Genomic DNA, 70683 nt, shown 5'->3' on the forward strand with positions numbered 1-70683 from the left:
GAGCAATCTCACGCTTGGTTAGCTCTGCAAGTGACACTACTTCGGAGCTGGCCCGTCGTGGCCCCATAGCTAACCTAACCACGGTATCTGAGACTCCAATTCCAGGCTGTGAGGCCTGGATAGACTTGGAGAGCACTGGGGAGGAGGAGCACATCACCGTATGAGCCTCTGCCACTCCCACTGAGGCAGGAGTGAGCACTGAGTCCCGGCCAACCCCTGCAGACAGCTAGAGCTTCACCTCTGTCTCCAGGAAGCATCATCTCTGGGCCCCTGTATGATGGCCTGCACTTGAGAATTCAGGCTGGACAGGACAGGCTAGGATTGCCCTCTCCAGCCTCCAGGACTGAGACCTTAGCATTCCAGAGCCAAGACCCCCAGCTGTGTTTTGGAGGCAGAGGAAATTCAATCTGACACATGGAGGACTGAGGGCCATCAGTTCAAGCAGTGCCTGCAAGTCAGTGTTACATTGAAGAGACTTGAGAGCCCGGTTTACTGTCAGGGCGACCTGAGCTTAAATCCTGTCTCTGCAAGTTACTTCACTGCCCTGGCCTCAACTAGTATGTCTGTAAAATGAAGACACTGATGCTGACCTTGCTCATCAGGTTGTTATAAGAATTAAATGAGGCCAGGCACAGTGGCTCATGCCTGTAATCCCAGCACTTTGGGAGGCCGAGGTGGGCGGATCACAAGGTCAAGAGATCAAGACCTCCTGGCCAACTTGGTGAAACCCTGTCTCTATTAAAACTACAAAAATTAGCCAGGCATGGTGGTGTGCGCCTGTAGTCCCAGCTACTTGGGAGGCTGAGGCAGGAGAATCGCTTGAACCTGGGAGGTGGAGGTTGCAGTGAGCCAAGATCGCGCCATTGCAATCCAGCCTGCCAACAGAGTAAGACTCTGTCAAAAAAAAAAAAAAAAAAAAAGCATTAAATGAGTTATTCAAGCCTATCCCAAAAGGTTAAATGATTCTGTGACATTCTTAAAATGACAAAATTATAGAAACAGAGATTCATGGTTGCCAGGGGTCAGAAAAGAAGAGAAAAGGGGAAAGTGCCTATGAAGAGACAACAGGAGAGATCCTTGTGGTGACGCAACAGTCTGCATCTTGACTGTGTCAGCGTCTATTTCCTGGTCATGATCTTGTACTATAGTTTTGCAAGATGTTAATATTGGGGGAAACTGGGCAAAGGGCACACTGGATCTCTATTATTTCTTACAACTGCATGTGAATCTACAGTGATCTCAAAATAAGAAGTTTCATTTTTAAAAAAACAGAGTTATTTAAATAATGTTGGGTGAAAGGAAGCATCTGTAACATTAGCTATTCTTGCTCCCCATCCCTGGGTTGCTCTGTGAGCTGATGTGGCCTGGGAACCTGCATCCTGTGAAACCCTCACGACACTGGGGAAGGGGCTGGAGAGAAGAGCCTGACCGTATGTTTAGCAGCTTTTATTTCTGTGCCTGCCTTGAGTGCTTAATAAATGCAGGAGGGAGGTAGGGAGTGAATGAGTGAGTGAATGAATGAATGAATATTACAGCAAGTGAACTCTCAATCTCTCAGGAAATGAAATGGCCTTAAAGCAAGAGGCACTTGGGATGGACGCAGGAACCATCTTGCAGCCCTAGATTGGCCAGCCCACCCAGCCCCTGCTTTGCCTCGTCTGCCCCAGCTGCATTCCTTGTCGGGGGCAGGCTGCGTGCCTTCGAGGACAGCAGAGTGACGCACTTTAATTAGTGCAAGAGTAAATTACATTGGACGAAGAGAGTCCCGACTTCTCCCGACGGCGCGGGGAAAATAGAAGCCTAGCATTTTCAATTTAAGGTTTAGTTAGATAATGCCTATTGGTGCCAGTAGATTACAGAGTGGATATTAAATCCTGCAGGATTTGGAATCGGAGCATACAAGACGAATCCATAAGTAGGGGAAGCAGCCGGAAGGGGCTGGCCCGCTGTCCTCAGCTAGCAAGAGCACCTCTCTGGGAAGCAGCAGCCTGCACAGAACTAGGGTGCCCACAGTGGCTTCAGAGGGGTAGCTGAGGGCTGAAATTCTAGGGACTGGAACTACTTTCCTGCCTGGCTCCCTGAACCAAGGTTTCCTATGTTATGAATGGGAAGACTAACACCCAAAGGCACCACAGGTTTTGGCAGTCAGAATAGAAACCCACACTTCAATCTTATCCAAACCTTCCCTCTCTTCTCCACCCAGTCAACTCTTATGCTACCTTCGAAACAGCTCAAGAATCTCTTCCTCCAGGAAGCCCTTTCTAACTACCCACTTGGATTCCTCTGTGAGCCCAGAGGACTCCAGGCTTCCTCTGGCATTGAACTCACCAATGATGATTATAATCACGGACATACCTCTCTTCCTCTCCCCTCACTCTTTTGAAAGGTGTGAGCATGGCCTGCTCTCTCACACCCTTGCTCCCAGGCACAGAGGGGCACCCACTAAACATGTGCTGCACAGATGGGGTTTCCATCGTGTTTGTATTTATTTTCCAACAGTTGATGCATTTTGAACATGTGATACATTCACAGCCTTCAAGACTCAAGAGGTACAAAGGGGTCCACGGGGAAAGTCTCCCTCCCGCCCTACCTTGCAGCTCTCCAGCTCCTCCCTAGGAGTAGCCAGTTCCTTGTACACCCATCCAGGAGGCTTTATCCTCATGCAAGCAAATGTGGATGTGCGTTTCTTCCTTTCTCAAGAAAATAGCGGCTACGTCACACATTATTCCCACGTCACTATCTTCACTCCACAACCTGTCTTAAAGACTTCTTTTTCGCTACATGGAGGAGGACTTTGTGTTCCCAGGCGTCCTGGAGCCAGACCCTGCTACTTCAGGAGCGGGAGGCTGTGGGGCAGGGGGCTGGAAGGATGGGCTCCCAAGTCCTGCTTTTCCGTCAGGGTGTGCAGTGTTGATTGGCATCTTAAGATGCCTCTGTGTCATACCTGGACCAGCAGGCTAGGAGCGGCCAAAATAAGCAGCCTCGGAAGTGTGGACACAGGGCCTGGGAGCCTTGGCCCGAGCCCACAGGACAACTGTAAGCCCCATCAGACTTCCTGGGGGGCAGGATAACGTTTCTGGCAGGCTCAGCTCGAAGGCTCGGGCTCAGTGGAGGAAGCTAGAGAAGCTTATTAGTTTAAGCAGGATAAAATGTGTAAATTAATTACCCCGGCCACCCATGCATGTAGCGGCTGGTCTGCCACTGGGAGGAGAAGAATTAGCCTCCACTCCTCCTGCAGTCTGGCTTTCCTGCCAGATGCAGCCCAGAGGACCCATGGCTGCATGGCCACCAGGGAAGGAGGGACCCAGACACCAGAGCCAGGTGGCCTCGAGGAGCTAAGCAGGCCCTCCCTGAAATGCCAGGGATTAGATTCTGCCATCACCACCAGCAACAAAAGCAGCAGTCAGGGAAGAAGTGCCTGAGGCAGGGAAAGGACCCTGTGTCCTGCTCTCCACCATGCATCAGGCACCTATTTATCAAGTGATGATGCACCAGGCACTGTGGCAACACTTACTTGCCTCCTTTCATTTGATCCTCTTACAAACCCATACGGTCACTACGATTAGCCCTATTTGGCAGATGAGAAAACTGAGGGTAAGGAAGCGTAAGTAGCTTCTTCTATTGACCCAGCCAAGTCAGGTCAGGTACAGAGTGGCACATTGCCTCTCTCAGAGAGGCACAGACAGAGGATGATCTCTGGGACTGTATCATCCCCCAAGAGTGTTCCCTGCTTCCACACCCACCTCATGGCAGTTCCGCCCCCCTCAGCCCATGGCAGCTGTGCTGCAGTCTCCCTCTCTGGCATTAGTGCTCCTGCAACAGGGACCTACTCTCCAACTCCCCTCCTCCACTCACTGGCCCTTAGCTCTCAACTGTTTCCTAAACCCTGCATCCTCTGCACATCCTGCTTGTGTCTTTGCTTGCTCCTGCACCTGCAATGCCACCAGCGTCTCCACCTGCCACAGTCGGTCCCATCAATGATGTCTCAAGCCACCGGCATAGCGCACCTGGGCCTCCACTCTTGCTTCACCTCAGTTCATTCCTGAGTCCTCTTCTTAGAGCACTGATCTGATTACTCACCCTCCCATGGAGGTGGTCACTGTGTTTACGGTAAAGCTCAGCCCCTATGTAGCCCGGCATGATCCTGCCCTGCCTTTCTCACACATGCAGAACTCACTCAGGTCCCCCCAGATCTTCTCAACTCACTCTCAGCACAGCTGTCCCCTCCTCAGGGGACATGCCTCCTCATCACCGTTTTGGGCCCTGCACGCTCTGATCACCTTCTGGATCAGCTCACAGGCCCAGTCTTGTGAATTCATGCAGAGTGGCAGCTTGTGTCTCCTGTATCTTGTGCTTAGATCTTGGTCCAACACAAAGATCTGAATGAATGCAGGCCTCCCCCGAGCCACGCCTCCATTCCTGCTCCTCATCAGATATCTGTGCACCTCTCTCCCCCCTGGACCTGTGCAATGCCCCCAGTCTTGGGCTCAGGTCACCTAGTGCAGTCCCCACTCCAGGCAGGTCCACACCTGAACCATCAAAGACCCACACCTCACCCTCAAAGAATATGCCGCCTCCTTCTCAGACAAGCTCTCAGGGCTCCATCTTCCACAGCCAGATCTGAATCCTGCAAGTTACCAATCCGTAACAGGGTTTGCAGCCCCTCAATTCAGCCAGTTCAGGATCTTAACATGATAATGGGACCAACCTCAGAAAAATGCAGAATTTGCTAACCAGAGCCAACCTCAAGGCCAACGAGGAAACACGTTATATGTCCACTTGGGATGAATGTATTGATAACGATAAGCCCAGCCAAAGACCTCTCCTCCCTCCCTCACCTGGCTCCCTGTCCTTCCTGGGGAGCTTCAGGGATCCCAGGCACCATCCTCATCCCCTGGGTTGAGGTCACCCATCCACTGCCACATCTTGCAAGAGAGTCTGTTGGTTCCCAAGTTTCCTCACCCCCTCCCCACTCCTTTGCCTCTTCTTAGCCTCTGCCTTGGCAAGGTGATGAATTAGGAGCCAGGAGTTGGCACATTCACCAAGCAATTAGTGTTTATCTTCCTTGTTTCTGTGGCTGAACAACAGTTCATTTTCAAACTTAATAGTCAATACTCAGAAAGATAAAACTGTCTGGGTCACTCTTGGGAGGTGATTTGAGGGTTTGGTGGGAAAGGGAGGTGGGATATGAGCTGGCCCTGCCTCAGCCATCCAGCCCCCGCCCCTCTGGACAGGTATTCCTGGGGTCCCACCTGTTACCCTTCTGACCTCTCTCCATGGTCCATCAGGAGGCAGGGACAAAGGTCCCTATGTCGTAGCCAGGACATGGAAGGGGGACAAGAGTCAAGCAGATTGGCAGTTCGCAGCCCCTCAGTGTCCCCTCCCCCTTGGACTTTGAGGACTCTGGCTTTCTGTCTCACTCTTCACCAAGAGCTGCCATGGGTAGAGCCCTGTCCGACTCATGCAAGCCCTCTTTGGGGGCTGCAAAACTGAGCCTGCTGTGCCCACCCAGCCCCCTCCTCAGGCCAGCTACCTGCAGAGGGAACCCAAAGGTGGCACCCACGTAAGGGGAGCCTGCCCCTTCTGCAGAATTCCATGCCAGGTTAGGCAAGGTCTGGTGGGGTGAGCAGTAAGCCCCTATCTCCTTCTCAGACCAGGGGACTGCTGTCCTGGGGTCATATATTCTACAGGCTAGGACAGAAGGGTCTACTCAGCTAATACAGAAGTGGGGGAAGGAGGAGAGAGAGAGAGGCTCACCTTGTAGAAGGGCCCTGGGACCCAGTCCTGAGGGCCCGGGCTGGGGCAGGAATTTGGCGCCCACTCACTGCAGTGAAATGCTGTCACCTGCCGGCCATGCCTCAGAACTGCAGGAGCCCTGGTGCGGGTCCTAGGGCTGGGCCCAGCAGCTTCCACCCTGTGACTCTCCACCAAGTGCAGAAGGCCAAAAAGAGGGGAAATCAAGCTTCATCCCAGGTTGAAACGTCGTCATTGTCTTTGTTGTTAATTCCACAATAATAATAGTATAATCTCTCAACTGTTGGGCCCTTGCTAAACCAGGTTCTTTGCAGTTTTTTGTTGCTCACAGCAGTCCTTTAAGATGTTATCCCCACTGAAGCTCAGACAGAGTGGGCAGCTTGGCCCTGGTCTTACAGCTGATGGGCAGTGCAGCCAGGATTCTGGCCCTGACAGTGTGGCTCCAGCTCCACACACTGCCCTCAGAAGCCTATGCCTCAGCTCTCCACACAATGAAATGTACCAGGCACCCATTATTGGATGGCTTCCAGCTCCCCTTTTGATTTTTTCACCTTCCTCTCCCACTTCCTCTTCCCAGTTAACTGCTTCTTAGCCTCCAAGGCCCGCCCACGTGCCAGGCACTGTTCTAGGACAACATGATGGAATAACCCCTGCTATCACGGAGTCCACGTTCCAGCAGGTCCTGAGGCCCAGAGCAGAGCTCAGAAGCTCCTGCATCTCCAGCCTTCCTCCCTCCTGGACAGAGAAGGCTTCTCAGATGGGGACCCATGCCCCTGACAGGGTCTAAAGGAAAGGAGAGGCACGGGGCTGGGTACAGGGAGCCTTGGAGATTTGGGAGTCCAACCTGCCTGCCTATCAGCCCAGGTCTGATGGTGGATTCCCAACCTGACACCAAGCTCAATGTTCCTGTCCCTTCCAACCCTCCTTTTGCTGTGGTCTCCACCTCACAGGCTGTTGGAGCTGGGAAAGAACCCCAGAAATGATCCAATGAATACACCTCATTTTGTAGATGGAGAAGGTCAGGCCCAGGAAGGGCAAGCAATTAGCCCAGATCACACAGCCAAGCAACAGAGCCTGGAAGAGACTCAGGGCTCCCAACTACCCTGCCAGAGCTCCCTGCTGAGCCCCTCTGCTGCCTCCCTCCTCGCTTGTCTGCCAGGGGGCTACCCACACCTCTGAGAATCACCCAACGCCCAGAGCTGGGAGAGGGCAGGAAACAAGGGAGCATGGGCCAGGACTCTGTCTGGGTCTGAGAGGAACAGAAGTGGATATAGAGCCTTGCCCCCCTCCTTCCTCCTTAATAGGAGGATTAAACCTCCTATTCTCACTCATGCTGGGGACAGAGGCATTCTCAAGAACTGGGAAGAAAGGATTTCCCTGATTGCTTTATAATCACAGCTCAGACGATAATGGACCTGGTGGGGATTGAGGGGGAGAGTGTGATGCTCAGCGACGTCCCTGCCCAGTTCCCAGCACAGCCCTGGGCCTCCTGACACAGCGGTCTTCCCAACATCCCACCAGCCAGCCTCTGTGCAGCAGGTGCAGCCCCTGGTGCAGCCCAGGCATGGGACAGGCAAGGGCCCGGCTGCCCCCACAGGGGAATTTAGCCAGACCTGGTGTCCCATCCAGTTCCCCTTCTCTGGAGCTGGTAGGCTTAGGGCAGGGCCTGGAGAACTGGGAGCCTCTCGTGGCCAGGGTCTTTCTGAGAGTCCGGGCATCTCTGGAGCCCAGGAATGGGTCCTTATCACCATCACAACCCCAGGGTCCTCAAGAAGGGCCAGGAGGCTGCAGGGCACGGTGCCCACAGAGGTGGACCTGCTGGGGCACCAGGTAGGGAACCAGCACCCAGGGCAGGGGGCTGTAGGAAGCAGCAACTAACCCCAGGGACACTCTGCAGTCCCAGCTCCCAAGGGAGAACACCACCCAGGTGGCTAAAGCATGTGGGTCCAACTTGTGGTCTCTCTTCTTGACAGTGCTGGAAGGTCCTCCATGGACACACTTGGCCCCTTCTCCTTCCTTTCCTTTCTCACCCTTACCCTCCTGTCTCCCCCGTCTCTCTCTTCTCTGCCATTTCTCCCTCACTTTCTCATTCCCAAGAGCCCCTTCGTGGCAAGCCTGGCTACTTGGCTCCTAAAGCTCCCTGGCCCAGCAGCGTGGAGAGGAGGAAGGAAGAGTGTTGTCCCTCCACGATGGACCAGCAGCCAGCTCGCTTAGGGACTTTTACTAGGACAGAGGGACTGCTCCCCTGATGTCATCAGGCCCCTGGTGGGGAGCAGAGTGAGGAAGAACAGTGAGAACAGAGGGGCCTGGGTGTCCCTGCCACACCAGGAAAAAGAATGTGGTTGTTTGACACCCTCTTCCCTCTCTACCATCATGCCTCCTCCTGGCTTGCTCACCTCTTCCAGGAAGACTTCCCTGACTCTCCTTCCAGGCTTCTCTGAGTTTCCAGGGACTGGAAGGCCTTTTCCCTTTCCTCCGTCCCCCAAGCCCAGGATGATGCTGTCTTCAGGAGCCTGACCCTCCTGCCAGCCTCAAAGGGGAGCTCTCCTTCCCAGAAGGCCCTCTGTGCACTGAGAAGGCCCTCAGGTCTGAAGCCTCCAGTGGACTTCCCCTCCAGCCCGCGTCTGAGCACCAGAGTGCTTGGGGTTACAGGCTCCCAGCCACTTCTGGGCCCTTCTCCCCCTGGGAACTCTAGGGTGGGCCGGCCAGAAGGTCTGAGCATGGCAGAAGGTATGGAGCATATCCCCAGGCCCACACCCCACCGTCATTCTCCCTGTGTTCATTGTTAGCCAAGGCCTGCCTCCCTAAGGCCCAGGTTCCTGCACTGCACCCCCTGTGTCCCAGACAGGGTGAGGGAGGTCAAGGGAGTTTCAAAGGAGCCACGTTTCTGAGAGGAGAGCAGGAAGATGACCGTGCCCTCATCAGAGGGAAAAAGTGCATTCAGAAGAACTGCAGCCTGTTCCTCTGGGGACCCTCAGGGAAATGGTCATTCAATACAAGAGAAGTGACAGACCAATGGTTTATTCCAAAGGGGAAAGCCCAAGCTGGATGTCTCCCTCCCCAACCCCTGCAAGCTGGCCCATCCTTCCAGAGCCCCCATAGGCCTGGGGCTGTTGAGACGGGAGATGTCCCCACTGTGCTGCTCCTGGTTTTGTCTCCTCTCCAATCCTTGAGCACCCTGATATGCAACATGGGGGGTAATCAGAAGGAGGAGGCAGCCTCTGATGGGGCAACGGCTGAGGGTGGGGGCAGTGTGTAAGGCACCTTTTGCGGTCAGCCCAGCCACACTCCATCGCCAGAGAGAATGCCAAAGTATAGACTGAATGAAATTCTGTAGGCAAATGGTAAATGGTAGCTGCGCCAGTAGCTATTTGCATGGGTGGATTATATCATGTTAAGGGAATTCTTTATCTCAGCAGAGGGAACAGAGGAATATCTTGGCTAAGGTCATCCTGCCAGTCAGGAGAAGCCACCCTCCAGGGACCACAGACTCAAAGTGGCTGTGGTGGAGACCCACCGCCTGGGTAGGGTGATGTCAAGACACTGAGAGGTTTCCATCTGCAGTGGCCAAGGGCTGCAGGTTCTGCCATGCTGGGCATTGATAGGTAGGACCAGAGAGAGCACGTAGGGCCAGTCCTCTGGGAAGCAGGAGGTGGGCCATGTGAATGGGAGATGGGTGGCTGTGCTGTCCAGGCATCTGCTGACAACATTGGGGGATGGGGCCTTGGAGAGAAACGTCTATAGGCCTGGAGACAGCAGGGCGTGGGCGGGAAAGGCAGGCTGACACCATGCGGGTACTCACTGCTAGCCCCCAGATCCAGCCTGAGAGGAGGAGGCTGGCGGGTTAGGGCAGGCCCCACCTATCTCACCCCTGTGATGGGTTGGCCTCTGAGCACAGGAATGATGGTGACCATCTGAGGTCACAAGGCAGGAAAGGAGTCTGAATGGAGTGTGGCCAGTGGGGAAGTCGGAGAGGCCAGAACTGCCCCCAAGAGGCTGGCAGAGGGCTGCAGAGGGCAGGTGCAGGACCAGGCTCCCTCCCACCCAGACAAGCACAGTAGCTTAGAAGGCAAGAGCAGCAGGGTCAGAAGGAAGAGCAGGGGTGTGGCGCCTCGTTCCTTCCGCCAGGAGCTCATGGGGCTTCGTTGGACCCAATCCCACTGCCTTTGTTGACGTAGAATGGCCGGTAGTGAGACTGTGGGGGAAACAAGAGTGGTCAGCGAGGCCAGACGACAGATGAGCCTACTAGCTAGACCCACCCTACCCTAACCTGCCTCAGGAGGCAGCAGTGATCCAAGCCCCGACAATTCTAGGGGCCTTTTTGGCCTGATCTGCAAGATTTACCTACCCTGTGATCAGGGGCTGGTCCCTAATGTCAGGATCTCCAGATTGGAATCCTAATTGGAGTCCATTCCCATAGTTAGTGGGTGAGCTTGAACCTCAGCCCCCGCATTACACTGGTCGAAATTTCTCTCCACAGCTCAGGAGGTTCCTCCAGCGCCACCACAGCTACTATTTATATAGCACTTTCTACTCCACAGAACTTCACAGCACTGTGCCGAGGGCTGTATGTGGATGCACTCATTTAATTTTTACAACCACCCAATTAAATAGATTACTATTATCATATTCAATTTATAGTTGAGCAAACCAAGGCACAGAGAGGCTAGGCAACTTGCCCAAGGTCACTCAGCTGGTAAGCAAGGAGCCAGAATCCAAGCCCCAGCAGGCTGCCTCCAAAACCCACACCCCCAGCTGCCAGTTCTCGGCATCACTTCTCTTATGGCGAGGGCTTCCAGGATTTTCTTCGCCTCTCTCTGCATAAATTTCCCTTACAGAAGGGGTGCAGAGAGGGTAAAGAACTGCCCCAGTCCAACACGGTCCCAGGCTCCCCACAGCCCTTTGCCTCTCTCGTCCTGTTCCTCTTCCCCCAGCCATTGGTACAGGGAGCATCTCTGGAGAGAGAGCCCAGTGACAGCTCTCCCAGCCTTCTCCATGTATTGTATCTCCCAGTAATTTCATGAAATCAGCATGCCCCACCCTGCCCAGATAACTTCATCAGGGCCCTGAGGAGGCAGCCCTCCAGGATGGAGTGGAAGAGCACGGCTTAGCTGCTGCTCACCCACGCAAGCACCGTCAGCCCCCCGGGGTCTCAGGAAGAGGATTTGTCCCTGAGCTGGGTCAGAGACTGAGCCCACTCCCATGCCCTGCGGATCCCAATACAGGAGACATCATTTGCCCCTCACACACACACCTCAAGGGTGCACTGCCTTTGGCCCTGTCTCTCAGGGAACTGACACCTCCTGGTCAGCTCCTTGCCTTTGTCTGGTCCACAGCAGGACTTGAGGGATGCTCAGACCTTGCTTAAACCACCTATTAAACAAAGGAAGAAACTGAGACCCAGGGAGGGGTAAGAACAGCTACTTACTGGCAAAGCAGAGCCTGGACCAGGTCTCCTGACCCCCAGGGGCCAGCCTGGACCCCAAGCAATTCATAGGGCAAAGTGAACAGATTTGGAAATGGCTGAAGCCTTTCTTTGAGGAAGACTGGGTCAATAATATGGGTTGCAGGTCAATGAATGGCATTGTCTGGTTAAAAGCCTGGAGTGGTAGGTGGGCATCAGGGCAAAATGCTACCTTCACCCTCCCATCCCCTCCCTGGCTTGAGGTCACAGCACATACGGCAGGTGGAAGAGCTGCAAAATCATCCTAATTATGGATGGGAAAACTGAGGCACAAAGGAATCATTTTTCCTCATGCAAAGTCACACAGCAAGTCAATGAGACAGCTGGGGCCAGCCCCCAGGGAAATTGATTCCCAGCTCAGCTTCTCTGCACCCCAGCGCCTGTCTCCACTCTCCCAGTGCTGGGTGCTTGCTGGACACCAAAACCTTGCTCTGCCAGGGGCCTCAAAGTGCTGATGAGCCTTCTCTTCAGGGCCCCAGGCTCTGAGAGGGTGGAAAAGTATGTAGTAGGGAGGGGAAGGACTGAGTCTAGAACAGAAACCTTCTTTTTTCTCCCCACATCTGCTTTCTGCAGTCCTGCTGTTGCAATGCCCCTGGGTCCAGCTCCAAATTACACACACGATCACTTAGCTCCCATCCCCAGCAATTAAAGATCCTCTCCAGTTAAACCAACCCCAGCCATTCTTTGTGGTCCAGGGCAAATCACCTCTCCTGCTCTGACCTCCAATTGCAAGGACAGCAAGAAACAAGGGCTCCGGCCCTGGTTCCAGCAGAGCTCCTGATGCCATCCACATGCCACGGCAGTGGCCGACTCCTGTAGCAGGGCCTAGAATGGACCTTCAGGAGCAAGGCATTCAGGCACATGGGGGCTCTGCATGTGAACTACAGTCCCCGATCACTGAGGTCTCAGTCAGGGTCAGATATGTCAGATCTAACGGGCACTGGGGATCATCTCAGTCCCCACATAATAAAAAGCAAGGAAGAGTCTCAGAGAGGGTATCTAACTCATCCAGGACCCCACAGTCAGCAGGTGGCCTGGACCCCAAAGCCATGCTTCCCTGTCATGCTGCTCTTCTGATATGCCTGGCCTCGGGTCATTAGATATTGACCCTAAATATATCTATTCCCGACTTTCCAGCCTCTCCCACCCCCACATTATCACCCCAATGGCCTCTATGCTGTCAGAACTGGAGAACTGCCCCCAGGGAGGTGGGACCCATCTCTAGGAGGCAGCCTGTCCTCCCACTGGGCTGTTTTACAATCCCAGAGCTGGCAGAACCCAAGCTGCCATTCCACTAGCATAGGCATCCAACAAGCATTTGCCAAATAAAAAAATCAAGGCTGCCCATTTTATAGATCAGAAAACTGAGGTCCAGAGAGTGTATGCTTAGCTAGTCCCCTGCCCATTAGCCCTGGGTCTCTACTACCCTCTGCTGTGTACAGGTATTCAGGCCACTGCTGCCTCCTTCTCCTCCACCCCATGGCCCAGAGAAGTCCTCCCACAGGCCCTGGAACCGATTGCCTCCAGGGAGCCCCCTTCAGTGCCCAGGTCTCTGGATGTGCCCAGGCCCTCCCGGCAGCACTTCCCTTACCAGCATAGTCTGCTTGCCAGATTTCCAAGTCTGGGGCTGGGCCTTGGGGCTTTGGCTCCGCATGAGGGAGGGATAGCCTGGGAAGACAAGAGATTCAGGTCAAAGGGAGCAGCGCTGGTGGTCAGGGGTCCCCGGGGCCAGAGCAGCACAGCTGCCTTCTCCAAAGTGACCACCAAGCATCATCCAGCCCATTACCAAATGCAGCCGTCTGAACACGCGTGCAGCAGCCAGGGTGCCGCAACCAAAAATCCTGGGGAGGCTGGCCAAAGGGAGGAGGCAGCAAAGCAGACAGAAGGAGGAGGAGCCGGCCAGGTGGGCTGGACCAGGCAGCAGGGGAGTGTTGCCCCCACATCCAGCGCAGCATCACACTGCTCTGCAGGGATTTCCACTCACCCACCCCGGAGGTTTACACCACGGGCCCTCCCCTTCCCAGAGCCCAGGAGCGCCACGCATAAGCATGGCCTGCCAGAGTTTCCCAGCAGGAGGCGCTCACTTGGACTCCCCTGTGCTGTTTGGACGATGCTTCCCATTCACGGAGCCCCACTTGTGCCAAGCACTGTGGAAGGGACTTTGTAGATGTCTCCTCACTGAGCCTGGCCCCGTATCTATGAGCTCAGCAGTCTGCCTGAGTTGCACAGCTCATAAGCAGCAGTCAGGATTCCAAACCAGGTGCTGGGGAGCACCGCAGGCAGGCGGGGGACAGAGTGCCGGAAATCCAAAACCCAAATTCATGTTTTTTTCTCCCTGGCTCTGTGGCCCCTCCCCTGTTTCACTAGCCAGAGACTAGGGCCTAGAGAGGTGCAGGAATTTGTCATTGTGGCCGCCACCCAGGGTTAGGATGGCAAGCCCAAGAGGCCTGGAGCAGGTGCGCTCTCTGAGCTTGGTTGCAAAGATGCTAGTCTAAGACGGGGCCGCCTTGACTCCCTGCGCCTCAGCCCAGACAGACCTGAAAGGAGCTCTGGTTCACAGCACAGTGAAGGCACTCTCAGTGTCAGCCATCAGCCTGCAGGGACGCCTGGGAAGACACAGGCCATGACCTGGATGCTGAGGCCCTCAAGAAATAAGCAGGGTCTGTCCTTGGCCAGATCTCTGTCCAGTGAGAGGCTGCATGCGGTCTGTCTCGGGAAAGCCCCTCTCCTGCCCTGCTCTAAGTGAGGATGAGCAGGTCAGGCTCATGATGAGCACTGCCAGGCTGCCAGTTGGGTTGGCCCTTCCCAGGTTGGCACTGAGCAAGGAGGAGGGGGAGGAGACAGAGCAAAGAACCTGGGTCTCTTCCTGCATCTGAGGGTGGGAGCAGCCTTGGAAAGGGGGGTTCCAGGGATCCTGAGTGGAGATTAAGAGGGGTAATTCAGGCCTCATCTCTCAGTTCCCAGAAAGAAAATCCCATGCCAGCCATGAGAGAGGGGAGAATGGAAACAGGGGTGGGGTCAGGGTGGCCCAAGACACCCGCCTTGTGCAGCAGGCAGAAGTCCAGATAGAGAGTGTGCTGGGGTGGCAGGTGGGGCATGCATCCCTCTCCAGGGAGCTCTGGGGAGAAGGGACCGGCACACCCTAGAAGTGGCAGAGAGCCCCCCATGTCCCACCTGCCCCGCTGTGGGAGAGAAAAGGGGAGGGATGGAAAATGGGCAGGTACCGGGATTATTTTTAGACAGCCCACTGCGACCCAGTGGTTTGGAAAACTCTGCAGTGGCCTGTCCCAAGGTGGTGAACTGATAAGGGGTTTTCCCAGTGCCTGCTGGGAGAGAGAGAGGCATTAGTGGCACAGCGCTGGTCCCAGAGGGGCCAAAAGGACCCACACCTCATTCTGGGGGCTGCTCTGAATCACACCTGAGAGCGGCCACCTCCCCTGCCAGGTGCTCTGCGGGCCAGGCTTGAGCAGAGAGCAGAAAGGCACCTGCTAGAAGCCAAACAGGCCAAGGCAAGTCCTGGAGCTCCCCAGGCCCGGATCAGGGCTAAGACATGCCCGGGGCTCCTGCAGGCTGGGACCCTCCACCCATAGTCCTGTCTCCTCCCTCTTGCCGGCAGCTCCAAGAATCCCTGTCCTGGGTATAGTATAGGACCCTGGGCCGGAAGGGACAGCTGAGTGATGAGGCCTCAGAGACCACTGTTCAGGGGTCTCTCTGCCCTGCATAGCCCCTTTCCCTCTCCTGAGCCCACCCAATGTGCTGATCTTGACTTCCAGGCCAGATGTTTGGGGTGCCAGAAGAGAGACAGGGTTACTCCCACCACAGCCATTAGAGCTGTCCCTGGGATCTTTCAGGAGATACATGAGGGTCTGGGGCCCATAGCCAGAGTCTGGTTCAAGCCTGCCCCCTCAGGATGCCCCCAACCCCCAGGGACAGGAGGCGTCAATCACTCTGCCTTGTCAGAGTGCTGGGAGCACCACAGGCAGGCGGGGGACAGAGTGCAGGAAAAGAGGATCAGCCTTGGGGGGACTTAGGGTCGTCTGGTCCTGCCTTTCCCAAAGGGGCGCCTGCAGGATTGGATCTGTAGGATGCTGGCAGGTGCCCCATGGCCACAGGACCCTAGAGCCAGCCAACGCTGGGAGTTAAATAAACTCTGCAGTAGGAGAAGCAGCATCCTGAGGATCAGAGAGGTCGGGTGCAGGGGGTATGGCGTGTCCCCCCGTCCTGACCACTGAGAGCTGTTGTTGCAGCGTGTAGTTAGAGACTAGAGAGCGGTGAAACAAGCCCTGGGAAACGCTGATGTGGCCCAGCCCCCACCCCTGCCCTCATTTTCAGCAAAGACCATGGCGGTAGCTCCCGGGCTCTCAGGCCAGGCCTCTCTCCTCCACGAGGTGAGGGAGGAACTAGCAGCTCAGCGAAGAGACCCAAGCAGGGCTTGGGAGGTGTGAGGCAGCTGCAGAGGAAAGCAGGGGCCAGGGTGGGCAAGCTCACCTTTCAGGGAGAAGGAGGAGCTGCCTTGGACGACGGGCAGGTCATTGTCAGAGTTCTGAATGCTGGAGGAGTACTCCCAGACCCGGGAGGTGTAGTTACCTGGCAGGACAAAGAAGGGCTATCAGGCCCCCACAGCTGGGAGTGGGAGAGGAGGCAGGACCAGGACACAGCCAGGTCTATGACTCTCCAGCCGCTGGCCACAACTTAAGCCAGGATGCCACTGTGTGATCCCAGTGATGCCTCACCCCTATCCTTCTGCCACCAAAGCTATCTTTCTAAAATATAAAGCATAGTCTTGTCCCTGCCCTACCTAAAGGCCACTGTCCTCAGAATAAGGGACAAAGTCCCAAGAGCAGCCCAGAGCTCTGTCGTGAGTTGCTCCCCCAACCCCCACCACCCACCTACCATCTCCCACTTCTTGACTTCACCTCTGCCCTCCCTCCACCACTGGACATTCAAACCAGGCTAAGCCTCAATGTCTGAGACACTCCATCTTCTCTCCTGCCCCAGGCTATGTGCCCAGACCCTGTCCTCTGCCTAGGACACTTCTCCTGCTTGCCACCCTCGGCGATTCATGGGTGGGGTCTTCAAGTGTCAGCTTACATGGCACCTCCCAACGTCTGCATGTGCCTTCAGCTCCATCCCCACGTCGTCCTGCACCCCCTACCCTCTGGGTCGCAATTACATGTTCAATTGTCTGTCTCCCGCAGTGAGCTCATGTGAACTGGGAATGTGCCTGTCTGGCCCCTGCATCACACCTGGTGCCTGGTACAGAGCCTGGTTCCTGGAAGGTGCTCATTGTATGGTTGATGGATAGAATGCATGAACCAACGAACGAATGAATACAAACACATCCTAAAACTTGGGGACAAGACAGTTGATAGTTGCCAAGTTGAATAGGCTAACACATGCCTATGTGCAGACATGTTCTGTAGTCCAGAGGAGAAGAAGGCAGTGGGAAGGGGGTGGGAGAAGCTGCCAGGGCACTCAGAGGGCACTGGAGTGGGGGGCTCAGAGTCCCCATGGGTGACGCACACTTCTCCAGCACCACACCCCCACCTGCCAGGCTTGAAGCATCAGTGACCTCCTTAGTCAAGCTCACTCCTTAGCAGCCTGTGGGGAGGGCTGGGGGCTGACTTTTGGGCTCAGGGGTCACAGATGGCTGGGGTTGGCCACCTGCCCCTGTGCAAAGCCCTCCCAAAGGGATCCCAGGCAGCTTCTGTAGCAAGGCCTCAGTAAGCACGTCCAGCCAGCAAGGCCAGACACCTTGCCCTCCTGTTCACTCATGCCTTTAGCCTCTCTCTCAACAACTGCTTCCTGACCCCCTCCTACTTTTGAGCTCTGGGCCTGTAGCAGCGAACAGGACAGACACAGCTCTGTCCTCAAGGTGCCCAAGGTCTACTGCATATGTGGAGGAGGGGTGCCGCTGATCACGGCTGTGAATCCAATTCTGGATGTAGAGGCCCAGGCATTGCTCTGGTGCCCCTGACCCTCCAGTCTCCATGAGTCTTGCCCTCACTGAAGAGTCCTCCAGTGCTATGTCTAGGGTGGGGGCTGACCCAGTCCCCTCCCTCCCCGTGCATGGCTGGCATGTGACCAGGAGCCCCCAGGACAGAACCAGGGCCTCCCAGAACCAGGTCTCATTGAATGCATGGCCCTGCCCTTGAGCAAATGGTCCCGTCAGAGCACTGGGCAGAGGGAGACCCTGAACTTAGCAGCTCCCCCTGGGGAAGCCACATCCCCACACCCATTTCATCCCATCTGGGTCTTAAGGTGCTGCTCGCTCGCCTCACCACCTGGAGCTCCAGGGCCAGCCCCATTTCCTGCCATGCCTTCCTTTCCAGTCACAGCCAAGTTGACAACTAACCACTGTACGACTTTTCACTGCAGAAGTACTCAAATCAGTAGAGATTCTCTTTGGATCCTCGTGCCCTCATACTTGCCGGGGGTGGGGGCGCGTTCCCCACACTTAAGCCCAAGGTGGCTGCTCAGACCCAGTTTTCCCCAGATCCTTCCTCAGGGATCAGAAGAGCACACAGACTCAGGGATCTCCAGGGATGCCGAGATTCCTGGCTGTTATTCCTCCAGCCTAACTAACGGTGTCCCCCACACATGTACACACACACACACACACACACACACACACACACACACACACACACTTTAAGCTCGGTAGGTAGGACCCCTCCCTACCCATGCCTGGACCCTCCACCCATCCTAGCTTCCCACATTCATCTCACACTGGGGTCCCAGCCCTGTGCCCCTGGACCCACCTCTATGCCCCTCCTGCCTGCACAGCCCCACATGAACTCTGTGCACCCTTGAGCTGAGCCACCACCTACCTTTGGTGCCATAGAGATTGTTGAAATTCTTCTGGGTGGTCTCCTTGGTGAAGCGGCCAGGAGACGAGGGCTGGTATGATGTCCGGACCCCACCTGTGAAGCAGATGAAGGGGGCTGTCATTGCAGAAAATTGTCTCATCAGGACTCCTTGCCCCCAAAAAGTTGCCCAAGTGCCCATCACAGGACCTGGATTCCACCACTGAGAGAAGTCCTTTGGGTCTGACATAAGTCAATCAACTAATTTATCACCCAAATTGGCATGCTTTTGAGAGTAGAAGGACTCTGTTAGTAACCGTGCAGAGAGCATCAGCATAAACTTGGAGAGGCCATGGCAACCGCGAGGGCAGAAGCAGTAGGCTCTCAGCCACGTGAGGGTGGGGCCTCCTGGAAGTAGCCTGATGAGCCAGAAACACCTCCCAGGGGCCCACCCAGGCTGCTGCTTCCCGGGAGATCAGAGCCTCACTTCACAAGTGCTTTCCTTCCCGCACACCTGGGCTCTCACAACAGCCTTGTGAGGAAGCAGTGGGGACTGATACCACCACCGATACCCAGCTGAAAACAATGAGCTCCCCATGTGTATTCTAGCCCTCTGTTACCTCTGTCCTTCCCCACCTGACCCTCAGATGACACCACACCCCCAGTTCCGGCCCTGCCAGTCCTTCCTGTAAGCCTTTGTGCCTGTGGTCCCTGATGCCCTCTGCCCTTCGCAGTCATGCTCCCTCTACTGAGCACAGGTTCCTGGAAATTCACCCCTCCCGGGAAGGAGTCACAGCCACTGTCAATCCCACTGACCTCAAAGCTCCCAGACTCAGGACCCAGTCCCTTTAGGGGCCTTGTTTCTTTCATCTCCTTGGTGATTGCTTCGTGTCCTCCCCCCAACTCCACCCTGAGCCTGGGAGCTCCCAGAGGGCAGATTTCCTGTCCCTCCTGTCCTCGGCACAGGCTACCCACAGTGCTTGGGCAGGGATGCTGAGGGAACCTGTTTCTTCCATCACAGACATCATAGACTGACTCACAGTGCAGAGCTGGGAAGTCTCCCAGCATGTGGGCACAACCTCCCCTCTCTTCAGATACAGGTACTGAGGCCTGCCCAAGATGCCCCAGGCCCTAGGCCCTTGGGGTGGCATCATAGTGGGTGCTGCTGTTCCCTCCACCCCCTCCCACAACCTGCGGGAGGCTCACACTGGGCCCTCAGTCTCCTACAGAGCAGGAGAGACCCGCAGGAGCCTGTCAGGGCACTCGATGGCACCCCAGGGCCTGGTCCATGGATGGAAGGGAGAGACAGGAGGGACAGGGCCGGGGCGAGGCCAGATAGGGGTTCTGAGGAGAGGGGTGCTGGGGCCGGCTGGTTGGAACAGCTTATCCTCTCCCAGAACTTGCCCAAAGGCACAGCACCCCAGGCAGGGAGGAGGCAGGCTGGCCGGCTGGGGCCTGGCCCACACCAGGAATGTCAGAGGAGGGAAAGCCCAACAACCAAGAAGCCCAGGGGTTGTTTTCAAACTGGGTGGGGCAGCACAGGTGCTTTTCTGTTGAGCTCATCTCTCCAAATCCCCCAAGCCTCTCCCATTATGTGTGTGTGTGTGTGTGTGTGTGCGCGTAAGACGTGTGTGAATTACTGATTAGCTCCCAGAGGCTTCCCCCTCCCCAGCCCCTGTGCCTTACCCAGGCCTCCCTCCTCCCCCAGCCTCCCTCTCCCACATGCACAGGCACACACCCTCATGGTCCGAGGGCTGGCACACCCACCCTTATGTAACGGGTATTGCTGTGGTTTGTTGCTGGCGCCCAAGAATGTGAGAGGCCACCACAGGGCAAAGACAGGCAGGCACTGGTCTGTGCTAGGCCGGCACCTTGCAGGCTGGGACTGTCCAGGGCCTGAGAGGGAGGGCCAAGGGGGACAGGGTGCAGAGCCAGGAAACTCAGAAGAGGAGGCACCACTCTCCCTGCCTAGGGGAGCAGAATGGTCCTGGGGTCGGCAGCCATCTCACAGGGCTCAGGCCCTACAAAACCTGAGCCAAAGCAAAACACAGCACCGGCCTGGCAGAAGGGAGCCCAGGAGACCTCCGGAAGGAAAGAGAAGCAGAGGTGTGGGCTGGAAGTGAGAAGACAAGGAGGGCAAAGAGGGGCTGCCCGCGTGGCCCGGGAGGAATGCCTCTGAGGAGCTGGCACCAGGTAACTTCTCATTCGAACCAGGACACTTCTGAGAGCTAACACAGACCTGTTCATCATCACATCAGGACAACACGTAGATGCCAGGACTTTCCCAGGCAAACTGGACATGCCATCACCCCCACTCAGAAGGAACCTGGCTGAGAGTCACTGCACGGACTTTGGGGGCCCCTGGGCAGCAGGAGAGACACTAGGTCTGGGGTGAGGGGCTCCCTCTTACCTTTGGGTGTCAGGTACATGGAGTATCTCTTCATGGTGTCCGGTGCACTCCACTCACCCCCGAAGCTGTTCGTGTAGTTGTTCACATAGCGATGGTCACCACCTAGGAAGCAGAGGGTCGGGTCAGCAGAGGAGCCAGGTGGGAAGGAGGAGCCAGCCACTGGGGACTTTTGGGGCTCAGAAGAGTCACCCCATAGCCCTTCCCCTATCTCCCAGGGAGATCCAAGTTTCCCCAACCTCAGAGAATATGACGCCCTGCCCAGCATTCACTCGGTTCCTGAGCTCTTGGTGGAGAAGGTGTCTGCAAAGAGCCATCCACCCTCTTGGACTGAGCCCTTGTAAATACGATTGTGTGCACAACACTTCCTAGCACTTCACCTTTACAAGGTGCTATTAATGCCCATTTCTTATTTGATCCATACATCAATTGTGGTTGTATCCCCCTGAGACAGATAAGGAAATTGAGACTCAGGAAGTAAGAGAAGCAGCTTGCCCAATGTCACATGCCGATAAGGGCAGAGTTGGGGACTGAGCCCTGGCTCCCTACTTCCGGGTTCAGTCCCAGCCACTGCTGGCAGCCTAAGGTGAGGGGATGAGGTCCCAGTGTTGGCCTCCATGGCCCAGGGATCCAGGCAGTGGAGTGAGCTGCTATGGCAGGGGCCACTCAACTGCAGACCCCCTAACTCAAACAGATCTGCTGCTCGACACTTGACTTCCCTCAGCCGCCTCCACCCCATTCCTTTCTCTTTCGACTTCCCCGTCTTCTACTTTCCCTGTCCTTCCCTCTCTCTCTCCTGAGCAAGAGGAGGAATGTGCCTGAGACCCTCATTCTTCATCTTCATCACCTGCGCCTATCAGTGTCCTGGTGCACAGCAGATACTCAAAGAATAAACAAATGCCCTCCTAGGTGTTAGCCCAGCCCTGTGCCCCACAGAGTCCAGGATGAAGTGGCCTGGTGTCTCTTAGCGCAGGGGCCTTTGAGGGTGTGGACGAGTCCCTGGTCTGGTGGGCAGGCTAGCATCGGGGAGGAGTGGATGGTCACTCCACTGTCTGACTCACCGGCCACCACCTCCTAGAGCAGACACACTCCCAGCATCCACACAGCAGCCACACGAAAAAACAACACAGAGGCAGAGGAGCCGCCCCCACGGCCCCAGGCACAGGTGTGGGCTACTGAATCAGCAGTGCCCATCCCTGCTCCTGCTTGCCACCTCGCCACACACCTCGTACAGGACGCAGGGCCACACCTGTACAGAGGCCGTGGCCAGCATTGTGACCTAGAAATGGGACAGTGAGTGGCCAGGAGCCTGAACAGTTTCTGCAAGGCTCACCCCACCCCAGTCTAGGCCATCCCCCAGGCCTGGCCAGACCTCACCGGAGGGGCTGCCCTGCTGAGTTTGTACCCCAGGGACGATGATTATCACACTCCTCAACCCCACTTCTGCAGCCACCGCCAGCTGCAGCTTCTCAGATGAGAGGGCATGGGAGACTGAATAGCAGAGTGTTCAACCCCGCCGTACCCCCTACCGAGCTGTGCGCCCTTTGAAAGGATGCTTCTCTGAGCCTCAGCCTTCTCGCCTGTAAAATGCAGTACACCCCACAGGGAAAATAAGGTAATGTGCGTGAGGAGCTCAGCGAAATGCCCGGCATCGAGCGAGCACTCAGTCATTGTCAGCTGTCACCATCACCATTAGCATCATCACTATTGTCATTAGAAGGAGGATTTCAGGATCTGAGTGCCGTTTGAAGCCAAATGATTGTCTTGCTGAAATGGCTTATCTGTCCTTGTGTGTGATTGAATGTCCCCCACATTTCACAGGGACACCATGTGATATTGCCATCGCCAAGGTGCACAAATGGCCTCCTGAACCCCAACCCTTCTGCACACTTTTATCCTCCTCACCCCCTTCTCCTCCCCCAAAGAATCATATGCTGTGTCTGGAGAGCAATCAGGGGTCCTTTCCTTTGGGGTATTCACGTCTAGCAGTCATTAACAAAGCTGTACTCTCAAGGCCCCGTGCAACACCTGGGACACCGGGTGGGGCCTTGGGGAAAGTGCCCAGGCTTCAGGCCCTAAAGGGACTGGGTGGAAAAGGACTTGACGATGTTGTTTCTCAGGTTCAGAGGTTTTCTGTGAGATGATTCAGTTGACCTCTGAGGGGACAGCATGACTCCGAAGAAGAGCTGACTTCAAGGGAGCTGGTGAGTCACAGAGATACTGTGTCCCACCATCCCCAGCCCAGCTCAACAGGCCAAGTCCAGCCTCTGGGCTCAGCACTGCTCAGCATGGCCATGATGACAGGCAAGTCCTCCCTCCAGGCATGGCTGCAGTTCTAGGTCACGTCTGCTAGAGTCTGCAAAGCCACCAGTTTGGAATCTGGCCCATACTAGTGGCAGCATCCACACAGCTGCTGGGCTGGGCCCGGCAATTAGATGTAGATCTGAACGAAACCAGTCTCTGAGTTTGATGCACAACCCACAGAGAGGAGGCATTTGTGGAGCCAGTGCCCAGGATGTCCCTGCTCTGGAGGTCTCTTGCTATAGTTGCATAACTTTGGCAGCAAGTTCAAAGGAGGAGGAGGGTTAGAATCCCTGTATCCTAGTCCAAACGGCCTGAGGAAGGGTGGGTGGGTGGGTGGGAACAATGAGAAGAAGCTCACTGGAGGCCAGCCCATGTCAGGCAGCAGGAATTGATTTGGGAGAGAAAGGTCTATGGCCTTGGGGCCCAGCCACGAGAGGGGACCTACCGTTCTCCATGTGGTTCCTCTCAATGAAGTTACGGCTCAGGTCCGCCTTGCACATCTTCTCAACGTGGCGCATGCATACATTGAGCAGGTCGTCCTTGAAGTTGCCTAGTGACTGTCCCAGGCCCTCCCCCTCCAGCAGGACATGATAGGTAGGCAGGGGTGGGGGGAGAGAGTAATTGCTCATCAATGCACCAAATTCCTACCAAGAAAGGAAAGAACAATTAACTGCCTGGGTCTTCATGAGCTATGAGGACGCTTCTCTGCCAGGGGCTCTCACAGTGCAGCTGGGGGTCTCAGCGCTGCAAGCCCCACTCTTCCTCACTGGATGTTTGTTTCTTCTGTAACGTGAAAAGGTTCAACTAAAAGCCACTGGATGCTAACATCCCTGATGGCACTAGCATTCAGATGTGTGACTCCACGACTCCCACCTCTAAAGTGGGTGCATCTGTTTACCTCAGGGTTTATGAGAGGGACACAAACTGCAACAAACTGGGAGTGAACACACTAAAGAAATGCACGGAATTACTATAGAATTTGGGGTCAGCCATGGTGGTATTTCTTTCTTTCTTTTTTTTTTTTTTTTTTTTTTTTGAGGCGAGTCTCACTCTGTTACCCAGGCTGAATCTCAGCTCACTGCAACCTCCGTCTTTTGGGTTCAAGCAATTCTCCTGCCTCAGCCTCTCAAGTAGCTGGGATTACGGGTGTGTGCCACCATGCCTAGCTAATTTTTTTTTGTATTTTTAGTAGAGATGGGGTTTCATCATGTTGGCCAGGCTGGTCTTGAACTCCTGATCTCAGGTGATCCACCCGCCTTGGCCTCCCAAAGTGCTGGGATTACAGGCGTGAGCCACCATGCCCGGCCCACAGTGGTATTTCGACCTTTACATGCCATGCTCAGTGCTGCCTTTGCACTTCTCATTTCCCTTACTCCTCACCAAAGACTCTGTCCTCCCTCTCAAATCCTAACCGGCCTCCAAGACCCAGTTCAAACTCCACCTCCTCCACAAAGCTGTCTTAGCTTCCTCCAGCCCGCCTGCCCTTCTCTGAGCTTCTACAGGCACTTATCTCCTGAGCCATATGCTTTATCATTTAATTACACACTTTTCTATATTGTTCTTTAATTGTACATGTCTTATCTTCCCAGCTGGATTGCAGTTGCTTGGGGGCAGAAACCATGTCTTGTACTTCTCTATTCGACACAGCACCTAATAGAGTACTGGGCATGCAGTAGTATCCAAAACATTCTAGCAGATGGAAGGATGAATGGATGAATAGACAAACGGACTAGATCCAAGATAACAAATATGCAGCACTCCTACACCACTCCCCCTCTACCCGATTCACTGATCTCACAACTCTTTCCTACTGAGCCCAGAGCACTGCTAGCACATATCAGTTGAAGTTGGTAAAAGGTGATATTTGTTTGCCATCTTGAGAGTAGGTAAAGAAATGGATTGGATTTAAAAAATTAAATAGAGAGAATGGCGCTTGGATAGATGGATGAATGGATGGATGGTTGGATGGCTGGATGGTGGATGAACGGATAGACGAATAGGTGGATAAGTGGATAGGTGGATGGATGGATGTTGGAGGGGGGTCTCAAAAAGTGGATTGTGAAATTGAGGGCTTGAGTGACAGAGGAGTGGCTTGTTACCTGCAGAAACAACACAGAGTCGCTGATGCTATGCAGCTGCTCCCGGGTCTGCTTGTCCTCATGCAGCACCTTGGCTCTCTCATCCAGAGCATCCACGATCACCTTCACTTGGTCCACAGCATCCTGCTCCCGCTGCTCCAGCGCAGCCCTCACTTCCTCCTTTTGCTTCTCCAGGTCCCGCACCAGGTCCCGGAAGTTCTGCTCCAGGATGGCCTTCTCATTGGTGGTGAAGCTCTGGAGGTCCAGAGTCAGGGAAGAGATTAGGCAGGGCTTTAGTTAGGGAAAGAAATCACCCTAGTCGGGTATGTCTTTAGGTTTCCAGCACAGGATCAGGGCATTCCCACTGCCCTAACCTGGCAAGCCTATTTGGCCAAGAATCTCATTCAAAGGCATCACTGAGGGATGCCACCTACTGACAGAGATAGCCAGGTTTGTTCACAGTCCACGCTTCTTATCTACCTGTGGCTCCTTCCTCTTGGTGGGTTGATATGAGCCATCATTCCCTGTGGGCCCCAAAGTTCTCCCATGGGTCACAATATGCTCCCTGAAACCCTAACCAGAACCAAACATCATTCAGAAAATGAATGTATATGTAGAAATGTGTATTCAGAAAATGAATGTGTATGCTGGCTGTCTATGTAGTCAGGGTCAAGCAGGCAGTGATTTCAGATTGTGGTTTGCAATTACCCAAACCATGGCAGACATACATTTAGCCAAAATGGCATAAGTAGAGAAGAAATGGTGTGTATTTGGTGGCTGGGGAGTCTGGTGGGCAGAACAGACATTGGAGGACATTGGAAGACACACTGGAGGAAAGTCTGGGGTCTTTACTTGCTGGGATAATATGAAATGGGCATTAGGTCACAGACAGGATCCCACCTGAGTGCCTGGCTCAGACTGACAAGGGGAGTCGGTGAGAATGTCAGAGGAGGTGGGAGAAGCCAGAAGAAACACATTGGGATGTCTACGTGGGCCTGGGACTCAAATGGGAGCCAAGGCCTGCCTCTTTCCAGGCAGGCCAGGTCGGATAAGGGAGCAGCAAGGTGAGCTTGGGGGCTGCTCACCTTGATGCGGTCCTTCTCCTTCTGCCACTTCTCAGCTTCATCCTCAATCTCAATGATCTTGAGCTGCAGCTGCTCCTTTTGCAGTGACAGCTCCGTCTGCAGAGAAAGAGCCAGGATTGGAGAAGTCAGGGGGAGGAGATGGAAGAGAACCAGAGAACCAGGGAGCGGGTCCACTCAGGGGGCACACTCGCAGCCAGGTCTCATCACTCATCTATTCAGCTCTTCATTCAGCAAACATTCATCAGGACCTCGGATATGCCAGGCACCATGCCAGTCGCCAAGGATCTAGCAGTAAGTTAAGTACCATCTTGCTGTATTCTCAGGCCACTAGGGCTGGATATCCTAGCCATGTCTTTTTAAGGGCTAAACCTCTGCCTGTCTCCTCCACCCAGCAAGAGCAGGAGGGAAACTCATTTACAGGGTGCCTGCCCTTTTCAGTGGACCTGGAGACAATGGGAAGAGAAAGGAAGGGGATCCAGCCCAGCTCAGCCCAGCCCAGCCCAGGGAGTGTCTCGTGGCAGTAACAGTGTGCAGCGTTTCTATGGCATGACGTAGGGCTGTGTTGCAAGCAGCAGCCAGGGTTGCCGCCGGCATGGACTCCGTCTGGGCAGGCACAGCTATAAAACCTGTTTATGGGAAAGGGAAGGCATTCTGCAGTTTTGGCAAGACGGAGACTTTTACCCAGGGGCTCTGGGGAAGGAGAAGGCTAGAGAGGAAGGCAGTGTAGAGTGGAAGAAGAGGTTGTAGGGACCCCTGCTCAGGAAGAGGACACAGACTGTTGGGGTCTGGGGTGGTTTAGGAAGAGGTTGTATCAGTAGCACACTGGGACGTTAGCTTTCACTCCCATACTCACCTTTCATTTGGGGAAATGCCCTTCTCTGAAAAGCAGCCACAATAGAGACAAAAGGAGAGGCATGAAGCTAAGGCCAATCCCATCCAGCCAAGCCTCTGTTCTGCTGGGCTGCCCTGTAGGACTCTCAAAGCCCCTTCTAGCATGGACAATAGGTGGATGATCTCCACCTGACAGAACAAAGCATCCGAAAGAGCCTTGGATTGCTCCAGATCTCCCCACTACCACTGGGTTTTGAATGCAGAGTCCCACCCCTTTCTCTGGCCATCTCCTTGAGGAGCCCAAAAGAATAGTCAAGGTGAGGAAGCCACAAACCTCTAGGAATGGGAGTCCCATCAGCCAGGAGTCATGAGCACCTGGGCACATGCAACACCATGCGGCACACCTTCTGAACGCTCCACCGGGCCAAGGGAGTGCTAACAGGGGACCTGCTGCAGGCACCCAGAGAAGTGGATCCGATGGCAGATAGAGCTTCCCTGGCTTTCCTGGAAAAGGTGCCCAGAGGGTGGGGAAGTCATGGGGCAAGAGCCACAGAGCTTCCCAGAGAGTCCTTGAATCCCTGGCCTCCCCGCCCCCACCACCACATTCCTGGGCTCTCCAGGCAGGGAGATTCAGAGTTGTTCTCAGTAGCATTTGCCCCACCAGCAAAAGGCTGGAAATGCCATAGCATGGAAACTACCATCACCAGAGATGGAAAAGAGGGCCTAAGGAGATGAGGATGGAGATTTGGCCCCATCTCTGGAAAAAAGGCTGGAGAGAAGCCAGCAGCCACTAAATAAGGTGGTGAGACAGTGGAAAACAGAGAAAGCAGGCCCACTGTAATGGCAGAAACTCGACCCTCACACTCTCTGACGATGCAGAGCCCAAGAGCCCAGGAAACACAGGCTGGCAGATCCCACATCCCCAAAGGCCTCCGAGGAGGCTGGACTTGGCAAGCAGATCTGAGCTGTGAGGAAGAGTCCAAGAGAGTGGACTGGGGGTCTGTCCCAAGCACCTTTCTCATCCCTGGAGAACTCCTGAGTGAAGTCTGAGGTCAGGGAACAGCTGGAGACCCCCAACCTCCTGACCCAGCTCAGTGATGGAGGAGTTGGCACCTGGGTTCCTCACCCCACCTTACCACCCTGAGAACAAGATCTGATGGAAAGGAAAGCAGAGAACAAAACACAATCCCTCCCACCATAGGCCAGGGCCCAGCACTGGTAAAAGTCCTGTCTCAAATAGGAGATGGGCAGCCCTTCCATGAAATGAGCAATGGTGGGCTCAGAGGGAGCTCCCCAGGAGCACAGGACAGCAGGTGCCTCTGAAAGTTGCCTGGCTTCTCTGTGCCTCAGTAGCCCTGTCTGGTCCATGGGAGCAGGAAGAGGACCTGCCTTCCAGGGAAGCTGTGGGATGCCCTGAGATTGGGAGTGAAGCCCCCAGAAAGCATTTGGCACAGCGTGAGCACTGTCTGAGCAATGGTTCCCATCATCACTATTGTGTGGGCACTTTCCATGGACCAGGGGCCAGGCTGGGTGCTTTCACTCACACCATGCTCGCAGCAGTGTGTGCAGCATGGTGGGAAGGTGGGCCCGGCATTGGCAAGTGAGGAGCACAGCAGATGTGGTCAGGTGAGGGGTTGGTGGTGTTCAGTGGTGAAGATAGTGTACGCTGTCAGATTGGGATCCAGATGGAGTGTGTACACTGTCCGGACATAGAGTGAACAGTAGGGAGTGCATAGGCTGGCGAGGTCAAGACACTGGGCTGAATGCAAGAGGGAAGCGTAGCTCATGGATAATTGAAGATTGGAGGACACTGGTGGAAATGAAGGAGGACAAAAGGGGATGGGGGTGGACTAACCACCTGCAAGTGGCAGAAGGTCTGACCAGAGAAGGTGAAGGCCAGGAGTTGAGTGCCTGGAGTGAGCAGAAGTGCACAGGGAGACCAGGTGAGGGCTGCATGGTTGGGGCTGCAGAGGAGGAAAGGTCTCCCCAGGTGAGCGTGGATTCATTGGCCAAGACAGACGAAGGAGATAGTGAGTTCAGGGATGCAGAATTCAATGGGGATTAGAACAAAGAAGTGTCTAGGCCAAGGGCAGGGAGAGGCCAGTCCCCCAGGAGTCCATCCTGTGTAAGAGAACAAGGGAAGAGGGCAACAGGGCTAGTTGAGCACCGAGGGGTGGAGAGTAGAGCCAGAGGTGTTGGCGGATGATGTGGAAACCTGTGAGGGCAGGGTCAGAAGGGGAGACTGTCTGCAGCTGTGGGCAGAAGAGTCGGTCAGGGTGGAGGAGAGACTTGGCCTCCTATTTCTTTGGGGCACTGAAGAAGTCGGACACAGGCTGGGAAGGGGCCTTGTTCCCACAGCATGTCTTGCAAGACCAGACCGGCAGGACACAGCAGGCTCTTGGAGTTCCCATGGACTGGGAACTCTGTGCTGCTAGAATGGTCCTTTCTCACCTCTGGGATGAGTCCTACCCTGTCGGGGGAGGAGCATTTGGGGTGACATCTAGAGATGCACCTTGTGTCTGTTCAGCTCTTGGCAATTTTTCCTGTATAGGAAGTAATATAACATGGGAAGGTTTAAAAGACGCTGGGCTCTCCTTCAACACTAGGAGAGGGAAGGAAGGCAGTGTTGATTACTGAGCATCTACTGTGTGCCAGGACTTTTCTCCTTTAACCAGCAAAAGCCTCCTGTGGAGGTAAGTGGCATTATCCCTCCGACTTCACAGGTGTGAAAACCGAGGCCTATAAAGATTACACAGCTTGCCTGAGTTCTCACAGTTGGAAAGTGGTAAGGCCAAGCTGCAACAACAGGACTCAGATCCTATTCTGTGCCTCAAGAGGCGCACCTAGAGGTGGTGGCACTAGGCTGTCCTGTGTGTCTTCTGTGGCATCGTCCTTCCCCTTCACTCCTGCTGGCCTAAGCCCTCCCATGCTCCCTTCACCTCGCAGATGGCACTTTGGCAGTTCCATCTCTTTCCTTTTGCCCCCACTTCCCTCCCAGCACCCTCCCCATTGTCCTCTGAGGCCCCAGCTTTCTCTCTCCCTCTCTCCCTCTTCCCTCAGAAAGTGGTTGAAGGCCCTGATGGCTGACAGGGCCTCTGATCCCCACAGTCCCGCCCTGCCCACACCTCCCTCCTGACTTCCTACTCTCCGCTTCATTCCTCCCTGCCCAGGCCTGTCCCTAAATGACTCCTTTGTTCCCTTCTCCCACACCTGTCTGTTTGCCTCTTGCTCTCTGATGCCAGGAACGGGCCCTGCATGGGCCACCTAACCTTGAAATCCTTCAGCCTTGGGTGAGCAGAGGTTTTCCCGAGAGCAGATGGGTGGTGCAGCAGCTAGCAGTGCCTCAACCTGGATGTGGTCTTCAGGTGGAGACACACCTGAGCACCCACCCGGATAGGTGTACCTGCACTGGCTCCAGGGAGGAGAGGACTGGCCATGATCTTCCCCTGGCCTGAATTCACTACATGGGCCGTCGGCTGTGACATTTGCCAAATGAGCCAGTTAATTGCCAAATTTGTACTCTCAGACAAATGGTAATTATCTGGATAAGAATCTGAAATGCTGGATAGATTTCCCCATTTCCACTCGGACGTAAAACAGCCCAGGATCAGTTAGTCTGTTTGACTGAGATTTACTGTTCCTTTTGCTTCCTCACAGCCTCAGGTCAGGGGAGGGGTGAGATGGGGCAAGGAAGGTATCACCCTGGCCATCTCCAGCCAAGAGTGGGGAAGAAGACAGAATGCCAGGCCCACAGAGAGTTAGCAGCCCCCTCAGTCTCCTCCTTCACCTTGCAGATGGGGACGCAGGCACAGTGGGAACCTCCCCTTCCTGGGCCTTGGTTTCCTTGTGGTGAAATTGGACTAGATCTCTGATTCCCAACCCAGCTACACATTAGAATTCTCTAGGGAGACCTTTAAAATACCTCCTGGGCTAAGGCCTGGGAATCTGTGTTTCAACAATTCACCAGCTGATTCTGGTCTGGGGATTGCTGTTTGGGAGCCACTGGACTCGGTGATCTCAAGAAGACCCTTCCAATCCTACAGGAATAAAAAGGCTTAAAATAGCGGAGAGGAATCCCAGCTCTGCCACTCTTGAGTGCTGTAACTTGTGTAAGTCTCTTGACGACTTTGACCTTGTTTCTTCATCTACAAGTAGGACATGCTGGGCCCGGCACTGGCACTCAGGTGTGTGCCACAGACACTGGGTTGCCTCCTGCCTGCCTGTCACTTTGCTCCCCTGCTTCCTGTCTCCAAGCCTCTTTTATTTTGTTATTTCCCCCTTAGCACCCAGAGAGGTCCCCCTACCTCCTTTCTCACCCACCCTGTCCCAGGGCAAGCATTCTCCCCCAAAGTCACCAAGGTCTCCAGGGAAAGTGGGCCCAGCCCCTCCAGGGCACCCTGGCCTTTAGCCTGGCTCCCCTTCCTGAATCCCAAAGAGCTTTCCTGGGCAGACCAGCGCTGCTCAGAAAAGCAAGGACCAGCGGCTGCCCATGCCCAGCAGCCAGTGGCTCAGCTTTTGTGTTAGATTTGGGAATGAGACGAGAAACAAAGCCACAGATGTGGTGAGAGAACTGAACTGAACCAAATGGTGGGGTTGAGAGAGTGGAGGAGGCGTGAGGCTAAGCCTCTCCAAAGCAATGCTCCTAGCTGAGTGACCTCCACACATGCCTCGTCATGCTGCCACCCCAGAGCAGGCCAGATCCATGACAGGGCAGGGCCCCCCAAGAGCAGCCAGCCATCCACCCAGGAGGTCTTAACATCCTGGCCTGCTGAAGCTTGAGATAGGCAGAAGGAAGGGCCATAAGACACAGAAAGGGATGTATGTGTACATTTCAATCTCACCCACCTAACCTAGCCTGGGAAGTGTTCAGTGGCAGAGGGGAAGACAGGAGGACATGTATGAGGCCTATTGTGACATTTGGGGTGGAACTGGAAACATGCTGACCCAGGGACCACCAGAGGAAGGTGCTGTCATGTTGCCGCACCAAGTGATCTTTTTCTAACAGAGACTCTGCTCAGAGTCTGTAGGTAGAGCTGAGGCCCAGAAGACAGGCACCCACAGCCCTGGGTGTCATCGTAGCCTCACACAACCAACCGAGGCAGGTCTGAGGCTATATCACCTGGGCCTTCACCACTGGCCTGCAGAACAGGTTCTGAACAAGGCCACTTGCAAACAGCTATGCGTGGGCTGATGTTTGGGTCTGCAGGAGATGCCTCAAAAGGATGCCAGGACTGGCATGCTCATTCACTTTGGCCCATCTACCCACTAACCCTGCTCTGTGCCAATGTCCCCCACCTGTGACATTCCAGCAGAGCCAGGCCGAGACAGCCCGTGTGCCCAGCTCAGTCTCCTGGCTTCCTGGCTCCACTTCTCCCTGCCTAGCCCTATGCTGCAGGTGCACATGTGTGTGCACACACACGGAGGCTACCTGAAGCTCCCACCATCACAGTCACTTTAGAGGACCAGGCATTTTCTCCTAAAACACACATATCCCAATCCCATCCCCTTGGGACCCTTTCCCTGAGGCACTCTCAAACACTGGAAGAGGGCTTAGGGGGCTTCCTCCTCAAACAAGGACCTTGGATAGGCCCCTTCCTTCCTCTGTGCCTGTGTCCCTATTTGCAAGGTGAGGGAGGACACTGAGGGGGTGGCTAATACTCTGTTGGCCTGGCATTCTGTCTACTATGGCTTGATGTTAACTTCTAGCCGCTCTGCGTAACTAGACGGGTGCTCCCCAGTCCTGTTTGTGTGTATGAGCCCTGCCTCCTGACCCACATCATGAGCCCTCCCTCAAGGAAGAACTGTGAGTCCCTCAGCGGCCCCCATGCCAGAACCTGAACTCTGAACTCTGAGCTCCTGGCACATCCACATAGGGCTGCCCAAGACCCTCCTGCCCACCAGAACCACCTCTTCCAGGGGTGCCCAGGCTTAAGCAGAGATATCCTTGGTTCAGACCAAATTTGAGGCCAAACCCACATAGAAGATAATCAATAAGAATGTCCTTTGCTTGTAGTCGAGGTGGGAACCTGAACGCTCCGCCTTCTTGACACTTCTTTGCCCCCTCCTCATCCTGAGGCCTCGAAGACATGTCTAAGAATTCCAGGGCTCTGTGGGGTAATTTGAAAACCAACAATCTAGCCTCACCCCTTGGGAGAATGAGACTGAGCATGGAAAGGACTTATTCACAGCCTTACAGTTAGTTAGAGGCAAAAACTGGGACTGGAACTCGGTCACATTTCCTAAAACCTTGTCTGAGGCTCTGCAATTTCTCAGCTGCTGTGATGAGGATGATTGCCTCTTGTTCTGTCTAACCTCCCAAGTAAACTCCCTAGAATGAGTTTCATGGCCCCGTCCCATCTATATCTCTCAGTATGAAACCTGAGGCCACGCTGGAGTCAGAAGATGGGGGAAGCTGGAAACATCTTCTTCCTGGGCCAAACGAGGCTTCTGGAAGGAATCTGTGAGTCTGTTCCCCTCTCTACCTCAGCCCTTTCTGTCCAGGGGTAGGGGTGAGAGATGAAGGGAAAGAGTAATCAACCAGCTCCTCCTGGTCAGGAAGGCTGGGCAGGAAGGAATCCTCTGCTGTCCAGATCTGAGGCATGCAGAAGCTCTTCAGGAAAGTGGAGTTCACTGCTTTGGAGGCCAGGAAGGTTTGCCCCAGGAAGGCCACCCACAGCAGGAAGCTGTGTACCTTAGGGAAGAGTGAGCCCCACATCTGTGGGGCAAAAGGCAGTGGCCACAGCTGGGCCCTTTGCCCAAATCACCTTCCCCAGGTATGCTACATCCACAAGCCTGCACTTGCCTCTGCTCCTCCCCATAGAAGTACAGGCACAGTCACATAGAACTCATGCAAACACACTTACGTATCACATATACGAATACATGCAAACATCCACAAAGGCACAAAAACACCCACGTGCACATAAAATAAACACATATACAGATGCTCCTCAACTTGTGATGGGGTTATTTACCAATAAACCCATTGTAAGTTGAAAATGTGATAGGTCAAAAATGCTTTTAATACACCTAGCCTACCAAGCATCATAGTTTAACCTAGCTTACCTTAAACTTGTTCAGAGCACTTACATTAGCCGACAGTTCGGCAAAATCTTCTACTACAAAGCCTATTTTGTAATAAAGTGTTGGATTTTATGGAATACTGTACTGAAAGCATAGCACTTTCACATCATTGTAAATCAAACCATCCTAAGTCAGGGACTAGCTGTACACGTACACGCCATCCACACACAAACTCCAAACTTCCCCAACGGTGTCCGCCTGCAGGAATATGTGTGTCCACACGCAACCACACACGCAAAACACAGGGCCCAGCTGGGAGAAGGATAAAGGAGGCTGTGGAGGAAGTCAAGAGACCAGCTGGGGATCAGCTAGAACAAGAAGCCACTGTACGACAATAAAAACTACAAAGACAGCAGGAAGGACCTTTCAGTGGGCCCCAAAATTCTCTCCTTCTAGTATCTTTCCTCACCCACAATCCATTCCCCAGGGGCCAGTCTGACTCAGGTTGGAGGAATTATCTCTTCTTCAAAGCAAAAAAAAAAAATAAAAGAAGAAGAAGAGGAGGAAGAAGAGGAAGAGGGAGAAGGAAAAGAAGAAGAAGAGAGAAACACCTCAGCCAGGCACAGAGCCCAGAAGTGAGGTCTGTGCAGTTGGGTCATACTCTCTAACCTGACTCGAATTTATCCTATGACTTTGGTCAGGCCCCCAATCTTTTCTGAGTCTCCATCCGCTCATCTAGAAAATGTCCCTGTCTCCTGAGACCTTAGGGGATTGGGGAGCCACCTCTGATCCCCAGCTGGGATTAGTGGGGACAGGGTGCATGAGGGGAAAGAAATGTTTTCTAAAAGAGCCAAGGACAGTAGAAACTTAAGCCCCAAACCCGAGGAAGCCCGAGTGGAGAAGATGAAGTTCGGAGGGGTGGGGTGAGAGAGGAGAGGCCTGGAGGGGCAGGAGGGGCCCCAGCACTTACCTCCTTCTCGGCCTTGGCCTCCTCCACTGTCACGGTGCTATGATTCTTGTGCTCCTGGAACATGCAAAGGTAGCAGATGCAGGTCTGGTCGGTCTGGCAGAAGAGCTCCATCGTCTTGCCATGCACGGGACACTTGCGGGCCTCAAAGTCCCGGATGGGCTCGAGCAGCTGGTGGTCTCGGAAGGCGGCGCCTTCCAGGTGGGGCTTGAGATGCAGCTCGCAGAAGGAGGCCTGGCACACCAGGCAGGACTTGACCGCCTTCTGCTTGTTGCCGATGCAGGAGTCGCACAGCACCTCCTCGGAGCCGGACTTGGACCGTGAAAAAAGGCCCGTGTCGGCCCGGGTGTAGCTGTTCCGCCGGGTCTCCCCGGGCTCCATGATGGACACCGTGGGCTTCCGGGACTCCGAGAAAATGGACTTGCGCAGCTCGCCCTTTTCGGCAAAGGTAACGGGTGGCTTCTTGGCAGCCCCCAGCTGGAGCCCTGCGTACGGCGACCTCTTGCCTTCCATAGAGTCCATGCTGAAGTAGTTGGAGTTCTTGTCGTCCCCGGACTCGACAAACTGGATGATGGGTCGCCGCCACTCATTGCCCGCGAACAGGGCGCTCCTACCTTCCCCTGGCTTCAGGGCGCTGCCCAGGCTCTTGCCCTCAGCTGCCTCCCCGCCGTGCCCGTTGGTGGTCTTGGCATCCTTGCCGTCAGCCTTGGTGCCATTCTCCAGGCTGCCATTGGGGCCCGACGGGCTCCGGGCATCCCTGGCTTCTGGGCTCGACCCGTTGCTCCTGGAGGCATCTGCAGCTTCCATCGCAGGGTGCTTGGCTGAGCTGTTTCAGGCTTGCTGGGGTTCAGGATAGGTGACCTTTCTGGCAGGCGTCTCGGCAGGGAGTGGGGCAGGCAACCACGGGGACTAGAGACACACCTGTGAGGAGGAGGAGGGGGAGGAGTGGAGGGGAGGAGCAACAGGCACAAGCCTGACACAGCGGCCCGGGAGAAGCAGGCAGCCCCGCAGCCAGCAGAGCAGATAATTGCACAGGAACCACGCCCTGCACATTCATCCCTAACCTGATTTTTAAAAGAAGTGTTTTTTCTCCCCCAGCTTAATTATTTTCCACAACCCAGCAACCAGTTGGGCTGCTTCCCTCTGACGCACTTGCTTCTCATCCGGGGAGCGGGGAGTCTCCGTCTTCACAGGTGGGCAGGCTTCACTGAGCCCAGAGGCCCCTGGGGCAGAAGGTGAGGTGTCTGCAGAGGCCTACCGGACACAGGGCTGTTAACTGGGTCACACAAGCCAAATAGCCTTGTAATTTGCAGGCCTGAGTTTCAGAGGAAAGATTGTCCACCCTGGGACTGTAACGCTGCTTTTCACCTTAAGGGGGAAGGATGGGTTCCATTTGATTTGGCTACTGAGTATTGAACCCTACTTGCCAACCTCCAGGCACTTTCCTAGGTATTGCATATATACGAGCTCATTCGGGCTTCCCTAAAACCTGTTCAATTACCCCTTTTTAACAGATGAGAAAACAGGCTTTAAGAAGATAACTCACTGGCCTAAGTCAAGTGGCCGAGCTGGGATTTGAACCCTAAGCCTTTGAGAAGCCAAAGTCCCTTCTTCAGCTGGGTGGTCATGGAGTCACCTGAATATCTCATCAGAAGATGGCTTCTGAGAGTCTGTCCTATCCCAATGGCCCCAACAAGATACATATAGACCTTAGATTATTGCTACCTGCGTGGATTCAAATGACCAAGGCACAACAATGAGGGGAATCCAAGCAATGCCAGCCCAGGTGGTTGGGTCCTCAGGGCCCAAACACTTGACTCTCACCTGTCTCCACACTTGGTCTGCTGTGTGACTCAGAAAACACCTGCCCATCCTCTCTGGGCCAGGCCACAAGCAATGCCCTCCAAAAAGAGGTCAGCAAAGTGTGAGATTCAGATAATCTCAGAAGTCACCTGTTCAAATATGACTATCATATAAATACAGACCTCAGGAAGAAAAGTGAGAAAAACAAACTTCATCCCCTTCCTCTCCGTGGCCCCTGCGGAACACCAGGGACCCTTAGCTCTTGTAGGACATGCCCCCCAGCCACTTCTGGGCTCTGACCCATTGACCTGGTCCTAGGAAGCCTCCAAACCCCTAAGGAAAGGGCCGTGCCTCTCCAAGGCCAGGCTGGGCAGGGCAGAGCAGACAGTAGGTGAGGCTGGCATGGCAGGTTCTGGGCTGTGTGGAGGGGAGTGGGTTTCCCTTCCTTCCCCTCCAATCCAGGTCAAGCTAGGAAGCCCCCGCCCCTTTGCCTCACCAGGCTGAGCAGCTAATCCTTTGCAAAAACAGCCCCTGGGAACAAGGGCAGAGACAAGCCCAGCTCACAAAGCAGTTCACTTATGAGAGGATGTATGTGGGGTGGTGTTGGCGTGGGGAGTGCTGGCTTCATGACGGGGATTCTCCTCTTGCCTGAGGTCTCTGTCTGTGGGCCCCAAAGGAGCCCCCTCTTGTTTGAACTCACTGGTGAATTGGCTAAGAGCTCGTTGGGCCTTCTGGGGAGGGGGACACTTACTCAAAATGCCAGGCCCAATTTCTCTGGGCTCTTGCCTGAGGTATGGAGGGAGAAGGAGAGAGGGAAGTCCTGTCCTGGCCTGCTGGATTGGGACATGCCCCTCCCCCTTTCCCTAATAATATTTCCCTAACCTGGAGAGAACAGGCGGTGAGGAGAAAAGAACAGAGAGGACACAAAGAAACAGAAGAGGAAAGTCATTGGGTTTTGGCTACAGTCCAACATCAATGCTGGATGAGCCTGGGGCACCCTGGAGGGCCTCCGCTAGTTCTTACAGTTCATGCACCCATCTTCCAGAAATCTGGGGAAAGATTCTGAACCTTAGGAATAGGCTGACACAGAGTAGATGTTCAGAGAATATTTGTGGGTGGGTGGATGGACAGACGGATGGATGGATGGATGGATGGATGGATGCATGGAAGAAGTTAAAGCTAGATGAATGTGAATTGGGAAATAAATGAACAGATGGATAAGATGTGTAGATAATGGATAAGTGGGTGGTTGGATGATGAACAAATGGATGAATGGATGGATGGGTAGATGGATGGGTGAATGAAATAAGTAAAAGCTAGATGAATATGAATAAGGAAATGGGTGGATGGATGGATGGACAGATAGTTGAAGAAATGGGTAAAAGAATTTTAAAAAGAATGGAAGAAGAGAGAAAGAAAGGGCGATACATGGGAAGGAGAGAGGAAAGAGAAGGGAAGAGTAAGGAAGGAAGGAGACAGATAGGCAGTAAGTAGGTGAGTGAGTGGATTGCAAGGGTATGCTGATAAAAGTTTAGCAACGGACTCTTCCAGGCAAAAAAGCACTGGTTTGTAGGATTTGAAAATTTCACCCTAGTCAGTCTCAAGCTACCAATGTGAAGAGCACTGGAAAGAGATGCACACAGTCAGCTCTCCCAAGCCAGTGAGCCTGCTCCAACGCATCGCTGGAGGACTAGTGCATGATCAAAGTGGAAGACATAAGAGGGAGGATAGAAAGATGGATGCTGGAGGATGTCAGGGGAACAGGTTCAAGTGATTCAAGGCAAAGGGAAGATGAGGCGAATTTCTCTCTTCCAAGAGGCTTTCCCTAACCCAAGCCCAGTGACCACTGCCCCCATTCAACCCCTGTAACATCTATCCCTGCCTGTCCTACTCAGGAAGCATTTAGCTCAGCCCACCTGGTGTTGTTAATTATTCATTCATTCACACATAGTTGTTGAGCATCCTACCATGGGCCAGGGTTAGGCAAGGGACTGATCATACGGACAGGAAGGAGTCCCAGATCATGCCCTTGGGGAGTTCATAGTTTAGTGGGAGGAGAGATCAGTAAGCAAATCACTTGGATTTGGCATGAACAGTGAATGAGATAAATATGTGTGAGGGGCTTGGGCTGCTCAGAGGAGGGAGGAACCAGCATGTGCTGAGAGAGGCCGGTCTCTCCAACCAGGATGAGCATGGCTCAGTTTCCATGCACATAAGTGGCCTCCCTGGCTACAGAGACAGTGTTTGACTTGACTCAGCAGATATTTATTCAGCCGAATTCTCAGTGGGTGCTGGTTGACTGGTCTTTTGGTTCTCCTAGGCCAGGGTGCAGGGCCCCTCCTCCCTTGAGGGACTGCTCTACCCAAATGCCTAGCAGAAGGTAGAGTCTCCTGGAGATCCCAGAAGCCAAGAGCTGAAAAGAAGCAAACAATTGTCCCTTCAGGGCTGGTCCCCAAGCCCTCATCCCACCACCCCAACATCCCTCCTGGAGCTGAACCAAAGAAGAGGATTCCCACCCCTGGAGGTCTGAGGTCTGGATGGGCACTGCACACCTCACAGGAAGGTGATCGCTCCCCAAGCTCCCCAGGCCCTCACTCAGGACCTGACTACAGGCAACCCCGTCTGCTGAGGTCCTGCCCCTCTCCAGCCTCAAACTCAGTTGCACAGGTTCCATAAAGGGCATTTCCTAATGGCCCTCAGAGCCTATGTGTCCTGTGCAACTTGGCAAAAAGCCCCCAGAGACCATCATCTGCACTGCTGTGGCAGAGAGGCCTCTTCACTTTTAAAGGCCTTGAAAGAAAGGGAGCCCGTGAAGTCCCCCACGCCAGTCACTCCTCCCACATCTCACCCTGTTCTCCCTCTGGTCTAGCTTAAAGTCTTCCTGCTGCAATGTTTCTCCCTATACCAGGTGGTGGTGAGATGTGACTGGCTGCCAGCCCCTGCCTCATCCCTTGCAAGCTTTAGAAGGTAAGAAGAGCTGGCAGGTGTGGCTTCCAGAGAAGGATTCCTATGGAGCAGAGGCAACTTCTACCTCTTCCTGCTTGGCCCTGTCAGACCAGGCATGCCTAAAAGCCCCCACAGAGTCCCTCCTCCCACACGCACCCGCGGGCCAACCCCAAGCCTCCTCCCAGGCTTCTCCCATGAGGCACCTCAAAGCTGTTCCCTTCCTGGCAGCCTCCCTTGATTCAGCAGGTGGAGCCACCTTCACTTACCTACTGTGTGGCCTGGGAACACCTGATTCTGTCACCAATCATCTTTAGATGAAAGAGGAAACCCCTTAAAAGGAGAAAACTTCTCAGGCTTCCTTGGAGTCCCAGGGTTGGGAGGGAGTGGTCAACCGGTCCATCCCCTTGCCCCTGGGCAAGGCTATATCAAGAAAGTCTTTGATGTATCTTTTAAAGAACTATATATTATTTAAAAGGCCGGCAAGAAAAAAGATTTCATAGCTTCCCTCAGCCATTCATTTCAAGCTTTAGGACTGCTTGCTGCAGGAAGTTCTTCTTTGGGTCTAACATAAATACTCTATAAATGAAAGTGTACTGTTCAATTGGAGTTAAGGAACTGAGCCTCTGGCCCTGCAAAAGGGAAGCTATGAGGTAATTGTTTCTGTGAGGGGAAGAGTCTCATCCAGTCTTAATGCTTACATGGTTCTTTTGACTTCTTTTTTTTTTTTTTTTTTTGAGACAGGGTCTCACTCTATTGCCCTGGCTGGAATGCCTTGGTGTGATCTCTCACTGCAACCTCCACCTCCCAGGTTCAAGCAATTCTCCCACCTCAGCCTCCCAGTGCCTGGGACTACAGGCCTGTGCCACCACGCCCAGCTAATTTTTGTATTTTTTGGTAGAGACGGGTTTCACTATGTTGTCCAGGCTGGTCTTGAACCCCTGACCTCAAGTGATCCACTGGCCTTGGCCTCCCAAAGTGCTGGGATCACAAGCATGAGCCACCGCGCCCAGTCTCTTTTGACTTCTTGGTGCCCTTGTCCTCTTTTCATACCTCTAGCTGTAGACAGCAGCAAAAAGCCTATGGCGGTTCAAAACTTTATAGCAATAATAAAATTTCTAAAGTCTAATTTTCTCATGCCTGTTATCCTAATACAACTGAATTTGTCCTGAAATTGGAAGGATTTAGATTATATATTAGGAAGAACTCTATAGATGGAGCAGTACTGTTTCTGTGATCATAAATTCCTTTCTCGGAAGCCCTTCAAAAACAGGACTGATTTCTACCTGCCCGGAGGGTTTCAGGTACCCTACCTGGGAGGGGAGGGGAAGTAAAAGGAAAAGACATTTGTGGCACCTCTCCAGGGGGCTGGGCATGGTCTCAGCCCCAGTGTACAGAGAATAAGAAGATACTGTCCTCACCCTCAAGGGCTGTTAGTTCACTGGGTCCCTTAGGATTCAAGCAACGGTCCTCTTGCTCCTACCCTTGGCTCCTTCTAAGGGAGGAGACCACCCCTCATATTGTCTTATGCCCAATTTCTGCCTCCAAAGAAAGAAAAAGTAAAAACTAAAAGGCAGAAATGAAATCCACAAGCAGACAGCCCGGCGCCACACCCTGGGCCTGGTAGTTAAAGACATAACCTAATCGGTTAGATAACATAACCTAATTGGTTATGCTATCTATAGATTACAGACATTGTATAGAAAAGCACTGTGAAAATCCCTGTCCTGTTCTGTTCCATTCTAATTACCGGTGCATGCATCCCCCAGTCACGTACACCCTGCTTGCTCAATCGATCACGACCCTTTCACGCAGACCCCCTTAGAGTTGTAAGCCCTTAAAAGGGACAGGAATTGCTCACTCGGGGAGCGTGGTTGTTGGAGACGTGAGTCTTGCTGAAGCTCCCAGCCAAATAAAGCCCTTCCTTCTTTAACTCGGTGCCTGAGGGGTTTTGTCTGTGGCTTGTCCTGCTATACTTCCAAGGCTTTTATCCCCTGAGAAGACACTGGGTCCTAACTGTAGCTCTCAATTGAGCAGCATCAAGACAGGGCATCCCCAGGGGAAGGTGATCAGGTCTGGGTCTGGTAGTACAAATTGACCTAGGACTCTTGCATAATGGGGAGGTCCTCAAGTCCCCTGCCAGCTTCCCAACACTGGCTTAGGACTCTGTGGAAAATGCCCATTGGATCAGATGCCTTGGGGACCCTGTGCCCCCCCACCCATCAACACCCATAAACAGTGCTGTGATGGGTACTTGCCTGTGTCAAGTTGGCTAAGCTACAGCACCCAGTCATTTAATCAAACACTAATCTGGGTGTTGCTGTGAGAGTGAAGTCACCTACAGTCCGTTGACTTTAAATAAAGGAGATTATCCTCAATAATGTGGGTGTACTGCATTTGATCAGTGGGAAGGCCCTAAGGGTTAAAAACCAAGGTTTCTCAGAGAAAAATAAGTTCTGCCCCAAGATTGCAGAATCAGCCCCTGCCTGCCCTCTGGATTTCCGACTTGTCATCCCCAACAATCTCATGAGCCAATTCCTGGAAACAAATCTCTTCATATAACTATAGGTCCTATTGGCTCTGTCTCTCTGCGGGATCCTGAGTCCTGCTACAGCCCAGCTAGGGCTGCCCAGAACTTTGTCAGGGTTTCTCCATGGGAGAAGTACTTCACCCGGGGCCTGAGGGACTGGCTGGCTGTGGGTGCAGCCAGACCTGGGGTGGAAGAGCCCCAGAACTTTCTTGATATGTGAATTTGGGCAAGTTACTTAATCTCTCTGAGCCAGTCTCCTTGCCTACGAAATGAGGCTGATCCTAGCTCCCTGGCAGGACTGTTGGGGGATTAGGGAAGGTGAGAAATTGTGAAAATGCCGAGACTGTGCCTGGCTCCCAAGAACTATTCAGTACGTTTTTGTTGAATATTTCACTTTGAGGGAAAATGAGCAGGATTTTCTCCGCTGGAGAAGGACTGGAGACGGCCTGGTGAAGAGGAATTGCCAGGGCTTTCTTCCTGCTCCAGAAGCTGGGGCGGGCAAGGCTTCTAACCGTCTGCTCCTGGCTCTCCTCCATGTCATCTCCCAGGTACCTTCCAGCCCTGAAATTCTATGATTATAGGGTTGCATCCTAAAATGCAGAGAAGGGCAGTGAAAATAATTAAAGACTTGGAAAACAGGACCTGAGAGGAAAGGGTTAAAGGCACTGGGATTACTTAGCCTGGAGAAGGGGTGTTTTAATAACACCCTTCTTTACCTAGAGAGGGTTATTTGGATGGAGGCACTGGTCGGTTTCTCTCCATCCCTTTAGAGGGCAAAGTCAGAGGGGATGGGGAACCGACTAACAGGCAGCTAGAGGGATTGAAGTTAGACAGTGGGGTGCCTGCCTTGCCCAAATAACATCAACTATTTCACAGGACTTGTGGGGAGGTTATTTGTGTTAGGAAATGAATTAGATGACCTCTGGGTTTTCTCTTTGCTATTTGAATTCTAGACACCAATTTCCCCAGAATTGTGAAAAATAAGAGCAAAGAAAAAAAAATCAAAGAGCAAATTGAACAGGCGTGGTGGGGATAGCCCAGCAGCACTCCCTGGCCCTGCCCCTGGGCACAGTGGAGTGTCAGCCCAGGAGGCCCAGAGCTTACATGGGGTCAATCAGAGAGAAGCTTGTGCCCTGGGCTTGTTCCTTGTTGCAGTGTTAACTGCAACTTGTCTTCCTCAGACCTCAGAAGATGTCTTTCTTCCTCACTCCTTCCACGCACATTGAGTATGAACCTGCCCCAATTCAGGAAGGCATTAGGGAAAAGAAGACGCGCCCCTTATCCTGAGGCTGCAGTAGCACTGACTCCCAAGAAACATCCAGACTCGACCAGTTCCCTCCCAGACCCTGAGCTTCTTCCCTCCTTCATCGTCATTGCCACCATCAGAATAACAAGGCTGGCTACTATTCTTTGTTGAGGGCATACTCTATGCCAAGCACTTCATATAGAGTACCCCTAATTCCATGGTACATGGTATAGGTAAGGAAATAAAGGCCCAGAGAGGTAAAGCAACTTGCCCAAGGCCACACAGCAGAGCCGGGCTCAGCCCTGTACCATCTATTCGTGCTGTCTGGACTTCACTACTAACCCCTGAGAGAACATTAGCCTCATCTTACTGATGAATAAATTAAGACCGAGAAGTTAAGCAATTTGCCCTCAGTCACTCAACTATTAATCAATAAAGCCAGGTATCTCAGCTCCAAAACCTAAGCATTTCCCCTCCTAAATGAGGTTGGTGAGGCATACCCTGCTACTTGCAAGTTCTCATCCAATGGATGGAGGGGAAAAACCCCTGGGAGACCCCCCCTGAGTGGGTGATGGGCAAAGGTCACTCCTCTGTCCATCAGAGAAACTGGACAGAATAATGACAAGAAATAGCATTATTATCATTTTCATTAAGCACTAACCCTGTACCAGGCACTGTGCTAGACCCTTAACATGCTTAACAATCAGTCCTCCCATAAGGAGTACGAAGTGGGTACTTCCATTCTCCCGTTTTAAATATGAAGCAACCGAGACACACAGAGTTTCAGTAACCTGCCCAAGGTCACAAGGTGAATAACTAGCAGAACTAGGTTTGCAACTCCATGTACTCTGACTCCAGAACTCTCCCTCTAATCCCTTGAACTGTGCTGTGAATTTTTTCCTCCTGAGCCAAGTGTGCTAACGAAATTGAGTCTAACAGCTACTTCTGTGCTGTCTCTAAGTTTTTTCCATGCCCTTCATGTTCTTCCAGCCTCTACTCCTGAGGTGCCCCAGAGCCGTCTCATTCCACATGGCAGCACCTGTGCCCACCCCGGCCTCCTGAGCTCAGAATAGGGGAGACTCCCATCCCAGGAGGAGGCTCTGTGGTCAGAAGCTGCTCTGCTATCCCAGGCAAGGCCTGGCTCCCTGTGTATGGGCTCACCTGGGGACACAGCTGAGCCCAGGAGCCAAACCAGAGCTGGAGCCATAACCCAAACGTGACCCAGATGCAGACCCAGAGCAGAGCACTCGGGGGAGGCCCAGGGAGCAGGAGGAGGCAGCCTGACCCTGCAGAGATGGGAGGTGTGGATGGCCCGGAAGGAGATGACCCAGCTCTGCCTAGGTCACTGCCCTGCCTGAGGCTCTAGGGAGAGAGGAATGGGAGGGAGGAAGGGGACAGAGTGAGGGGGCACTCAGGCACCATCTCAGTGCCATCCTGCTGGAGCCATGTGCTGCTCCAGGAAGGGCTGGGCGGGGGCCCACCTTGGAGTCCTCGTCATCCAGGCAGGGAGGCTGGGTGTGGCAGCTTCCAGCAGGGGAGCTGCTGGGCTCTCCACGCCTCACCTCTTGACTGGACCCTCCCCTCATACACAAAGCTGAACCAGACTGAACCATCTGCAGCTCCCAGAAAGCGAGTGCGCCCCTCGGGCTGCCCCACATGCTGTTCCGGTGCTTCTCCACCCTCTGTGCGTCTCAGCTTAGTCGGCATTTCTTCCAAGAATGGCTGCCTGACCTCCCCGCCCCAGTCCAGGCTGAGTGACCCCTCCGTGTGCCGCTACAGCTTCACACAGTTCCCCAGGGCCCACCTTGCCCACACTGCATTGAAAGCATCTGTTTACACCACTTCCACCAGCAGGCGGTAAGTCCAGGCCATCTCTGTGGCCACAGAGTCTAACACAGTGCCCAGCAAACAGTGGTGCCCAATAAGTATCTGTCAAGTTCACGGGTGGTTAAAACAGAACAAAGCCAGCGCAGACTGCAGGCAACTTGTGGGTACTGCCCCAAAGCCCAAGGTTTCCAGAGGACTGCCAGGCACTCAGCTGGTTCTTGGCAAGAACAGATCAGGATGCAAGGTTGTGGGATGCTGACTGCTGCGGCAGTGAGGCCAAGTCTGGTGGAAGGTGAAGGCTTGAGGAGGAAGGCTGCCCAGAGCAGGGCAACTCCAGTAGGGAGGCCGGCCAGGGTGCAGGGCTGTGAACCTGGCTCAAATTTCCACTAATCTGACAGTTTTCAGGGAAGCCAGGTGGAGGAGACGTGTTGGGACAACGGCAGCCTGTCCATCCTGTTACGGATGTGCTGGCACTCAGATGACAGTGAGGCAAGAGCCCTGCCTGCCTCCACCCTGGGGAGACATAGGGTGGCAGAGCTGGGGGGTGGGCAAGCAGCAAGAAGAAAGAGCAGGAAGCAATGCCTTGGGGTGTCTGTCCTGAGCCCCTCCCTCATGATCTCCCCTGAAGCTGGGGACTGCTGTCCCTGAGCCCCAGGGCTAATCTAACCATCAACGGACCAAAGGCAATGGAGCAGGGAATAAGGAAGAAAACTAGGTGGGAGGGAAAGAGAAATGAAACAGGAGTGGCAGGAAGGTAAGAATGCAGCAGACAGCAAGAGCCAGAGTGAGTCAATGAGAGGGGAAGCAGAGCACATGGAGAAGCTGTGTCAAAATACACTTCACGGCCGGCAGAACCCCGTCTCCAGCATTGTCTGTATGAACGCAAAACAGCCCTGTGAAGTATAATTATCGTTTTCTTCCCTTTTGCTTTATTTCACTTTTTATTATGGAAAACTTCAAAAATACACAATGTAAACACAATAGTGTAATTTCAATCCCTATGTATCCATCACCCTGCTTCAACAATGAGCATATCGTGCCATTCTCCTTTCACTGTATTTTCACCCACACAATTTTTATTGTTTTTTGACATTACTATTTTTTGGGAAAACTTGCACACATTAAAATGTGCAAACAGTAGCTCTACAATGTTGATAAAATGTTTATATCCAAGCAAACCACATCCCTATTATAATATGGTACACTGCCATCTCACTGGAAATTCTCTTACATTTCCTCCATCCCCAACTAATCCAATTTCTAGCTACAGATTACTTTTGGCTAATCTAGAACTTCACTCAAGTGGACTCGCACAATATTCACTCCTTAGTGCCTTGCTTCTTTCTCTTAGCATAATGTCTCTGGGACCCATCCATCTGGATGCATGAATCGTGGTTTATTTCTTTGAAGTTGCTGACTAGGATTCCACTGTATGGACACATCAGAATTTACCTAGTGATTTCCTGTTGATGAGCATTTGGGTTGTTTCCTGTGCATGACTATTGTGAATAAAGCTGCTATGAACATTTGTTTTTATGGACATGTTTTCATTTCCCCTGGATAAATACCTAAGAGTGGAATTGCCATATCTAGCAGTAGATGTAAGTTTAACCTTTTGAGAAACAGTCAAACCGTTTCCTAAGTGGTTGCACTATTTTGCATTCCCATCAGCAAGGTATATGCATTTCAGGTGCTCTGTGATCTCATTAACATGCAGTTGTTGTAAGACTTTTAAATTGTAGCCATTCTAGTAGGTATGTAGTAGTATCACATTGTAGTTGTACTCTGCACTTTTTAATGACTAATGATGTTTAAGCAATGTTTCATGTGCTCATTGGCATTCCTATATCTTCTTTTGTGAAGCATCTGTGTAAGTCTTTTTTTGCCTGTTTTTTTTGTTAGCTGGGCGTAGCGACACATGCCTGTAGTCCCAGCTACTTGGGAGGCGGGAGGATGGCTTGAGCCAGGGAGGCAGAGGTTGCAGTGAGACAGGATTGTGCCACTGCACTCCAGCCTGGGCAACAGAGCAAGACCCTCTCTCTCAAAAAGAAAAAAAAGTATTTTGCCCATTTTTAACATGATTGCTTATCTTTTTGTTATTGAATCATAGGAGTCCTTTGTGTATTCTAGTAACAAGTTCATCAGATATATCTTTTCTGAATATCTTCTTCAAATCTGTGGTTTGTCTGTTAATTTTCTTAATGGTGTCCTTTTAGATTTCTTAAGACATAATTTAAGGCCGGGCATAGTGGCTCACATCTGTAATCCCAGAAGTTTTTATTGGTCTATTCATGAATTGGACTTCTTCCTGGTTTAGTCTTGGGAGGGTGTATGTGTCCAGGAATGTATCCATTTCTTCTAGATTTTCTAGTTTATTTGCATAGAGGTGTTTATAATATTCTCTGATGGTAAGTTTGTATTTCTGTGGGATCAGTGGTTATATCCCCTTTATCATTTTTTATTGTATCTATTTGATTCTTCTCTCTTATCTTCTTTATTAGTCTGGCTAGTGGTCTATCTATTTTGTTAATCTTTTCAAAAAACAAGCTCCTGGATTCATTGATTTTTTTGAAGGGTTTTTCATGTCTCTATCTCCTTCAGTTCTGCTCTGATCTTAGTTATTTCTTGTCTTCTGCTAGCTTTTGAATTTGTTTGCTCTTGCTTCTCTAGTTCTTTCAATTGTGATGTTAAAGTGTTGATTTTAGATCTTTCTTGCTTTCTTCTGTGGGCATTTAGTGCTATAAATTTCCCTCTAAACACTGCTTTAGCTGTGTCCCAGAGATTCTGGTACATTGTGTCTCTGTTCTCATTTGTTTCAAAGAACTTATTTATTTCTGCCTTAATTTCATTATTTACCCAGTAGTCATTCAGGAGCACGTTGTTCAATTTCCATGTAGTTGTGTGGTTTTGAGTGAATTTCTCAATCCTGAGTTCTAATTTAATTGCACTGTGGTCTGAGAGACTGTTTGTTATGATTTCTGTTCTTTTGCATTTGCTGAGGAGTGTTTTACTTCCAATTATGTGGTCAATTTTAGAATAAGTGTGATGTGGTGCTGAGAAGAATGTATATTCTGTTGATTTGGGGTGAAGAGTTCTGTAGATATCTATTAGGTCTACTTGGTCCAGAGCTGAGTTCAAGTCCTGAATATCCTTGTTAATTTTCTGTCTCATTAATCTGTCTAATATTGACAGTGGGGTGTTAAAGTCTCCCACTATTATCATGTGGGAGTCTAAGTCTCTTTGTAGGTCTCCAAGAACTTGCTTTATGAATCTGGATGCTTCTGTATTGGGTGCATATATATTTAGGATAGTCAGCTCTTCTTGTTGCATTGATCCCTTTACCATTATGTAATGCCCTTCTTTGTCTCTTTTGATCTTTTTTGGCTGAAAGTCTGTTTTATCAAAGACTAGGATTGCAAACCCTGCTTTTTTTGCTTTCCATTTGCTTGGTAAATATTCCTCCGTCCCTTTATTTTGAGCCTCTGTATGTCTTTGCATATGAGATGGGTCTCCTGAATACAGCACACCGTTGGGTCTTGACTCTTTGTCCAATTTGCCAGTCTGTGTCTTTTAATTGGGCCATTTAGCCTGTTTACATTTAAGGTTAATATTGTTTTGTGTGAATTTGATCCTGTCATTATGATGCTAGCTGGTTATTTTGCCCATTAGTTGATGCAGTTTCTTCATACTGTCGATGGTTTTTACAATTTGGTATGTTTTTGCAGTGACTGGTACCAGTTTTTTCTTTCCATATTTAGTGCTTCCTTCAGGAGCTCTTGTAAGGCAGGCCTGGTGGTGACAAAATCTCTCAGCATTTGCTTGTCTGTAAAGGATTTATTTCTCCTTCACTTATGAAGCTTAGTTTGGCTGGATATGAAATCCTGGGTTGAAAATTCTTTTCTTTAAGAATGTTGAATATTGGGCTCCACTCTCTTCTGGCTTGTAGGGTTTCTGCAGAGAGATCTGCTGTTAGTCCGATGGGCTTCCCTTTGTGGGTAAACTGACCTTTCTCTCTGGCTGCCCTCAAACTGTTTTCCACAGTGGCTATGCTATTTTGCGTTCCCACCAACAAACTGTAAGACTTCCAGTTACTTCTCATCCTGCCAAGACATCATATAATCAGTCTTTTTAAATTTTAACCGTTCTAGTGGTTGTACAGTGGTATCTCAGTGTGGTTTTAATGTGAGCTTATCTAGTGACTAATAATGTTAAGCTTCTTTTCATATGCTTATGTGCCACTTGCTTCCCTTTACTACTGAAATGTCTCTCCATATCTTTTGCCCAGTTTTTAATCAGGTTGTTTGTCTTCTGATTGAGTAGGAAGAGCTTTTTAAAAGATATCTTGAATCCAAGTCCTTTGTTAGATACATGTTTTGCAAATAGTTTCTACCCCATTATAGCTTGCCTTTTTATCTTCTTAACCATGTCTTTTAATAAGCAAGTTTTGGCCAGGCACGGTGGCTCACGCTGGTAATCCCAGTACTTTGGGAGGCCAAGGCAGGTGGATCACCTGAGGTCAGGAGTTTGAGACCAGCCTGGCCAACATGTTGAATCCCTGTCTCTACTGAAAAAAAAAAAAAGTACAAAAATTAGCTGGGCATGGTGGTGGGGGCCTGTAATACCAGCTACTCAGGAGTCTGAGGCAGGAGAATCACTTGAACCCAGGAGGCAGAGGTTGTAGTGAGCCGAGATCATGCCACTGCACTCCAGCCTGGGTGACAGAGCAAGACCCTGTCTCAAAAATTATATAAATAAATAAATAAATAGAACAAGTTTTTTTTAAGGAAGTCTGATATACTGATTTTTTTTTCTTTAAGATTTGTGCTTTCTATGTCCTATCTAAGAAATTTCTATGTTTGCCTCAGTTTGCGGTTGGTATAGATAGAGCTGTTATGCATAACAGGTTATAAAGATTTTAGGTTATAAAGATTTTAAATCTTAGATCCACTATTTCAAGTTAATTGCTGTTTATGATGTGAGATAAGGGCCATTTTTTTTCTTGTATATGGATACCCAATTGTTCCAGCACCATTTGTTGAAAAAACTATCATTTCCCCCGTTGAATTACATTGGCACCTTTGTGAAAAATCAGTTATCTACATATATATAAATCTATTTCTGGACTCTCTATTCTGTTCAGTGATCTAAATGTTTACTTTATTCCATAATACACTATCTAATTACCACTACTTTGTTGTAAGTCTTAAAAATCAGGTAGTAAGTCCTCCAAGCTTGGTCTTTGTTTTTCATAATTTTTTGTACCTATTATGATCCATGGCATTTCCATATGAACTTTAGGATCAGATTACAAAATTCTTTAAAAATCTGCTCTGATTTTGACTGAGAGTACATTAAATCTGAAGATCAATTTGGGGAGAACTGACAGCTTAACAATATCAAGTCTTAATAATATCAATACATACCATGAACATGGTATGTTTCTCTATTTATTTAGATCTTCTTTAACTTCTCCCAGCAGTTTTGTAGTTTTTAGTGTACTATACAAATTTTTGCTAATTTATTCTTAAGTAGTTCATGTTTTTATGCCATCATAAATGTTATTTTCCATTTAAATTCCAATTGTTAGTTTCTAGTATATAGAAATACAATTAGGCCAGGCACAGTGGCTCACACTTGTAATACTAGCATATTAGGAGGCCAAGGTGGCAACTCCAGCTACAGGCCAGGAATTTGAGAACAGCCTGGGTAACGTAGCAAGACCCTGTCTCTACAAAAAATTTAAAAATAAAAAAGTCAGTCAGGTGTGGTGGCACAGGCCTGTAGTCACAGCTACGTGGGAGGCTAAGGTGGGAGGATTGCTTAAGCCCAGGAGCTTAAGGCTTCAGTGAGTCATGATTGTGCCACTGCACTCCAGCCTGGGTGACAGAGTGAGGCTCCCTCTCAAAAATAATAATAATAATAATTAATTTTTGCGTATTGAACCTATATCCTGCAACATTGCTAAACTCATTTATTAACTGTAGTGTCTTAGCTTGCTTGTGGATTTCCTAAGATTTTCTAGATAGAAAATTATATTGTTTATAAATAAAAACAATTTTGAATCTTCTCATCTGTGCCTTTTTTCTTTTTCTTGAATTCTTGCACTGGCTAGGATCTCAGTACACTGTCAAATAGAAATAGTTATAACAGACTTACTTGCTCTGTTCCTAATCTGAAAGGAAAAACATTCCATTTTTCACTACTAAGTATAATGTCAATTGTAGGGTATTTTTAAATAGATGCCCTTTTCCAGATTGTGTAAGTTCCCTTGTATCCCTAATTTGCTAAGATTTTATCATGAATCTTGATAAATTTGTCTTGTTGAATTTCGTCAAAAGCTTTCCCTGAATCTACTGACATGATCATGTTTTTTTCCTTTTTAGATCTGTTTATATGGTACATTCATTTTCTATTGCTGCCGTAACAAGCTTAGTGGCTTAAAACAACACAAATTTATTATCTTATAGTTTTGGAGGTCAGAAGCCCAAAATGGGCTAAAATCAAGGTGTTGGCAGGGCTGCATCTTTTCTGAAGGCTCTAGAAGATAACCCGTTTCTTTGCCTTTTCCAGCTTGTAGAGGCTGCACATGTTCCCTGGCTCATGGCTTTTTCCATCTTCAAAGCCAGCATTTCTATCACTCCAATCTCTGCTTCTGTCATGACACATCTTTTTGTCTGACTCTCCTGCCTCCCTCTTTTAGGTACAAGGATCTTTGTGATTACACTGGGCCCACCCTGATAATCCAGAATAATCTCCCATCTCGAAATCCTTAACTTAATCATATCTGCAAAATATCTTTTGCTACATAAAGTAGTATATTCACAAGTTCTGTGGATTAGGACATAGATATTATGACTACCACATATGATAAATTATAGATTGACTTTTTAAAAATTGTGGTTAAAAACACATAACACTTACCCTTTATCATTTTTGAGTATACAGTTCAGTAGTGTTAACTACATTCACCTTGTTGTATAACAGATCTCTAGAAGTTTTTCATCTTGCAAAACTAAAACTCTATACCCATCAAACAACAACTCCCCATTCCCCCTTCCCAACTCGACGAAACCACCATTCTACTTTCTGTTTTCATGACTTTGACTACTTTAAATATCTCATATAAGTGGAATCATACACTATTTGTCCTATTACGACTGCTTATTTTACTCAATACAGTGTCTCCAAGGTTCATTCAAGTTGTATATAAATTGACTTTTGAAACTAAAAGTAGATCTACCATTCAATCCAGCAACCCTACTGCTGGGTAACTACCCAGAGAAAAAGAAGTGATTATACAAAAAAGACACACACATACATGCAGGCACACTCACATTTATAGCAGCACAATTTACAATTGCAAAGATATGGAACCAATCTAAGTGCCCATAGACCAATGAATGGATAAAGAAAATGTGATGTGCATACACTGTGGAATGCTATCAGCCATAAAAAGGAAAGAAATAATGTCTTTTGCAGCAATTTGGATGGAACTGGAGGCCATTCATTATTCTAAGAGAAATGACTCAGGAATGGAAAACCAAATACTGTATATCCTTACTTGTAAGTGGGAGCTAAGCAATGAGGATGCAAAGACATACAGAGTGATATAATGAACTTTGGGGACTTGTGGGTGGGGAGGTTGGGAGCGAGGTGAGGGATAAAAGACTTCATACTGGGTACAGTTACACTGCTCAGGTGATGGGTGCACTAAAATCTCAGAATTCACCACTATAGAATTCATCCATGTAGGTAAAAACCACTTGTACCCCAAAAGCTATTTAAATAAAATAAATAAATAAAGATTTTAAAACTTAAAAAAACTGACTTTTGAATGTTAAGCCAACCTTGAATTCCTAGGATAAATCCCATTTGACCACACTTTGTTATTCTTTTTATATATTGCTGATTTTTTTTCTGCTAAAATTCTGTTTAGAAATGTTTCCTCCCTGTCTCTTTTCTGCAACAGTTTTTGTAGAATTGGTATTTTTTTTTAAATGTTTAGCATCCCAGAAATGGCTTGTACTGGCCCATGACAATGTACTTTCAAATTCTCAGAAATTTTGTAAGCCAGCTGTTAAATACAGCCGGTATTAAAAATTAAATAAATTATGTTAAAAGCAAAAGTAATCCATATGGAATGAATACTTATCACATCTTAAATATTTTGCTACATTTTATTAATATCAATGCTATTAGGGTATTTATGACTATTTCATTTATATGGTATTATCTTTATATATATTTGTGCATATATATGCACATCTCTTTTTATCTCCATGATGATTGACATCACATTGGTAGCATGAAATTGACCATAGCGGGAATATTTACACTATGAAAAGTGGCAAATGCTACAAAACAGGTTGTTGTTTTTTCTAGAGTGCCAGGTGTAAAACATTTACCAATACACCTGGGGGTAGAATGCACTAGTGAAACCACTTGATCTTGGAGTTTTCTTTATGAAAAAGGTTTCACTTTTTTAAAACTATGAATGTAATTCCTTTAACAGACATAAGATATTCAAATTATTTCTTATTGAATGACCTTCATAGTTTGTGTTTCAAAGATTATGTCCATTTTATCATCTAAGTCACTGAATTTATTGGCATGTAGTTGTTTATAATATCTCCTTAGGTTTTTTTCAACGTTTGTAGGATCTGTTGTGACATCCTCGCTTTCATTCCTGATATTGGTAATTTGTGTCTTTTCTCTTTTTTTCTTGATCAGTCAGGTTAGAGTTTTATCAATTGTATTGATCTTTTCTGTGGTGTAAGAACTAAAATTAAGGTTCAATATTATGTGCTACCTTGACACCTGATGAAAACAGGAGGGCCTCATCTAGCCTAGCCCCAAGTTCCTCATTCCACTCTGCTCCTAACCCCTAGCCAAATCCTCTTAATAAAGAGAACCAGGTGCAGTTAAACAAGCCAATCACAGCCTCCTGCAGGAACTATGGGCCACCCCATTCTCTTAGTGCTACAACCTGGCCCCCACAGCCTCTAGTTGTTCTCTGCTCACAAGTACAACCCCCATGTGATTGTTCATTTCTGTTCCCAAGTGCAACACCCCTGCATGAGATGTGGTGTCCTCCTCCTGCTGGCTATGAGTATATGTAACTAACAAACTGTTGTCAGTTTCATCTGGTGTCAGGCATTGTGTCATCCCCATAACCCTAGGGTGGGAATTTCTCTGTCACCTACTTGGTTAATAGGAAGCAATTAAAATACTTTCCAAACGATATATTTGAGATTTCTTGGATTTTTATTTTTCTCTCATTTTTTAATATTTCATTGATTTCTGTTTTCATCTTTTTATTTCCTTCATGGGGTTTAATTGGATTTAATTTTCTCTTTCTTGTCTAGTTTCTTTTGGCAGTAGCTCAGGTGATTGATTTTAGAACATGTTTTTCTAATAAAAGCATATAATACTATATGTTTCTATCTAAGCATTGATTTAGCTACATCCAAGAAACTTTGATATATTGTTTACATGCTTTTTTTTTGTCTATAGTAGAATCTTTTTTCTACCAGGATAGGGATCACCTTTTGGACTCATGCCTTAGAAGTCCCCAGAAGATGCCTTATGCATCTCCAGAGGCAAATTGGTGATTCTTTGCAAAAACAACTTTTTGGGACTCTTAGATGCCAAGTAGTGACTGACAACACTGAAGTTCTTAACAGAGGTTCAGTCCTCAAGTGGGAAGTATGTGTGATTTACAACTGCAAGTATTGCAAAAAAAGATAATCTACTGACCAGCAAGCATATTGGCCTTTCTTCTCACATAGAAGGAACTCCTAGTCTGAAATCCTATGATCAAGGTGGTACTGGGTGTGGAGAATTATTTCCACTTTCTCTTAGTCCTACCTCAGATGGTGCTGCAGTGGCAATTTTGGCCAGTGAAGCATTTGCACAGGAGTATGGCCTGCAACCCAAAGAGTTCCACATGGCTGATAAGGCCTCAGGAAACTTACAATCATGGCAAAAGCTGAAGAGGAAGCGAGGCTTGTCTTACATGGTGGCAGCAGAGAGAGAGCCCTGTATGCTTTTTTATTCAGTTCAAAACATTTTCTAATTATCCTTTTGATTTGGTTTATTTCAAAATCTGCTGTCCAATTTCCAAATATTTGGGGGATTTTCTAGATATATTTTGCTTATTGATTTCTGCTTTTATTTCACTGGTGTCAGAGAACATATTTTCTATGATTTCACACTGTTTAAATCTTGAGACCTGTTCCAGAAATCTATCTTGGTAGATCGATCTTACTTGTACAATTGAAAAGAATGTATGTTCTGATTTGTTGGATACAGTACTCTATAAAATGTCAATTAGGTCAAGTTAATTGACGTTGTTGTTCAAATATTTTGTGCCCTAACTGATATTCTTTCTACTTGTTTTATCAGTTACTGAGAGAAGAGTGTTAAAACCTTCAACTATAATTGTGAACATATCTATTTCTCTTTTCAGATCAGTTTTTGCTTCATATAGTTTCAAGCTGTGTTATTAAATGCATAAACATTTCAGATTTTTGTCCTATTGATTATTTTACCTCTTTTTCATTAGGAAATATTTCTTTGTTCTTTGTAGTATTCAAAGTCTACTTTGAACATTATTTATATAGTCTCCTCAATATCTTTTCATTAGTGTTTGCATGGCATTTTTTTCTATCATTTTAATTTTAATCTATTTATATGTTTATTACAGTGAATTTCCTATAAAAAAACATTGTAGTTGAATCTTTTTTTAATCCAATATGACAATCTCTGCCATTTAATTGAAGTGTTTAGACCATTTACAATTAAAGTAATTATCACTATTGCTGGGTAAAAACCTATCTTCTTGCTATTTGTTATTAGCTCAATTTGTTCTGTCCTCCTTTTATCCCTCTTTTCTGCCCTCTCTGGATGTAAGTAAGGACTTTTTATGATTCCTTTTTATCTCCATTTGTGGTATATCAGCTGTTTCTCTTTATTTTATTTTTAGTGGTTGCTCTAGACTTTACAATATACACCTTTAGCTTACCACATCTACCTTCAAATAATCTTTACCATTTCACATATTTTAAAACAGGTGTCAGTAAACTTTTTTCATAAAGTGTCAGACATTAAATATCTTAAACTTTGTGGGTCATACAGTCTCTGTTGCAACTACTTAACTCCACCATTGAAGCAAAAGCAGCCACAGCTTATCCGTAAATGAATGATCTGTATTCCAATAAAGTGTTATTTACAAACACTAAAATTTGAATTTCATATAATTTTCATGTCACAAAATATTATTTATCTTTTGATTTTTTCTCAACAATTTAAAAATGTAAAAACCATTCTTAGGTCATGAGCTATAGAAAAACAGGTGGATGGCTGGATTTAACTTATGGGCCATAATTGACCAATCCCTGGTATAAAAGCTTTATAACAATATACAGGCCAATTTATATTTCCTTCTCATCCTTTGTGATATTGTTGTCATAGAATTTTACTTCTACACCTATTACAAAGCCAAAATACTATGCTGTTATTGTTGCTTCAAATATTCAATTAAATTTTTTAAACTTTTGAGTAAGGAAAAAATTTTTATATTTCCCCTTATATCTTTCAATTATTTTCAGTGTCCTTCACTCCTTTGGGTAGAGTCAGATTCTCATATGGTATTATTTTTCTTCTCTCTGAGACCTTCCTCTAAGTTTTCTTTTTGTAGTGCAGTTCTACTGGCAGTGAATTTTCTCAGTTTCTGTTTGTCTGAAAGCCCTTTATTTTATCTTCATTTATGAAAGGTATTTGACTTGCTATAGAATTCTAGGACACAGGGGTTGTTTTTTGTTTGTTATCCTTCATGCAGTACTTTAAAGGTGTCACACCTTTATCTTCTGGCTGTCTTTTTTTCTGCTGGATTTTTGACCAAATTTATTTATTTACTTATTTTTTTGATAGTCTTGCTCTGTCGCCCAAGCCGGGGTGCAGTGGCATCTTTTTTTTTAATGAGAACTCTATTGCCCTTCTTATCTTTGTGCTCTGTACATGATGTCTTTTTTTCCTCTGCCTGCTTTTGATATTTTTTCTTTATCATTGATTTTCAGATATTTGATTATAATATACCTTGATGTCATTTTCTTCATTTTTATTCTACTTGGGTTCATTGAACTTTTTAGATCTGTGGGTTTATACTTTTTATTGGATTTGGGAACATTTGACTAATAAATGTTTGAAATAATTTTTTTCTATTTCTCACGTCTCCCATCATCCCCTTATAACTCCAATTACATTGCTCCACAGGTCATTGAAGTTCATTTTTTAACTCAGTATTTTTCCCTATGTGCTTTATTTTATATAATTGATATTGCTCAATCTTCAAGTTCGTTAATCCTTTTTTTCTTGCAGTGTCTGATTTTCCACTAATCCCATCCACTGTATTTCTTGTTTCAGATAGTTGCATTTCTAGAAGTTCCATTTCTAGAAGTTCCATTTGAGTCTTTTTAGTACTCATTTCTCTCTCATTAAGTTCATGCATTCCTCTACCTTCTCTAACCTATGAATCATATTTATAATAACTTTTTTAACATTCTTGTTTGCTAATTTTATTATATCTGTTTTTGATTGGTTGGTTTATCTCCTGAATATGGGTCATATTCCCTCATTATTTTTGTGTTAGAAATTTTAATTAAATGTTGGGCATTCTCAATTTTATGTGACTGGGTGCTGGACTTTTTTGTGTTTTTTGAAGTAGTATTGGACTTTATTCTGGTGCATAAGTTAAGTTGGATCCTTGCAAACCTTATGATTAAGCTTTGTAATTAAAGTGGGCCCATTGCAGCCTTTAGACTAGAATTAATTTAACCCAGTACTAAGCCAATACCCTTCTGAACATTCTATCTAATGTCCCATGTATTATACGATCTCTCAACTTTGGCTGGTAGGAACACAAATTCTAAGTTCCATATAAGCTCCAGAAACTGTTCTGCCCACTCTTTTATTATTATTATTATGTCAATAGCTTTAGGGTTATGAGTAGTTTTTGGTTAAATGGACTTTAGTGACTCAGAAGGCAGGAAGGTGGAAGGGGGGTGAGGGATGAAAAACTACCTGTTTGGGTACAATATATGCTATTTGGGTGACAGGTATACTAAAAGCCCAGACTTCACCACTATACAATTCTGCCCATTCTTTGGTGATTCTTCAGCTTTGGGTCATTTACTCTCACAGAGTATAAATCCAAGTAGCCTGTCAAAGACTCAAGGGACACCTATGAAGATCTCAGACCTCTGTCTGTTTCTGTGGACTTTCTCCTCTTTGGTACTCTGCCCTGCAAGTTCAAGCACCTTGGCTTCCCCGAACTGCAACTTTCTTCTCAATTCAGTGAGACTACCAGGTGTATTTTGCTTCTCTCCCCCCTGCTCTGTGACCTGGAAACTGCCTCCAGGCAATAAGCCATTGTAGGGCTCTCTTCATTTGTTCCCCTTCTCTTAAGGATCACAGCCCTGCACTGCCTATTATTTAATGTCTGTAAAACATTTTTTTCACGTATTTTGTCCAATTTTCTAGTTGTTGAAAGTGGCAAGGTAAATCTAGTCGCTGTTACTCTATCATGCTGAAAGCAGAAATGCTTCTTGATGAGCAAAAATTTTTTTTATTTTAATGAAGTCTAATATATTATTTTTTCTTTAATGATTATTGATTTCTGGGTTCCATTCAAGACATCTTTGCCAACCTTTGAGTCTTAAAAATATTATTTTATGCTTACTTTTTAAAAAGGTATATTTTAAGCTGCTATATTTAGATCTATGATCCAATTCTAATTAATTTTTTGATATATGGCATAAGGTTCACGGGTCAAGTTTCATTTTCTTCAGAATAAAGATGTCCAATTGTTTAAGCACCATTTGTTGAAAGATTTTCTTTCCTCTATAGAATTGCTTTAGCACCTCTGTCCAAAATCAATTAACTATGTTAGTGCAAGCGTACTTCTAGAATTTCTATTGTGTTTCACTGATCCACTTGTCTATATATGCCAATACAACACTGTCTTGATTGCTGTAGTTTTCTAAGTCTTAAAGTAATCTAGCATAAATCCTTCAGCTTTGTTTTGCTTCTTTTTCAGGATAGCTTGGGTCTTTTGTACCTCTATATATTTTCAAAATAAGCCTGTAAAATGCTATCAGTAAAGCCTTCTAGGATTGTTATTGGAATTGCATTAACTCTTTAGATTAATTTGGCAAAAATTACCTCTTCTCACTCATAAATACGGCTTATCCCTCCATTTATTTAGGTCTTCTCTAATTTCACTTAGCAATGTCTTGTAATTTACAGTACACAGTTCTTGCATACTTTCTGTTAAAGAATTTTTAACTATTTTGTTATTTATAATAGTATTGTAATTGGAATTTTTCCTTTTCCAATTATTTTTCCAATTGCTAATATGCAGAAATGCAATGCATTTGTATGTCTTGACCTTGTATCCTCCAACCTTACTAAATTCACTCATTTGTCTTAATAAGGTTTTTAGCCACGTAAACTATCATGTCATTTGTGAATACATACTGTTTTACTTCATTTTCAGTATTTATGTCTTTATTTGTCTTGCCTTATTGCAGTGGCCATGATCTCCAGTACATTGTTTAATGGAAGTAGTGAAAGTAGAGATCCTGGTCTTTTTCCTCATCTATGGGGAAAGTATTCAGTTTTTCACCAGCAAGTATGATTTTAGCTGTAGGTTTTTCATAGATGCCCTTTGTCAGATTAAGAAAGTCACTTTTCTAGTTTTCTGAGAGTTTTTATCATGAATGATTGGAGTTTTGTCAAATGATTTTTGGGCATTTATTGAGATATAATATGAATTTTCTCCTTTATTCTGTAAAAGAGATTAATTATAATAACTGATTTACAAATATAAAATGGATAAACCTCATTTAGTCAGATATATAACCCTTTCATATATTGTTGGATTCAGTTTGAAATTAAATAATACAGCTTCAGATAACTCAAGAATTTAAAAAAGGGGGAATTTTAAAATATTTTGAACTAAATAATGAAAATACAACATACCAAAATTTTATTTAATTTCTAAATATCTTATTAATTTTAAATTTAATTCCATCTTTGTTAGAAAACACTTTATAATATTTCAATCTTTTGAAATTTATTGAGACTTGTTATTTTACCCAGCATATGATCCATCTTGGTGAATATTCCATGGACACTTGTAGGTAAAATGTGTATTCAGCAGTTATTATGTGTAGTATTCTATAAATGTCAATTTAGTCAAGGAAGTCAATAGTGTCATTCAAATATTCTGTATTCTAACTGAATTTTTGTCTAATTATGCTATCAGTATCTGAGTTGCAGATAAAATCTGCAACTATAATTGTAAATTTTTCTATTGATTTTGTTCTATCAGTTTTTGCTTCATTTTGAAGCCCTGTTATTAGATTTAGTGCAGATTATAATAATTATGACTAATTATTATTAGATTTTAGTACATATTTCTAAGTATTATGCTTCCTTAATATATTTATCCTTTTATCATTATGAAATATCCCTTTAATTTCTGGTAATACGCTTTGTCTTGAAGTTCAGTCTGTCTGATATTAATTTAGTAACTCTAGCTTTATGAGTTCTATTTGAATCGTGTATCATCAGTCGGTGTTCTACCAGAGAAACAGAACCTACTGGATATCTATATTTCTATAGATATACAGGGGTGTGTGTGTGTGTGTGTGTGTGTGTGTGTGTGTGTGTGTGTGTGTGTTCAGAGAGACAGAATTTCAAGGAATTGGCTGATGTGACTGAAGGGGCTAGCAAATCTGAAATCTGTAGAGTAGGGTAGGCTGGCAGGATGGAAACTCTCTAGCAGGAGCTGAGGCTATAAGTCCACAGGCAGAATTTCTTTCCCTGGGAAACCTCAATTTTGCTCTTAAGGCCTTTCAACTTACTGGATGAAATCTACTCAGATTATTAAGGATAATATCCTTCACTTTAAGTCAACTGATTATAGATGCTAATCACATCTACAATATACCTTCGCACCAACGCCTAGATGAGTGTTTAATTGAATAACTGGGTGCTATAGCCAAGCCAAGCTGACACAGAAAACTAACCATCACAAATGGTATATCTTTATTCATCCTTTTACTTTCAACCTATTTGTGTTTTTTGTATTTAATGTTCATCTCGTACAGTCAGCATATACCTAGGTCCTGCTTCTTTGTCCATTTTGATAGTCTACTCCTTTTAATTAAAGTGTTTAATTCATCATTTTATCAATAATTTGTCAAATCACATTTGATGTAATATAAATAAATTTGAGTTTAGCTCTGTCATTTCCTATTTGTTTTCTATTTATTTCACATGTTCTCTCATTCATTTGTTCTTCCTTTCCTGACTTATTTGAAATTATTCAGCTGGGCACGGTGGCTCACACCTGTAATCCCAGCACTTTGGGAGGCCAAGGCGGGTGGATCACAAGGTCAGGATTTCAAGACCAGCCTGGCCAAAATGGTGAAACCCCGTCTCTACTAAAAATACAAAAAGATTAGCTGGGCGTGGTGGTGCGCGCTTGTAATCCCAGCTACTCGGGAGGCTGTGGCAGAGAATTGCTTGAACCCATGAGGCGGAGGTTGCAGTGAGCCGAGATCATGCCACTGCACTCCAGCCTGGGCAACAGAGTGAGACTCCTTCTCAAAGAAAAAAAAGAAAGAAAGAAAAAAGAAATTAATCAAATATTTCTAACTATTTTATTTGATTCCTCTATTACCTTTCTTATCTATTTTTCTTTGCATTTTAGGGGTTGTCCCAGGTATCATAACATGCATCTTAACTTACCACAATGTACTTACAGTTAATATTGTACTTTACATAAAATGTAGGAATCGCAGGAATAATTCCACTTAAATTTACCCCCATACTTTGCTCTGCTTTTGTCATATATATTAATTTACATAGGTTATAAACCCCTCACGACAGTGTTATAATTTTTTCTTTAAACAGCCATATGTCTTAAGGATTTAAGATAAGAAAATATGATATGTGTGTCGTCTTTTATATTTACCCACATATTTATCATGTCTGATGGACTTTATTTTTCTGGCAAATCTAAGCTACCATCTGGTGCCATTTCCCTTCAGCCTGAAAAACTTCCTTTAACATTTTTTGTAGTGTAGTTGTGCTTCTAATGAATTCTCTTCATTTTTATCTTAAAATGTATTTACTTTGTCTTCATGTTTAAAAACATTTTGCTGAATATAGAATTCTGGCTTGGCAGGGTTTTGTTTTGCTTTTTTCTTTCAGCATTTTAAAGATGCTGCTCCATTGTGTTGAGAAGCTGGTCATGATCGGGAACATCGTTCTCCTCTGGATACTTTCAACGTATTATCTTTATCTTTGGATGTCAGCAGCTTGAACATCAGGTGCCTAGGTATGGTATTCTATGTACTTACCTTGCCTGGGGTTCAGTGAGCTTCTTGAATTGCTAATTAATGTCCTTCCACCTAATTTATGAAGTTTAGGTCATTATTTCTTTAAACATTTGTCTTACTCATTCTCTTTCTCCTCCTTTCCTTTTTTAACTCCAGTGGCATTCATCTTAGACTGCTTGATGTCCCACAGACCTCCGAAGTGCTCTTCATTTTTCTTTAAAATTTTTTGTTTGTCCTTAGGATAGGATAATTTTTAGTGGTCTAGCTACAAGTTCACTAACTCTTTTTCCTGCTACCTCCAATCTGATGTCAAACCCATCTAGTAAATTTTTTATTTTATTGCTTTATCATTTTTGGCTCTAGAATTTCCATTTGTTTCTTTTATTATAGGATGTATTTTTCTGCTGATATTCACCATCTGTTCATTCATAATCCATATATTTTTCTTTATATTCTCAAATATTTATAAGAGCTGCTCTAAAATCTTTGCTAATTGCAATAGCTGGATCACCTCAGGGTTGAGGTCAATCGAATGTTTTTTAGTTGAGTATGGGTCGTGTTTTGTTTCTTTGCCTGCCTGTGAGTTCTGATTAGATACTGGACATTGTGAATGATATGTACTAGAGACTCTGGATTCTGTCATATACCTTTGAAGAGTAATTTTTTTCTTTTTTTAACTTTTATTTTAGGTGTGGGGGTACATGTGAAGGTTTGTTACATAGGTAAACACGTGTCATCGGTGTTTGCTGTACATATTATTTCATAACCCAGGTATTAAGCCCAGTACCCAATAGTTATCTTTTCTGATCCTCTTCCTCCTCCTACCTTCCCTCTCAAGAAGACCCCAGTGTCTGTTCTTTCCTTCTTTGTGTTAATAAATTCTCATCATTTAGTTCCCACTTAGAAGTGAGAACATGCAGTATTTGGTTTCATGTTCCTGCATTAGTTTGCTAAGGATAATAGCCTTCAGCTCCATCCATGTTCCCTTAAAAGACATGATCTTGTTCTTTTTTATGGCTGCATAGTATTCCATGGTGTATATGTACCACATTTTCTTTGTCCAATCTGTCATTGATGGGCATTTAGGTTGATTCCATGTCTGTGCTATTGTGAATAGTGCTGCAATTAACATTCGTGTGCATGTGTCTTTATGGTAGAATGATTTATATTCCCCCAGGTATATACTCAGTAATGGAATTGCTGGGTCAAATGATAGTTCTGCTTTTAGCTAGAAGACTAATTTCAACTGCAGCAGTTAGTTAACTTGGCTAGACTCAAACTCCAAACTCTGCCTCTCCTGTGGTGAGTAACATTTGAAACCTTTGCTCAGTTCCTTCAGCTTCTAGCTGCTGCTTTTTTGCCAGGCTGCCTGGGGTCTCCCTCATACTTGACAGTTTAGCTTAATAGCTTAGCAATCAACCAAGGATTTGAGCAGATTTTACATTAGATTTTAGGGTTCACGCCCTCTGCGGTTCCCTCCCTTTCAGCATTCCCAATTTTCTGATTGCTCTGCCTGATACCTCAAACTAGTAAGTCTGCAGCTTCTGCCACTGAACCCACCCATGTGGTATGCCCTCAGAAAAAGGCTGCAAACTCCTAAGTCTCATTCTTTGCAGTTCATTTTTTCATGGGCGGACATCCCTTCAGTTTCTGCCTGCATTTAATCATTCTCCAATGTCTTCGATTAATGGGTTTTTAAAAATATTTTGTCTAGATTTTATCATTGTTATCTGCTGCTGGTGGCTGCTTGGGGAGGAGAGAGGGAAGGAGGAAGTGTTAGTACAACAAAGCTATTCTTCCATTACTGGAAGCCAGAACTTTATTGTCCCTTTTACGCAGTAGGAAACTGAGGCCCAGAGAACCAATGTGACTGGCCCAAAGTCTTTTGGCTAATAATCAACTTTAATATCCAAGTCTTGCTATCGTTGATTGACGGGGGCAGGTGATCCTCTGACTTTTTTCTATCTTGAAATGCCTCCATCTACCTCTCTCTTCTCACCCCTCAGACAGATTTACCCTGGATCTTGTGTGAAGTGTGAACACCTTACTAACTGTCCATTCACAAACTGCACTTGCCTTTTTCTTCAGTTGTAAGTACAACTGATGGGGCATGATGGTGGCTATTGGCCATACAGATGCTGGGTAAGACCCGTGGTAGGGATAGTGATGCTACCAGTAGCACCCTGGCCATAGCAGGGAGTTGATTATCAATTGTACTGGGAAGGCAGAGAGGGGTACTGTAAACAGGATCTTGGGCCATGAGTGTTGAGTTTGGTCCTGAATCTGCTGCATAATCATTATGAGACCTAATACAATTCTAATTATCACTCTAAACGTCAGTTTCTTATGTGTGTAGTTGAATGATAATTCACAGTAGTATGGTGTTGTTCTGAAGATCAAACAGAGGAGCATATATGGTTTGTAAACTAAAGTTCAAAAATATGAGTCCTCCTAGTTGTTATCAGTGCCTGGTGAAGATGGCGGATGGTGAACCTGGCCACACAGGCACAGCGGTTATTGCCAGCAACCGGGGCAGAGGGAAGCCTCCGGGGTAATTCTCCAAGAGTTAAACTGGGTAGTGAAACCCACACAGGAAGGGTATAGAGGTGGCCCAAGAGACTATCCATAAATTTGAAGCTGAAAAGATTTGGAAACGTCCAAGTTTAGTCACAGCGACGAGGGTGTATACAGACAGGCAGGACTGGTCTGTGATCATAACTGGAAATAAGAAGCCCAAGCGTTTGAGCCCTGTTTGGTCATCAAAAAGTGATGGCTGGCAGGAAGCCAGAAAAAGAGACGGAATATTTCCATGCGATCCCGCAGTTCCTGGGGGAGCCCCACCGCATATCTGGTGAACAGGGACACTTCAGGCACCAGCGAGGCATGTTCTGTTGGAGGACAGGGAACTTCAGGGGGCCTCCCTGAGAACTTCCGGTGACACTTCACGAGGATGGATGAACCATCATTTGTTCTGAATCCAAGCCCACTGAGGAGCCAGGAGACCTAGTCAGCATCCCAGAGAAGCACCATATTTGGCAGACCCGCATATTGGACACTCTCTCCATTCATCACAGTCACAGCTAACATGCTCGGCACAGGCACCGTTCTAGCACGTGTGTGTGTGTCTGCCAAATATTTGTGAGTGTGTCTCACAACAGCTCTGTGAGAACCTTACATACTACATTGACGTTATACTTTCTTTTCAGTCTCCTGGAAGTTTGTTTATCATTAATCAGTTCCTCGAAGACAGACTGCCTCTGACTCTACAGACAGAAGCAAGCTTCGGGGTCTGAAAGCAATGAACGGACTAGAGATTGTGGCGACCCCAGCCACCACATACACACTCTCGGGGGCTGCTCCCTTTTGAGGGCCTGACGTGGGGTCCAGGCAGGCACCCGACTGGACGTCTCTACATTGGCTGTGGACATAGTGGTGCTAGTGATGGTCACAGCTTACCCATGATGTGGCACATCTGGTGGGAGCCTCAGGCCGGGAACACCCTGGGGTGGGGAAGGGATCTCTGCGAAGGGAGGGGGTCTGCAGTCCAACAAGTGATGGCCTGGGGCGGCTTCAGGGAGTAGGAAGGGGCTGGACCGACGCCCGAATCCCACATATATGTGTAACGCATTGGAGTCTGCACTTGCGTGACCCTGTCACCGTCACCTCCTGGACTTCTCAGGAGTCTCCTGGTTGCTCTCCGTAGGGCAACTCCAGCTCACTCCAAGTCACCCTCCACCCAGCAGCCAGAGGGATCTTTCCGAACATAAATTCCCTCTCGCCACCACCTCCCTCCTTCACACTCTGCCCAAGTCCCTTCAGTAGAGAGACCCAGGCCTGGAGACTGTACAAAGCCCTGCAAAGTCTGGCCCCGCCGCCGCACCCTCGGAGCCCAGCGCGGAGAGGGCGCTTAGTGCGTGAGCTACCGTCGTTCCCCGCGACTCAGCCGAGCGGCATCCGCACACCCTGCTAGCCTAGGAGCGCATCGAGGGAGCCCGCTCAAGCTGAAGCGCTGCACGAGCTGTGTCTTCCTTCTCTCCGCCGCCAATGCGGGCAGGATGCGAGCAAAAGACCCGGCAAAGAGGGCGCCGAGGGGGCGCAGCCGGGGCGCTGGGCGGACCCAGAGGGGACATGGAGAGGAACGCGGAAGGTACGCAGTAGAGACGGGGAGGTGGCGCGGCGCGGGACATGGTGAGCGACCCGAGGGGCTCGCGGACGGGGCTCGCGGACGGGGCTCGCGGACGGGGCTCGCGGACGGGGCTCGCGGACGTAGAGCAGTCGAGGCGCGGAGGGGGAGCGCGCCCCCGTGTGGCCAGGCGGGGAGGCGCCACGGCCGGGGCCGTGGGGGCGGTGGGAAGCGCTCCGCGTCCGGGCTCTCAGCGTTCCCTGGCCTGCCCCGGCTCGCTAGGCTTTGATGGCTGCTTCCGCTCCCCATAAAGGCCTGTTTCATGGCCAACGCCGGCATGGGCTTTACGTCTGCCCTCGGGCTCCCTGCGGGCTGCAGAGGGCAGCGGTGAAATCCCCTGTCCGGCCAGGCTGTTCTTGCTCTAAAGGGAGGCCCAGGGAGTGTGTGTGGGCGGCGTGCTCCGTGCTGGGCTCTGTGCCGAGCCCTATTCATTGCATATCCCAGTTTCTGTCTCTGGGTGCGTTTCCCTGGCCCTGGCCACTTCCCCTCTTTGAGCGTGGGCACTGTGTTTATTAGTTCATTTCCCATCCCCACACCAAGCACTGCCTGGCACAGAGCAGGCGCTCGGCAAAGGCTTGCGGGATGCGCAGACCAGCTCATTTAATGCTTGCAGGTGCCCTCTGCGGTGGGCATTACTATTTCCACCATCCTCATGATGGATCTGGAATCCACGGGGGTCCCCTGCCCAGGATCGTGCAGCCTGTGGAAGGCAGCAGGCGCCGGGATGCCGAATGAATTGAATGAGCTTCTCGGGGATTCCCTGAGCTTGGTGAACGGAGAGCCCACCCTGACGGTCAGGCCTAACCCCACCGCCAATAACAGAGCAGCCCTAGGTGGAAGTGGGCTGCCTGTGCCTGGCACTGGGAGCGGCAGAGGCGGCTGCCGCTGTGGAAGTAGCGCCCGCAGTGCCAAGCTCCTGTGCCTGGGAGGACGCGGGCACTGGGCGACCTGCAGTCGGGGCTGCCCCCAGGCAGGCCTCCCGGGCTTTCTCACAGCGCGGCTCGCGGGAAACGACGCTGCCCTATGGCACAGTGAAGTAAGGCGATGGCTGCTCTCAGCCAGAGGCGGGGCTGGGGGAGGGGGCCAGAGATGCCCCGGGAGCCCCTGGACCCTCTGGAGGGTCGGGTGGGGGAGGGGAGATCTCTGTCTTGACCACGCACTTGTAACCCATTCTTGGCACACCGGGATACCTTGCCTGCAGGTAGTGCTCTGCTCTCGGGGAGAGGGCACAACCTCTAATCCTCTGACCGAGGCTCTCTGCCTCTCACAAGAAGCCCCCAACACACTGGTTTTCCTCACAGCCTGCCCCAACTGCTCATCGGAACCTGCAGCCCCCTTCCCTGCCCCAAATGTCCCTCTGCGGATCCCATTACCCTACTTTCTGTCGAGCCCAACTGCCCTATCCTTTATACAGGCTGTCGGGGGCAATGGTGGTGAGCATGGGCTATGGAGTCAGATTGCCTGGGTTCAAATCATGGCTCTGCCATCTTCTGACTGTGTGACCTTGGGCCAGTTTCTTTATTTCTGTGCCTCAGTTTTCTCATCTGTAAAATTGACGGGATGGTGGCATCTGTCTCATAGAGTGGCTGTGAGGGTAACGGGCACACTGCCACAGGCACGATGAACGTCAGCTCTTGTTGCCAACCTCCCCCCACAACACACACAGCTTAGTAACTCTACCCTCACCCAACACATAACACCTAGCTTGTCCCTCATAATGAGCTCTCAGCCTAAATCAGTGCCCTCAGCAAACCTGTGGCGCAGGGCACGTGTTAGGGTAGACAAGATCCTGGGGAAGACTCACTGACTCCACCGAAGCACTGGCTGCAGCTGGGATTGGCCCAGACATTTAAGAGCCGAGGACTAAGCAATGCCTGCATTGCCTGCTATGTGCATATGTCGAGCAGGACGGCAGTGTCAGGCCACTGGCCAGTGGGGACCAGCCTCTGAGCTGGTCATCCGAACACCCTAGGAAAGAGTCCACCCCGTCCTACATGTTCTATCACTGCTTGGCCTAGCTAAGCCAAGCACCTGGGCCCAAGCCCCACCGTGGAGATGGTGGCTGGAGCAGTGTCCAAGGTCACAGATGGAGGAATGCGACCTCCAGCCCAATCTCGACTCTGCTCTTTGCCAGTTCAGTCTTGCCCAAGTCACTTGGGTTCTCCAAGCCTATGATCTCCTCTTTAAAATGGAAGGGAGAGCTGGGCATGGCGGTTCATGCCTGTAATCCCAGTACTTTGGGAGGCTGAGACGGGAGGATCACATGAGGCCAGGAATTCAAGACCAGCCTGAGTAACATGATGAGACCCCTATCTCTACAAAAAAAACAAAAAACAAAAAACACTTTCTTTTTTTTGTTTGTTTGTTTTTGTTTTTGTTTTTAATTAGCAGGGCATGATGGTGTGTTTCTGTAGTCCCAGCTACTCGGGAGGCTGAGGCGGGAGGATCAGTTGAGCCCAGGAGTTCAAGACCAGCCTGGACAACACAGCAGACCCCATCTTTATAAAATAAATTCAGTAAAATGGAAGGGAGAGAGTCCATCTCTATTCCAGGTGCTTGGTCCTGGGGGAAGGTAGGGGAAGGGGCAGAGAAGGAAGCAGGAGAGGCAGCACCAACACCTCTTCCCACCTGTGGGAGATTCTGCTCTCTCATTGGCTGGAGCTGGGCTTGCCAGAAAGTCAGATGTGGCCAGTCATCTCTCTCTTGCCCCACCTGAGGTGAGCTCTAACTGTACCTTCTCCATCTCAGAAATAAACGTGGCCTTTGAGTGGGGACACTCAACAGTCAACTTCCCTGCTTCCCATGAGGCAGAGTTGCAGAAACCTAGATTCAATCCCTGCTGCACCAGTCCCTTACTAACTATGTGACACTGGACAAGATGTAGCCTCTCTAGCAGTGGCCAACTTTGTTTGGCTCTTATTACATACCAGGCTCTTGGGCAAGCACTTGCCCCCATCCGTGCAACAACCCTACGAAGTAGCCCATCTCACAGGCAAGAAAACTGAGGTTCCAAGAGGTTATGTAAGTTGCCACCATCACACAGCTGGAAAGTGGGAGAGCTAGAAGGTGGATGGTGGCAGAGTCTGGGCATTGGCACGTCACCCTCCCAGAGCACTGGGATGGGGAAAGGAGGTCTCTGGAAAGTATCTATCCAGCACAGGTGGGAACTCAACGCTGGTTCTGGGTTTTTTGTCGCATCCCCTTTCGGAGGGAACCAAACTGTGATTCCTCGATCTCACCACAGGGTGTCTCCACGCCACTACTCAACCAGCCACCCGATGCCCGGGCTACCTTTGGCGCAGCCCTTCCTCCTGTGGGACTGGCTGCAGCCCTCCTGCTCCTGTGTGGCCTGTTTGCGCCTGTCTTGTCTTCAGCGGGGACAGGCTCTGATTCCTCTGGGAAGCGTGAGGGCTGTCACTGACCTGCACCCCCTGCCTTGTGGGGTTCAGCGGAGTGGCGTGGGACAGAAGTGCTGCTTTCCACATGGCCTCTTCTCTGCCTCCCCCAAGTTCCCCCACACTGTCCTGTGTCAAGAGTCACAGCCAGAGCCTCAGTCTCCAGAAGTCACGGCAACAGAGCTGTGGGGAGATCCCACGCCCTCCCATGGGGGACCTTGATCTGCCTGGAGAGAGGGGCTCGTGCCACCTGCGTGGGGCCCCTCCCCAGTTTGGCTTGGTAACTGCGGACCTCTGTATTGCTTCCTCTTCTCCGCAGCCCATGCTGCCGTGAATGTCCCCGTGTGAGAGTTGTTAGAAGGGGAGTAATTACCTCCTTTTGGAAGTTTCAATGAGACCATGTAGGTAAAAAACATCTTGCAAGCTCTTCATTGAAATGTTGCTTGCCAAAAATAGGGAAACGGGGGCTAGGTCAAATGACTGTCCCAAAGCCACTCAGTAAGTCAGCGGTGGCCATAGGATCCTGATCCCAATCTAGCGATTCTCCCAAGAAATCACACTTGACTTTGGGGTGGCCTCCTCTGTGTGAACCTAGTCCAGGGCGTTGAAAGGGCACAGAATAGAGATCC

The 70683-nt window shown here is 49.2% G+C and overlaps 2 protein-coding genes across 3 annotated transcripts; one reads left to right on the forward strand and one right to left on the reverse strand.

Annotated features, from left to right (window-relative positions):
* Positions 1–8759: 8759 nt before the first annotated feature.
* Positions 8760–40586, reverse strand: TRIM29 (tripartite motif containing 29). Of its 2 annotated transcripts, none has more exons than XM_001166572.8 (9): positions 34723–40586; positions 25899–25994; positions 24835–25068; positions 23181–23379; positions 20435–20536; positions 18049–18141; positions 15707–15805; positions 12810–12886; positions 8760–9949 (listed from the first exon to the last, which is right to left on the reverse strand). In XM_001166572.8, exons 1-9 carry the CDS (start codon positions 35524–35526, stop codon positions 9887–9889), a joined length of 1767 nt encoding a protein of 588 aa, XP_001166572.4. In that variant the 5' UTR covers positions 35527–40586; the 3' UTR covers positions 8760–9886. The 2 variants fall into 2 exon arrangements, with proteins under 2 accessions (XP_001166572.4, XP_024203225.3); XM_024347457.3 differs by lacking the exon at positions 34723–40586 and adding an exon at positions 26203–26352.
* A 25830-nt stretch (positions 40587–66416) lies between these two features.
* Positions 66417–69360, forward strand: LOC745673 (uncharacterized). The gene is made up of 2 exons (XM_001151824.7): positions 66417–66623; positions 67273–69360. The coding sequence occupies exon 2, from the start codon at positions 67312–67314 to the stop codon at positions 68281–68283; it is 972 nt and encodes a 323-aa protein (XP_001151824.3). The 5' UTR covers positions 66417–66623; positions 67273–67311; the 3' UTR covers positions 68284–69360.
* Positions 69361–70683: the final 1323 nt, after the last annotated feature.

This window comes from Pan troglodytes, chromosome 9 (genome assembly GCF_028858775.2).
Source record: "Pan troglodytes isolate AG18354 chromosome 9, NHGRI_mPanTro3-v2.0_pri, whole genome shotgun sequence".
In the NCBI taxonomy this organism is placed as follows: Eukaryota; Metazoa; Chordata; class Mammalia; order Primates; family Hominidae; genus Pan; species Pan troglodytes.

What these genes read in the sequence shown, in the direction of transcription:
- TRIM29 (XM_001166572.8), bottom strand. Translation starts at nt 35,526, where the DNA reads ATGGAAGCTGCAGATGCCTCCAGGAGCAACGGGTCGAGCCCAGAAGCC. An exon ending in AGGCCAAGGCCGAGAAGGAG is followed by an intron (nt 25,995 to 34,722) that starts GTAAGTGCTGGG and finishes CTTTCTCTGCAG; the next exon opens with ACGGAGCTGTCACTGCAAAA. An exon ending in ACTCTGTGTTGTTTCTGCAG is followed by an intron (nt 23,380 to 24,834) that starts GTAACAAGCCAC and finishes CTTTCTTGGTAG; the next exon opens with GAATTTGGTGCATTGATGAG.
- LOC745673 (XM_001151824.7), top strand. Translation starts at nt 67,312, where the DNA reads ATGATGGATCTGGAATCCACGGGGGTCCCCTGCCCAGGATCGTGCAGC.